Source organism: Barbus barbus, assembly GCF_936440315.1.
Source record: "Barbus barbus genome assembly, chromosome: 30".
Taxonomy (NCBI): Eukaryota; Metazoa; Chordata; class Actinopteri; order Cypriniformes; family Cyprinidae; genus Barbus; species Barbus barbus.
Genome location: NC_136758.1, coordinates 20,654,542 through 20,726,630, shown reverse-complemented (window position 1 = coordinate 20,726,630; position 72,089 = coordinate 20,654,542). Strand labels below are relative to the sequence as shown.

Sequence of the window (72,089 nt, the reverse complement as noted above, 5' to 3'; positions counted from 1 at the left end):
GACTACAAACTCACAAATCTGCCTCACTGCTAGAAGACACCAGCCAAATGAAGACAGCATGTCAACTAACATTTTTGATATACTCTGACTGGATGAAATCATACTCATACTTTGCTTAAAAATCAGAGTCTGTGCCCATCATTCAGAGTGAAACCGTATGATATCTGTCAACTCCAACCGCCCAAAATCTGCAGACTTGCTCTGACTTTCAGCAACTAACGTCATCTCACCTATAAATTGGAGTAAAAGTCTGTATTAAAAAAAGTAGTGCATTCTAGCATTTTGCAAGTTAAAATGTCATTTCCACCAAAGAATTTTACTAAACACAATATATCACTTGAAATGTAGTGTAAATATCAATAAAAAAGAAATAATAAAAACAGAGGGTCAGAATTCTACTGTGATGCTACAACATGTTTTTCTTTGTTTATTGCTGATTAAGCAAGTGCCATTGAAATTAAATGGACATTTGAGTATTTGGGCTGAACCACAAAACCATTTTATCAGTTTAGACGTATCAAACACACAAAAAGCATGTATACAACTCACTTACTACACTTGCTTTGACTTCAAAATATATATGCATTGAGCTACGTGGCAAACCTGAAAACTGTCAGCATTGTTTACTTGATCTATAAATACATTTTTAGGCCAAAGACCTAAAAATCCTACTCAAGCCCCAAAGATGTTCTGTTGTTATTCCTCCGGACCAGCTCTCCCTAAACTCTTAGGCTCATCTTTTTAATCCAGTGAATGATGTAGACTTGACAGCGGCCTTGGCCCAGTTGTCCATAGCTCAGATCCACTGAAAGACCAGACTGAGATCTGGGCTTCATCTGTGCCCCTCAGCCACACGGATTCAAGAGCTTGTGTGCCGAGCTGACCAGCCCACAGTGTAGAAACTTATTATAAGCCTCTCTGCATGGCTGCATGTGTCCAAAAGAGCAGTCGGGAAATAGATGCTGTGCACCATCAGAGAGAGAGCGCGCTTCACATTAAAGTCAGACCTATGAGTTACCCTCCACACTTCGTAACAGCACTTTTGGGGACTTTGGAACGAAAACCGCTTCATGATTGCCATCTCTATAATATCACTTATAGGTTTGGAGCCAGGGGAGGCGTATTTTTAAATGCATCGGAGAGTTCTCAACCTTAGCTGGGAGCAGTTTCAACCTACGCTAAGAGCACATTAAGAGCTCACGTTTTTATGTATCTCTTTAAAGGCTATGTAGAAGCACTAAAATTCTCCCTCTTGTGTGTCTTTTTTAATTTATGATTAATTGCAACACTGTTATTCCTTTGATAACGACGCATCCTGCGTTTTGATGTGTGCTTGGGCTGCAAGCCTTCAGTACAGATACGGTTCATGGCTCTGAGGCTTCTGTCCCAGATGTGACAGTCGCATTGCCCCTTACATGGCCTTGAGGCTCATTCTCCAGGGTCATTACTCATTTCACACTCACACACACTCACACACACACACACACAAATACAAAGAAACACCCACATTCGTGTACAGTGACACCATCAAGACAACCTCGGATCCATGCTAATTATATGTAAGAAACAGGAGTCCTGCATACTTAAGTCAGCTGGGGAGAAGTCTACCAAAGTTTGTTTGACACCTCATCATAAATCAGGGGAACTAGGTCAGATTATGTCCCTCGGCCTGCTTCTAAACCAAGTGAGGTTGCATTTTAGTAAAGAGAGACGTATTGTCTGGTAACGCGGGCGCTTTGAATATTAATCTCTCTTGGTTTGATCTGTATCCGATTGCAGACGTTTCCCGCCGTGAGTATGAGGGCCGATTTCTGTCCGGCTTTGAAAGAACTTCTTAAAAAGTTTCATTGGGACTATCTCTATGCCCGTCAAATTAATGTTTTTTTGTTGTTGTTTTTTTGTTGTCGGAGGTTACAGTATGCATCTTTCTGTTCTTAATCATATAATGCCTCCATGTGAGTCAAGCGCAAATGTAATTGAAAAGATGTCATATAGACAGTGTTTCTTAATGATGTGTCTAGTTTCTGACTCAGTGTGAATCGCTCTATTCCCCAGATCAGAATAATATAACATTCTGCCATATATAGAGAGAGCACAAGCTCATTTGGAGCAATAGGTGCTGGGTGTTTGGTGAGTAATTATGTCCTATGGGGAGCTGTGTTTCAATGAAAGAGAATTTGAAATGAAGACAGACAGAAACATCGGAGCCAGTAAGTCTTGTTATCAGACATCAAAATCTGAATAAATATGGAAGTATAGAATAATGCATGTTTTATTTATTAATTTTTTTAATTTTTTCACATCAATTGAAACCAAGCGTTTTTATTGATAGCATGCAATTTTATGCTACAGCAAGTGTACTGTACAAGACGGGAGTGTAGGCGTTTTCTGTGGACCATCTCATGTTTCATTAATTCAGAACTGTAGTGAGACAGATCACTCACATGGGAGCATTATTAGTAATAGATAATCTCAATATTTCGAAAACAAAAAGAGATAGCCATTCAAACAGCGTATCAATAATTCAAGGTACTTTCTATAAGGAAAGTCTTTTCCATGCTATAGAATGAGAAACTGTGCGTTCATGTGTGTGATTGTGTGTTTTAAGTTATCCTTGGCAATTAAAGTGAAAAACATTAGCCTGAGGTCAGCCTTTAAGCAATATATTGCCTCAGGCATTATGTGTAAATATTTCATACCCATAGTAAAGCAAATTAGCGAGCGTTTTCTCCTGCAGTAGGGTCATATGTTACTAGTTATATTTTGGGGTCTGGTTTACTTCTGCATTTCTATTTATTCTTTCGCTTGCTATTTTTATTTATGACCGATAACCTATATAATATCTGAGCATCTTCAAGCCAGACATGATGATTTTTACCATTTCTGTAGACAAAACTGACCAGGCCTGACCAGCTAAGACCTGACCAGATAAAGAAGTAGTAGAAGTAGGGATAGTTCACCCAAAAATGAAAATTCTGTCATTAATTACTTAGCATTATGTCATTCCAAACCCTTAAAACCTTAATTCATATTCAGAACACAAATTAAGATATTTTTTATGAAATCCGAGAGCTTTCTGTCCCTGCATAGACAGTAACGCAACTATCACATTCAAGGCCCAGAAAGGTAGTATAAGGACACTGATAAAATAGTCCATGTGACATCAGTGGTTCAACCTTAATTTTATGAAGCTACGAGAATACTTTTTGTGCGCAAAGAAACAACTGACTAATTAACACAAAAGAGAAGAATTGTTGAATGAAGTAATTATTTTTGTTTTATTTGTGCAAAAAGTAAAATTATGGTTGAAGCAAACCTCTTATGTCACATTTTCGCAATGTCCTTACCTTTCGGGGCCTTGAATGTGGTAGTTGGTAACTGTCTATGGAGAGCTCTCTGATTTCATCAACAATATCTTAATTTGTGTTCCGAAGATGAATTACGGGTTTGGAACGAAATGAGGGTGAATAATTAATGACAAAATTTACATTTTTGGGGGAACTATCCCTTTAAAACCAGCCTGCAAACCTACTATGACCAGGCTTAGCTCTTTTTTGTTTTCCAAGAAAATGTTAGCATGTTGGTATGAGGATGCTAGAATTTTCTAGGTGGTTGCCGGGCATTGAATATTTGATAGCATGTTGGTATTAGCTTGCTATGATGTTTTGTGAGATTGTTAGCATGTTTATATTTAGTTCTAAGATGTTGTAGGTTATTAGCTCATTGGTGTTCTGTGTATTAGCATGTTGGTATATGGTTGCTAAGGAGTCTGTGTAGTTGTTAGCACATCGATATGAGCTTGCTAAGGTGTTTCATGTGGTTGCCAGAGCATTGCTAAGATTCTGGGTGCTTTTGTGTACAGTGGTGATTTGAATGGTTTTTAACACATTGCTATGAGGTTAATAAAGTGTTTTGGATGGTTGTTAGCCTGTTGGTAGGGTGTTCTATGTGGTTGCCAAGGTGCTCTTAGTATTTGATAGTGCATTGGTGTGAGGTTGTAAGTTTTTCAGAGTTTTTTTTGCATGTTGATATGCAATTGCTAAGCTATTTTGTGTAGCTGCATTGTGTGTCATTGCAATGGTAATCTGACTGTGTTTTTGCTAGGTTGTTTGGGTGGTTGCTTGATTAGTTCATCAAGTGAAATGAGACGCAAAATCTGTATGCTGTTTTTTTTTTTTTTATCTTCTGCCAGACAAAAATCATATGCCTGTTTGCTTAAAAATAATAGATCAATAATGCACATGAAAGTAGTAGCTATTTACTTTGAAGTTTTATTGAAGTTCAAATACAACCTGAATTCTGGAAATGTTGGGACGTTTTTTAAATTTGAATAAAATGAAAACTAAAAGAATTTCAAATCAAATGAGCCAATATTTTATTCACAATAGAACATAACATAACAAATGTTTAAACTGAGAAATTTTACAATTTAATGTGCAAAATGAGCTCATTAAAAAAAAAAAAAAAAAAAATGTATTATGCAAGTAAAGAAGGTGACAATATTTACATGTGCCAAAATGCAGAAACAAAAGACAAATAAACATACTGTATTAATCATAATGATAATAATAATAATTTCATCAAAACTGGGAGAGGGTGGAGGACAATGAAGAGGGCAAGTAAAACTAATAATATGAATAATATTAGTAGTGAATTATAAATTGATGTTTAATAATTGGGGGGGGGGGGGGGGGCGCCGATCCCACCGTGGCTACGACATGTCAGAACTTAACGTCCCAGCCCATGTCACGGGCCAGGGAAAGATGCTGCTGGGCAACAGGGCCCAAAGACCCCCCAAACATCAGCCATCCCCGGCCACTACCTACATGCCACACTTATATATTTATATATCTAATTAATTATGTTTTTAATGTGTATATGTCTCAGCTAGTTTGTAATGCATTAAAAAAGTGAGACGTGTAGTGCAGCCCAGGTCAGGGACCCGGCCCACTTGTTCCTGTATGTAAATTAATTTATTAAAAAAATTTTGTCATGTAGATGTCTCAGCTACTTTGTGATGCATTAAAACAGTGAGACGTATGGTGCAGCCTAGGCCAGAAACCCAGATCACACACACGCCACACTTACCTTATATATATATATATACTGTACATATGTGTATTTATTTTATTCATATATATATATATATATTTTTTTTTTTTTTTCAAAGTCTTTTCAAAATTTCTTGCTTTTTCAGCCCTTGTTGCCCCCATGCCAACTTTTTTGAGACCTGTAGCAGGCATCACATTTTAAATGAGCTCATTTAGTGGATAAAAGTGTAAGATTTCTCAGTTTAAACATTTGTTATGTTCTCTATGTTCTATTGTGAATAAAATATTGGCTCATGTAATTTGAAAGTCTTTTAGTTTTAATTTTATTCAAATTTAAAAAACATCCCAACATTTCCGGAAATCGAGTTGTATGGTTTGAATCAAAAGGACTGCATACTTTTGATGCCTACGTTACTTTATTAGACTAACAAAGGTATTTATAAGGGTCAAATCAGGTAGAAACTGTATATATATATATTTTTTTTTTTTTACTGTAGCAGCAGCACTCAAAGTCCTCTGAAAACATTAGAAGAGAGTGTAGATTGCATGTTGTTTGACTGCCGGTGTGAATGACAAAGGAAATAATACAACAATGCTCATTATTTCTCCCCTACTTTCTGTCTCTTCTCATCCTGTCCTTTCTGGCTGCAGCTATTCAAACCTCGTCTTCCTGATTACCTGCTACCTGCTTGAACAACCCGTCTCCCCCCTCCAGTCTGTCGACAACAGTGAGACATCACTGCTCCAGGAATGGGTGCTGACACCATGCCAGAGAGAGACTGGAGCATTCCTGACAGTACACCGTCGACTCCCCAAACCTCGCTCGGCCGTCTCATCCATACAGCTGACAATGCATGGCCAGTTTAATGGTCATTTTCTCTTGAAATCAGATAATATGTTTCCGAGCTCTGCATATATCCCTGTGTTTCTGTGTGTATTTGTGTGTATATCTCCACGTTCCAGCCATGTCTTGTGGGTATGTGCTTGTCTAGTGTTTGTGCTAGAGGGTAAAATTGCAAGCCTATTGAACGCTGCTAACACCCACCTGCCTCAGTGTGCATATAACACAGACACAATCAGCCATTTGTCTGACTGGTTATCAACCACCACCAGCAGTCTGCCCCACGGCGTTATATTAGTCCCTGTGCGCACAGTCCGGGGATCCAGTGTGTGACAAGCTCTCCATTTGAATGCAGAGGCACAGCGCCTGATTCAAAGCCGCCATTCTCATCCAAGTGCCTGAGCCACCATGGACTGAACCACAGACAAGTGATAGCGAGATAATGTCACATGCTTCACAGACAACACAGGTGAGTGTCAGAGGCCAGGTCTGTTGTCCTGACATTTACTCTGAGCCTCCCAAAATAGCACTACATCGCCCATACAGGATGTTAAGCTTCTTATATTGTTCTAATATACAGGTATATATATATATATATATATATATATATATATATATATATATGTATGTATATATTCAATTCAGTTATACAATTACATTCAACAAAGTGTAACTGAATACACACACACACTCAGTGCTAACTAATATTTAATCCTGTACAGATGCATTGTTAACAAATAGTTTTAAAAAGTATTTTTTGAGAAATATGATTAAAATGATGTACACGGTATGATCACATTAATCTTCTAGAAAAAGCAGTTTTATTTTACCTGGAGCAGTCCATGTTGAGGTCGCGACTAGCCATTTGATTGATACTTATTACTACTACTAATAATTATATTGTTTGAAGAATTATATTGCTTATTTTGTTTACTGTGTTGAGACTGGCTGAAATCGCGTTTGGTCTCATACTGTACCGCATATCTTGTCAGTGTCTGCACTTGCTTGGCCATTTTTTGTGATAAACAGGAAAGTGGGTTCAGTTGAATTCAAATAGTTATTTGTTAGATAGGTATAAAAGAGGATTTTATACCGCGGCAGCCGTCGTGTAAAGTCCTCCTCGTGTGATGATCGAAGAGTGTAAAGACCATCGACTCCACCGGACAGGGACACCGGCAAAGGATACAAGTATCGATTTTGATTTTTCCTCTTTCCTACTACTTGCTTCACTTCTGTTTCAGTTTTTATAACCATTTCTTACTTCTTTTGTAAGTAAGTTGTTGTTGTTGTTTTAAAACATATGTGCTTGGCTCAGTGTTGATATCTGTATAGGTTGTTTATTCAGTTTTAGTTTTATTTAATTCGAGTTATTTTAGTACTTCATACTATATGGAAATTAAATAATATATATATTGAATTTATTTGTATATGTTTGTATATGTATATGTTTGGCTTAGTGTTATGTTAGAAGCATTATTATACTCATACCTTTTGTTGTTTTAATATTTTGAATTGTTTTTAGCTTATTTGTTTGTTTTCATTTAAATGTTTAATATTGAAATGTTGTTGTATGCATGTCAATTTTATTGAATTTCTTTATTTTCTTAAAAGTGTGTATATAGTATTTACAGAGTTTTGACTTTTAGTTTTAGTTACTTTTTCTTATTTGTAAGTCGCTTTGGATAAAAGCGTCTGCTAAATGACAAAAGTAAAGTACTAATAGAAACCAAAAAAATAATAATAATATATTTACTCTATAATATATAATTATGTAACTTCAATAACATTAAAAAATTTGGGTTTGAAAATATATTTTTAAAGAAATTAATATTGTTATTCAGAAAGTATGTAAATTATGCTGTTATTTGAACTTTCTATTCATCAAAGAATTCTGAAAAAAATTGTAAAATTTTTGCCAAAAATATCTCCTAAAAGATCATGTGACTTTGAAATCTGGAGCAATGGTTGGAATTTCAGATATATCACATAAATTACATTTGAAAATATATTAAAATTGAAAACAGTTATTTTAGCGATAAAACAAACTACAATGACCAACAGGATAAATGCCAGGACAAGCAAAAATAGCAAACACATTGCAAAAATCCTTCAGATTGACTCTTTCTGTCCATTTTGTCCATTAAAATGTCCATTAATGGACGTGTGTACTTTGAGATTAAACAGATGAAAAGAAAGAAACAAATAAATAAATGAACTCAGATAGGTGTCAATAGGAAGTCCAACACCATGTCGATAAAAAAGAGCCAGTCAGACATAAACTTTCTGAGTGTGCCTTTAACAGTAAATCTAGCCTTTAATTAGATTACTGATGAAATGGTTGGATGTAGCATAGTAACAAAAATAGTGAGTAACATGCGCTTTTATTTTATTTTTTAAGTTTAAGCCTATCCATGGGCTTGTTACAGATTTAAAAGGCTTTGATTTGTACAGTATAGTGATATTACCAGATGTTTATAGGATTTTCCAGTCTAATATGTGATTTTGAGCTTACTCATCCATTTTAAGATTGGGTTTTTTCCCAGGCTATTATGCTTTTAGCAGTACCTAACGAAGTGGAATGTTGAATCATTATGCAGAGGCGTGATTTGATCAGAGGCCTGAATAAGGGATAATTTTGAGGGGGAGTCTGTACTGTAGATCCTCACATCCTCTGGAAAATGGTATGAAAACAATAAATAACTTATTGATCTTTTTTCCGTAGTAAAGCAAAAGGATCTTAACCAGCAAGAGACCATGAACATAATTGGACCAGCAAGAAACATTTATCTTGATTACATTCAATTTGAACCAATAAGGATTGGGTAAGTACTGGTCATTCATCAAAGTCAGATTGGAGGAACTTAGTAAATGGGAACTAATCTTTTTCTACCTGTGTCATCAGAGAGGTGGGCAGCTGAAATATGTGGACTAGCAAGTACACAACGGCACAACCTGGCAAAACACTGATATTAAAGAGAAAGAAGGAAAGACAGAAGGAACAAAAGATAAGCATATGAAATATTAGACTAGCTGCTGAAGGTCAGTGTCATTGCGCAGGTTTATTGTCCTGACATACTCATAATTACATGCGCTATGCTTCTTATAATGTAAATATAAAATAAATTATATCCTGAACTGTGTTTGGATAGTATGTGAACCTTTAATGGTAATTCTACAATTGTGTTGTGTTATCTAATGTTTATTTGGTATATATTTTTTCCAACATAGTGTTGTCACTTTAGTGATCCTAATTGTATTGGTGTCAATAAATATCACTCTGTTTTGAAATAAAATCTCTGATTCTTTGATGTTCTGTTGGTTATGGCTCCAACGTCACCTTTTACAGTAGAGCAAAATTACTGCTTGAACACAACTGAAAACAGCTCACACCTTGATAAAAAAAAAACATAGAACCCAGTAGAATTAGTGATTGTAGCTGTGTCCCAATTCAGAGGCTGCATCCTTCGAAGGCTGCATTCGAAGACTGAATGTGTCACAGCAGCGTGACGAAGACTGTCCCATTTCAAAGGCTCCTTAAGGCACAGCCTCGAAATGTGTCTTTCGTTTCCGGGGTCTTGGATACAACAAATGGATCCTTCATGGCCAAGCCCCAGACTATGCCAAGATTCATTGCACACTGGTGAGGACATATTTTTTTAAAGAGGTCATGGGATACCCATTTTCCACAAGTCGATATGATTCTTTGGGGTCTTAATGAAAAGTCTATAACATACTTTGGTTAAAATTTCTCAATGGTAGTTGAGAAAAAAAACCTTTTTACCGTCAAAATCAGCTCTGTTTTCAGCAAGCTGGTTTTTAGTCCATGTCGCTTTAAATGCTAATGAGCTATCCTGACCCCGCCCCTCTCTTCTGTGGGGTGACGAGCAGACCGTAAACTTCAGCCATGAAACTGTGCATTTAGGCAGATCAGGGAAATCCTCATTAATCCTCTGGGTCTTCAGCGGCTCAGATATCGGGAGTAAATGACAATTCATTATTCCCCTAATGAATAATTCCCCTAATCTTCCCCTGCTCCGGAGTCGACACAATGGCAGACAGCTCTCAGCTCATTCGGGGCGGGTCTAAGGTAAGACGGCCTTGTCAATCAACTCTCGTGGGAGAGGTCTGTGCAAAACTACGTCATTCTGACAGGAACCTCAGAACAGCCTGATTTGAGAAAGGGGATTTTAAAAAACCACTGGGTGGATTTTTATCAGTATAGGATGGATGTGTACACACACTTGTAAAACTTGTAAAGTGAATTTTGCATCCGATGACCCCTTTAAAGAGAGAAAATGCTGATTTATACTTTTAAATGTCTACTTACTCAAATGTCTAACGATATAAATGTAAAAAAGGACAATTTAAAGCTATTTCAGTACTGAGTAATACCTTACTAAGATGGTTGATACTTCTTATTATGCACATAAATGGACCAAGGTGAACATATTTGGACCCCTTGAACCCTGTTTTGTTTTTAGATGGTTGAATATAACTTTTAAAAAAGTTCAGTACAAACATTACTGCTGCTCATCAACAGAAGCTGTCATAAGAAGCAAAAGCAACCCTCTGTAGACTAGGCCATCCCATTTAACAACACTCTGTGACCTTTGTAACCTTCGAAGACATGGCCTTTGAAGTCTGTGGCCTTCGAAGGTTGCAGTCCCTAAATTGAGAGCAGCTGAGATGGTATTTGGCGAAACTGAATATAAACATGCATCTAAATTTACTTCCATACTTTTGCACTGTTTTGGTCAAGTGCTCTACTGCTCAGTGAAAGCTTATATTTAGTGTTTTATCTGGCACACATCTGGTCTTCCTGATTGCTGCCTTTGACTTTATTTAACTTTTTTGTTGTTGTTGATTTGTGATCATTTCCATGCAATATTACTTAAAACATAAACATAAAATAATATTTAGAATACTTATAAAACGACAGAGTTACAATCATATCTTTATTTTTTCCTTCTTTTTAAAGCTTGGAGTACCCTGTGTCCATAAAAATGTTCAGTTGGCATTTTTTTATTCACAGGACCAAACAGACTTGTATTACAATAATAGCTCTATTGGAAACGTAAATCTAAAAAAAAAAAAATTCTCTTTTTTTTTTAGTTGGATATAGATACAAATACATTCTGCCATTCAGAAAATGGATTTGTGTCTTAGTCTTGTTTACTCTTGGCTAGAGAAGCATGCTCTGGGAAGACTCTGGGAAGGATTTGAAACTTATCGAATAGTGGCATGAATCCCAAATAAACAATTAATAACAATAGATCAGGAGCAGAGCCATGAAGTTCAGCAGAATCTGCCAACTTAACTCTGAGTTAACTCTACTCAGAAGGAGGCAGGAAGCAAAAAATGACATTGTTGTTTGAGCAGAGATTAATGAGCCTTCATTTAGCAAATGCTCATTAGAGAGAAAGCAGTTCTGCCCCAGAAACTCATGCAACCAAATTTGCAAGACTCATCAGAAGATATGAGACATTTGGCACGCTATGCTTTTGCATTCACTCAGTGTTCTGTGCTCGAATCCGCTTAAAGTCTGAACTATGACCAGTGTCAAGCATACTCTATTGTTTCTCACCAGCCAGTGTATTCGGTCTATCTAAATCCCAGACTAGCTGCTGAGAAGAGACAGGCGATGTGCCCTTTCTATGATGAATTCTCTGCTTCAGTAGCTTTACCCTGAGCATATGTTGTGTCAGGCTTCTTTTGAATTGATAAACAGCATTGTGTGCATGGACAACCGTCTTTTAACCTGCAATGACTTCGCCCCTACGGATCTGGAATAAAAGATCTCCATAAACAATAGTTTAACTGTCAGTAAGGCTATGGGCATCTCACATAACAGTTTGTCTCCATTATTGCCCCTTAATTACATACAAACAGCAAGCAAATGATTGCACTGATGAGAACGCTATTTGTCTCTTTTCAAGGCTGATGGCCCAGAAGGCATAATGCATTTATGTGCCTTTTTGTTTGTAAGTCATTTCACCAGCACTGAAGTACTCGCATCCAATGAGAGATAATCCAAAATCCCTTTTGTGAACAGCCACATGTTCTGTTCTGGCATCCTTAGATATCTCAAACCTTTAAACATACATTGTAGTACATAAGCAGTACCATACTTCCAAGACTGCCACATCTTAAAAACAGTGTAACCCCTGAACGAGGAAATGCATGCATGCAGGTCTGCTTCTTTTAAGCTTCTGAATCTATATCCACCCTCACACCCATATAAATCAACACAGGGAAAAGGCATGTGAAAAAACTTGTGGCGTGTGGTTTTCTATGGGGAAGGAAAATCTTTAAATTGGGCCAAGCTAAAGCTCTCATAACACCCACAATGTTCTTAAATTCTCTCTAATTCATTTTTTGACTTGTTTTTAAAAGCTTTCTGTGCTTCTGGCACAGATGCAATAAGCAAACATTTTATATGATGAGCCTGTCTGAATAATACTGTTAGCAGAGCTGTTGCTGGTCGGAATTTGGCATCTCGGATTGTTTCTTTTTTTAACCTCTTTTGTCTCTTATGAACAAATTCTAGCTCCTGACAACATAAGCAAGCCGGTGATGTTTCATTGGAGCATCCAGTTTGATCAGAGCCCTTTTGAAGTTACAAACGTCTTCTTGTTTACTCATAGTGTTGCATCATTTCTTGTTTACTCTGTGCATTTCAGTCGGCTGTAATTAAAGCTGAAACATCAGAAATATGTCCACCAGTTTCACAGCTTTTTCCTTGGTGAGGTCAGGGTAACCTTGCTTTAAATGGTGCGCTACCCTTTTATCAATGATCCCATGTCTAACAAACGATCACTGAAAATGAAAACAGTAATGAGGACATGTCTAAAAACATTGGTATGCATATATGCCTATCAAAGGATAGATGGAAGGAGGCTCTGAGTTTAATTAAATAATGAAATGTCTCTAGGCAAGACACTTTACCGAGTAATCGCCTTTTTTATTTTTTTATTTATTGATGATTAACCGCACTTCAAGCCATGCTTCTGGATAGACTGTCACATCTTGGTTAATAACTGCAGTTATTCAGTCAGAATGCCACGGTGCATTTTTATTTCTAAACTAAAAGATTTTGCCCCCTGCAGCTTACAGAAAACAATGAAATGTGGTGCCTTCTCCATAAACTGTGCAGAATCTTTGTATATTATCTAATATAAAATTTGATCTGCTGCTTTTAGATATATTCTGTCTGTAATTTATATAAATAAAGACATGGAAATTGCATTTTATTTTTTACAGGGGTGTAATGAGATAAACTGTGTTCTTTTTGGATGGTCATGTGATCTCAACATGGCGATGAGTATTTTATACATTTGATTTTAATATATATTTATGTATGTATATATAATCTATATTTTGAATTGTATTATTTGTATGTGGTGCTTTTAGATATATTTTGTGTATAATTGACATAATTGTTCTATATGGCTGGTCATGTGATCTCAACATGGCAATGACCATAATATTTAAATATTTTATCTATAGATTTTATCGTTTCATTTGATTTTAATACACATTTACATCAGTAATACACATTTAATAGCACATTTAATATATCTTTTATTAGACTACTGATATAATTGGATCTCAGGTGATGTAAACCAACTTAAGCACATTTTTCAAAAGTGAGTGCATCTTAAACTGAATCGGGCCCCTATTTCACATATAACATTTACATGGTTTACATTTGTCATGTTCTACTATTACCATGACCATCATGAATCTATCACTATAACTAAATGTAGGTAGGTATATCTTTACAAAACACCTATTTTGCTTTGCCCAGCATTCACCACTGTGTATGTCTCATTGTGTTTGCGCGACTGATGTCTCATGGGCATCTCCTTCACATGTCACTGCATTTCCGCGCTTACTCATTAGCTAGCCGGCTACTTGTTGGTGCTCTTGCCTCCTCTCCATGCTATGAAAGGCAGGCCACTAATTGAAAGTGTGTTGTGTGGGAAATGAGCACAGCGCGCTGTGCTGCAACTCTGTGACAGGGCTAAACAAGAGTGGCTCCCCCGTCCCACCCGGAGACAGCACCAATTAAAAGTGAATGAAAGTGGAATGTGAAGAAACCTTCTATCAGAGAGACGGAGCACTGCTGTGTCATGCTAATGTTCCTGAATACGGGGGTAGGAAGTACATAGTTGTTTGTTTGCTTGCAGGGTTGCCTGTAAATCTTTTTGCCCTTGGGCAGACTTCAGTATTACACAATGAACATCAGGTCACAGCAAATACAATAAAAAGTATGAATGAACCACTATAGCTCTGTGATGACCTTAGTGGGCACTGAAATAAACAGGTCGAGATACAATCACAGAATGACTCCACAGTGCCACCTAGTGTGACGAAAAACCCCAACATTCACAGTGCTCTAGCTTTACTGGAATTAGTTAACCCCAGTGATATATTTCACACCATGCTACTTTAATAAGATTCAAAGTTATAATCAAACAAGCAGGCCACTATATTTAGATGAAATTGCATTTATGTATACATTGTGATTAAGTGATAGCTATTTATTACCAAATATTTATTTATTTATGGAAATGGACCAGTAATGAAGTAAAAATCTAACAAAATCTGTAAATTTGTATGTTTAGTAATGAAGACATTTACACTCATACATGTTGTACAGACTACATAAAAACAGTAAATCTAATAAAATTAATAGACTATGTAATTTCTAAATTAAACAGTTTTATTACTAAAAGTAATAATACAAAATTCTTATACAGAATTATGTGTATACTTTATATAAATTAAGTCATTTTAAGTCATGATCTCGACATAGCGATGCTATAAATAATATTTAAAAATTAGATAATAATATTATTTAAAATAATATTTAAAAATTATAGAAAGTTGATGGATGGATGACTTATTTTTATTTTTCTAATAAAACTTTTATTTAAACAAATAAGTTGTGATCTTAACAACAACTATAAATAATAATTAAAACATCTATATAGCAGTTAATAAAAATTAAAAATAACTGGATCTCATGTGTTGTAAAAATTTTTACTACTAATAAAACCTATTTATTTAAATACTTTATTATTACATTTTTTTAGGCGTTTTTATACACTAATGCAATGTTCTGACAGGAAATTTGAAATAAATGTGTGAGCATTTTCTGATTTTGCACAAAAGCTGTTTTCCCTAAGCATTTAAATTCTCGTTTGATTGACAGTTTAAACTATACATTCCAGATCTATGTTTGAAAGCTGTGCTAAGCAAGAGCCACAGAGATTACACATCATCATCATCAGCCACAACGGTTCTTAATTAGTGTGAAACCCATTATCCTCCAATGACAGGATCTTTAATTAGATCTACTCTGTTTCGTAGAAACAACTGCCACCTGTATGGGACGGCACACCACACCAGTCGCAGAGGTTTGCTACAGCTACTCTGAAACAAATCAGCACTTCACAAACGCCACCAGATGTTTCAACTTCCTGAGGCATAAATATTCTGGAGGTTCAGTTCATTGTGCACTTAGCCTGTAGGTTGCCTAGCAACCCAACAACGCCATTTTCTTCCATTCCTGGTCCATAACCTGATCTGTCTTCTTATGCAGAACAGAGTCACATGTGCAACACATCAGTGATGTCAAATGAGAACAGCCAGTCCAACAATTGACTTCTGTGTAAACATGACATTTATTGCTTACTCAGATAACACCACTTATATGAAAACCAGAGAGCCAAACCCACTGCATAATTCTACTGGGTCCGAAAATACAAGGTACTGTGTATGTTTTATCCAGTGACGTGTTTGTTTATTTCAAGAATGAGCAAGCAGACAGATGTTGATGAGTAGGCCTATCCTAACCCTCAGTACTGGGGGTTCTTACAGTGCTTAATGTAAATTGTAATTACGAACAGTGCAACATGATACAAGTTGTGATCCCAGCTTAATACATAAGTGATATTGTTTCAATACAATTAGCAGTAATTAGTGACAATCTAGCACAGCATAAGAGTCTAATTAAAGCAGCAGATCTGATAAACTGTAGCTTGGGCCGCAGATGCATTTTCACTTACATTTTACTGCTGCCATCTCGTGGTCGAGAGCTGTAATCAGTTTTAGAGTTTTTTGGGTTTTTTTCATAAACAAAATTAGGATTAACAACAGGTCAATTAAAAGTACAGCGCATATGTTTAAATTAGCATTATGCTCTTCAAGATATCTTCAAAGTTGTTGTTGTTTTTTCCAGTAGCCCCTCACTGCAGAACAAAGATCTAGAGGGCGGGGTTGGATCCACATATAGGGGGTGGAGATAGTAGGTTTAGGGGTGGGGATGGGTGGGTTTAGGGATCAGTGGGTGCAGATGGGTAGGTTTAGGTGTTTATGTGTAAAGTGGGAGGAGTTGGATCCAGATCCAACCACGCCCCCTGGATTTTATGTTCTGCAGTGAGGACCATCTCGTTTTTTCTGCGTAATGACCTATGAACATAACTGAGGTCGCCTAATGTAACATCAGGTGATATTCACAACCTGTTTAATCAACGACTTTCTGAGGTTAACGCTGATTGGGCGATTACATGAGAGATTTCAGTAAGTTATACTGTATTTTTTAACATAAATGTTTATGATTATTAGACTATTTTCATGAAACAAGTAAAGAGGAAGAGATTGATGCGCAGCTACAGCCGTTGTAGTAATGAGTCAGGTAGGGCAGCGATCGAGGAACGTCTTGCTGCAGCCCACAAGATCCAGGGGGCGTGGTTGGATCCAGATCCAACTCCTCCCAACTTACATATACCTAAACCTACTCATCTCCACCCCCTGATCCCTAAACCCACCCCATCTCCACCCCCTAGATGTGGATCCAACCACGCCCCCTGGATCTTGTGGACTGCAGCAAGCCCTACTTGCAGCGATCTGTCATATCACATATAAAGCTAAAAAAAAGTAATTTATTGTTTGAATTTTGTATTACAATTGGCGTAATTTGAAAGCTGACACAAACCAGTCCTTTTTGTGCGCTTCCACATTATAATACAGCTGGGCATTGCGATTTACGACTTAAAATGATCATGTATATAGCTTAGATGGAATTTATACACACATTACGTGTGCTGTGTGTGTGTATATATATATACACACACACACACACACAGACAACACAATGTTAATATAGATAGATAGATAGATAGATAGATAGATAGATAGATAGATTTATTCAGAGGGAATGAAAATGCCAGTTAATAAGTGTTGGTTGGGTGCAAAGACCATGGATTACCTTTGGTTTACTGAGGGCCCCGCTGACAGAGTTTGCTTGAGGGTGTACCTAAACTCTGTGAAACAGACAGATTTGATTATGAATTCATTTGCATGTTTTACATTTACATTTATGCATTTAGCAGACGCTTTTATCCAAAGCGACTTATGCATTCAAGTTACAGTTTTTACATTTTATCAGCTCTTGCTTTCCCTGGGAATCGAACCCATGACCTTGGCGTTGCTAGCGCCATGCTCTACTATTTGAGCTACAGGAAAGCCTCTGGGCCAGCCCCTTCTTGCATTTCAGTGAAGAAAATATGAGGGACCACAAGGGAATCCAGCATTTCTCTGTTTCAGTGGACTGTGAAAACCACAGAGCTACTTGTTCCAAAACGGAGATCCCATCTAATGTTAGGCTGTGTGACTGGGCAGTGTCCCATTCGAAATGAAGCATATCGGCTGATGAATAAAGAAACAGGTCATGTTTATTTTGTACATCAAGTATAACTGCAAAAATAAATAAAACAGAAAATAGGCCCCTTTTTTTACATCTGTTTTACATACAATTGAGCCTCAAGACTACAAAGCGAGTAATTCGGTGAAGATTCTTGGCCAGCTGTTTTTGTTTCTTGCCACACAGCTCATGAAGTATCTGATTTCTAATACACTGTTCTTCACCCCCAGTCATTTGTATATGTGAGTTTTCATACTGAATATATATCATCAGCGCCGAAGCCCCTTCACCACACCTCCTCTCTCTGTTTATTTAAATACATTTTTATGAGAGCTCAGTCCTTCTGTGTCTCCCACAGACCGTGACCCTTTGACCTGCATCTGTGCATTGCAGTGCCATTTTTAATATCCTGACTGCTGATCAGAGCTGACGGCTGGCCTGCCCGTGTGACGTATGCTGGTTCATGTCATAATTTATTACATGCTATTTTTCTTACACAGCCAAGTTTACTGCAGCTGCCAGAGTGGTAACTGGCAAAGCTTAAGAGTACTATCTAGAGGATTGTTTTGCATATATTACAGGGTTAAGTGCAAACCAATCTGGTTTATACAAACACAGCAATCCAAACAACGAATACATTGAAGCTGATGAGTACCACACCACTCGGGCCGTCTCCCTCGCTCGCAGATCGTTTGAGGCTGATTAGTTGTATAAAACACAGCGCTGACTTTGATTACATTACATATCGTTATGTGTGGACGATTCGTGTGCAGAAGATAGACGGAAAGAGTCCCAGGGAAAGGCTTTGAGACACAAGGTCAGTTCAACAATATGCATTTTATTGCATTTATCCAGGAAAAAACAGCGGTGTACACTCAGTAACCTATATGCTTTTCTTTTTCGTTAGGTTCCTGTAATGAATATCCCCTATATGTGCAACTGAGTCGTTAGTGTCCGTCCTAACACCGGATAATACAAGTTCTTCCATGTCACATGTTTGGAATTTGTTATAGGTAAAGTAGTTCAGACGGGTTCAAAATACAATCTCAAAAGTCGGAATGAAATTGTCTTGGCATTTTAAATGGAACACCTCCGTATGTCACTGAAAATAATCTTCCATATGCTCCTATATCCTCCAGTGGACAATGAAAGGGGAAGTATTTGTGGTTAAAGGCCCGCTCGAAGTGAGAGCACCAGATAGCCTTTCGATGCAGAGCTCCACGGTCTGCGCTGATTTCCCACAAACCCGTCAGCTAAAGTTACAGATGCAAAAGACAGAATCCAGCTTATTTCATGTGTGTTTTCACTCACAGATTCCACATTCGGTCAAAGTATCCGTTAATCCCACAAGCAATACACTCTCTTATTACTGCTGCAGTGAAATATGTGTGCTCTCTGCTTCAACAGGGTACAACAGGGCTAAAAGCCCCCTGGGGTAAAAGGCACTTAGGTTTTATTTTCACACACAACACTAAATAACAACAAACACCAGCGCTGTGTTGTTGTTTGCTGTTATGTGGTATTATGGGAGAAAATAAAATCTTAACAGGTTGCCACCTACTGTGCACTGCAAAATTATGATGTATGAGGTTGCATCCATTTAGAAAATATATATATATATATATATATATATATATATATATATTATACTTTTTTTTTAAACATTTTAAAAATATTGCAGATTTCATAATTCCTGAAATTATCAAACTAAATTTCATGAGAAAACATAACTTTTTTACATTTTGGTGAATTGGTGGTTAATTCATACAATTTAAATTTGTACAAAAAATACAATTTTTAGACTAAAATAAAATAAAGTAAAATAAAATGAATGAATGAAAAGCATGCAGTAATAATCTGTGGGCCATAATAGGTTGCATGAACACATACAAATAATATGCAAATTCTAGATAAAATTGCAGATAAACTTGAGATCAACTAAGTGTACTCAACTGTGCTATTTTGGGACACCATGAATATGAACTAAAATGTGCTTTTAACATATCTCTGTAGGCTATTTATAAAATGTATTTAGTTACCACTTGTAGTACACTTGAGTGTACTAGTGTATGAAAAATGGGTTCAAGTGTACTACAATTAGTAGTGTTTATGATTTTCAGTTTTCTTAAATGTAATTCATGTTCCTTTATGTTATTTTGTTTAAAGGCCTAAAACACTCACACAAAACGGGGGTAAATGCAGAATACCTGTATAAATACTTCTCTCAAGTTTTCCATTAGAGGGAGTAAATTATTTGTTAAGGATGTGCAAAAATTATATTTAGTCCTTAAAGTGGAGATTAATTTGTGAAATGTGACCCTGGAGCACAAAACCAGTCTTAAGTCGCTGGGTTTATTTGTAGCAATAGCCAAAAATACACTGTATGGGTCAAAATTATACATTTTTCTTTTATGCCAAAAATCATTAGGATATTAAGTAAAGATCATGTTCCATGAAGATATTTTGTAAATTTCTTACCGTAAATATATCAAAACTTAATTTTTGATTAGTAATATGCATTGCTAAGAACTTCATTTGGACAACTTTAAAGGCGATTTTCTCAATATTTAGATTTTTTTGCACCCTCATATTCCAGATTTTCAAATAGTTGTATCTCGGCCAAATATTGCTCTATCCTAAACCATACATCAATGGAAAAATTGTTTATTCAGTTTTCAGATGATGTATAAATCTAAATTTTGAAAAATTGACCCTTATGACTGGTTTTGTGGTCCAGGATCACAAATATACTTACTAACTTTATAGCTCATAGTTACTTTACTAAGATCAGAATAATACAGGCATTCTTATAAAATATTTAGTGGTTTTAGAAGTTATAAGTTGATAGATTTGATTAAATAAACAAACATTTTCTTCCATTTGCTTAAATGCTTCTTAAAAATATATTATTTGCACAAAAATATATTACAATTATTTTGACAAATTCAAAGCCCCTTCAAACGGATTTTGGTCTATGCTGTATCTCTTACCATTTTAATATACACCAGTTATAGTGCTCTATCGATATTCAAAAAGAAATGCATGAGTTTGTCATTTGATTGTATTTTGGGAACAGAAAAAAAAGTCCCAGTGTGCCTTATGTAGGTGTCACACAACAACCCCCTATTCCAAGCTCCATGTGCTCCGCTCAGACAGAAATGAAGACAAACTATTAATTTCTGTCGCGAGAAAATACTGTGCACTGACATTGATTCCGTGCCAAGGGTCCACGCTCTGCACGAGAACAGAGAGTCTCTCACGGCCGACATCTGCGCGGGCCGCGCGGCTGGACGCTTTGTCATGTTGTTGGCGCGGCGCTGTCACTCTGAGAGAAACAGCGTGACCATGTTGATTAGGGTAACCTTTTGGGTGAAGAGTGGAAATATGCTGTCAGCTCATTACAAAAATACATAAGCTCTCACATTCAATTACTCACTTAGCAACGGAAGATTAGTTTGCGGGAGCTGCCAACACCGTTGCCTTCGCGGGGTCAAGAGAGTGAGACTGTAATCAGAGCAATTTGAGAACCGCTAGTGTATCCGCTTTCTCTTTCACTCCCTCTCTCTCTCGTATCCTCGGATTCCTCCTGCAGCCCGCTCTCCTGACCCTCCCGCTCGAGTCAACCCATAACGCTGATAAATATTTACTCTAGTGCCGTTCTTTTTCCCCCTTGGGTCTTAAGTGAATTTCATAGTTCATAAAACATCACACGGGTTCTTTAATGAGAGCTTCCCGCTTCTGCTACAAGGCCCTCGCGAGTCTCAGATTATGTGTGTTAAATTCAAGGCAGAAAAGTGTAAAGCCATCCGCACCGAATCCCACCCACCGACTCGCTTTGACTCGTAGCTAAAAACACAAAAAGCTGCAGTCAAATACGGCGAAATCCAGTCATTCCGATAGGAATCCGCGCGTTCAGGCGTTTAGCGTGAGGATGAAGAAGTCCACCACGGTCATGCTCAAGTTGGTCACTCGGTTTTATTTGGTTTTAAAGTGACTTAAGAGCATAGAGTTGTATGACGCAGCTCTGACAATTGATAGTAGTATAGTCATGGTAGCATATTTATTTTTTGACAGGAATGAAAACGAGGCTGTGTGGAGTAGAAGTGCAGTGCTTTCAACGGATTGTACTGTTATTTAACAACATACCGATTGCTAAACTGACCAAAGGTCTTTCTGAAAAAAGTGCACAAATACTCCATAAACAGTTGAAGACTTTGAAAGTCGCGAAAGACTCACTCACAGCCTCTTTTTATTAACACAAAATTCAATATGGTGTCTAACCTGACTAAGAGCTATGGACAATTTTTGCATGTAAATTTCATTAATGTGACGGCACTTTTATACTAAGTGGATTTCCTCCTACTGTAGTCTTTGCATTTGCTTGTATGCATATGTGTATTTACAACATGTTATGTTTATTGATGCTACAGAGAAAGAGAAAAAAAAAAGCAAGTTATCTAAATCAGTGGATGTGAGTGGAAACCCTCCCTGGGCCATGAATCACGCAGAGGCCCTGGCGTGAGACGCCCACCACCCACCACTCCTCTGCTGCTCCCAGGCCTCCTTTTTCGAATACGGATCAAATCTGTTAATGCCTGACATTGGCTGTAAACCAGCTGTCCATCAGCAGCCACGGGGCAGATTTGTTATGACTGAAGGGATTCTGGGTAATGCTGCCAAAAGAGGTCTGTCCTTCTCTTGTGGCGCTGGTGCTTTGATTGCATGTTTAACCCAAGATATGTTTTGTGGAAAGTATGGTGCATGGTGGATATCGTCTGTCAGGGAATTAATTGGAGAAAATAGCAGGACTTGGGGGAGGGAGCACGGACACTATCTCTGCCTCCTGGTTTTTTGTTTCATTGTAGTTGTTCACTGTAAAATCACTATTTGTAATTGGCATCAGATGACAATCATCACCGGGCTTTAATCATAGGTTAATTACGGTGCGCAGAATACCTGGGTAGTTTGTGTTTCAAAAACGAATGATTTTTTTATTAGATAAAGCTGCTGTTGTGCAGCTAACATATCACAGTTTAATTTGGAATAAAATAGAGCAGGGGCCTACATGGGAACCCCTGGGAGCCGCAAGGGGGCTGTGGAAAATTTAATGGAATTTTACAGAATGTTTTTTTTTTTTTTAGGGCTGTCATAGTTAGAATGCCAACTTTATGAAATGTAACATTTCATGCAATGATACTTTTTGACATATTTCATATTTTTAATGTTGATTTCACTTTCTAATGATCACGAGATTAATTATGATTAATTTTTGTATCCATTTACAGACCTATTTATTATTAATTAATAATTTGCAAATATTTTGTCATTGTTTCACCAATGTAGGCTTACATGTAAGTTTGCATCCTCTACATCCACTAGAGGGCAGCTCGGGACTCCTGAGCGTTCTGAATCTGAAAAGTCTTCTTTAAATGTGTTCATAATTATGCTAGGTCTTTGAGATGTGTTGATTGAATGTTTTGAATCTTACCCCACTGAACCTTAAATCAATGCTTTCTTTCATTGAAACGGTGATACATGATCTGCAATATTAGGTATTATTTTCACTGCACATTTTATTTGTTTTGCAGATCTTGTGGAACTAATCTTCTGGTTTTTAATAGCCTCTGCATGTTAGATAACAAATTGCTTTTGATAACATATTGCTTTTCTTGGTTTTATTATAGGACTGTCTCTGGGAAAAGCACACGGGGCTCGAAAAGTTAGCAAACGTTCATAGAGCAGTTCATTTGTCACGGTAATGTAAATCTGTCATTGTGATTTATTGATAATTCATTTGTTGTGAAAATGCTTTGCTTTAAATCTTTGTTTGCGCTTCATCTATCAGAGTGTCGTACATCATTGTGCCTTGGGTTTTCTGCTAAATTCATGTTTCCTCATGTTATTTCAAACAGTTCTTGATATACTTGTTTAAATTCCTTGCGGCTTGAAAACTAAAGATAGAAAATTATATATCCCTTGTATTCAAGGCACATATTCTTATGTTTTATTATATACAGGAATTGTCCTCTGAAACTGCCATTCTTTTCAGATGTAAAATGATATGCGCCATGTAATTTTCTGGCCGGAAAGAACGACTCTAGGAAATAATTTCTTCAATCATTTGTCCTCGACGTGTTCAATATGTTTACAGTGTACTGGGACAGACCTCTTTAATAATATAATATTCCCAACAGCATGTTTGGTTTTGCCTTATTTTACTTTGTCACGTCGCCAAAAACGACATTTTAAGCCCGAGCTTAGCTTTTCATTTTCAGTCATGATCTATCATGCAGAATCCGAGCTCCTCGTGTTTTTGATACAGCAAATAATTCTGATTTATCTCTTGTAAACGCCTGCGATTTCCCCTGTCGTGGACGAACAGGGCACTTGAATCATATTCCGCCATTAATCCCCACATTGTTTTATTTACTTTCAGCTCTCACCAACTGGAAGGCAAAGGGCGCATTATGAGGTCACAAAACAACGACTTCCCTGTTGGGTCTCAGCAACAGCCTGTCATTTGTGGCGTGCTTTTGAGGGAGTGAATTGCCCCGAAGGTTGGGGAACAACACGCATGCTAATCTGAGCGCCCTTGCGAGTGCATTAAAGGTCTTAAACTATCTGGAGTGTGTCATAGGCCGTGTGTTCCTTGTGTGCTGCGAACCTGCCCTACGCCTGTTCAGTGTGGACTTGCACTCCTGCCATTCCCCAGGGGCCATTTTGAACCAGGGCCAAAAGTTTCGCAGCGGGTCAAAAGTGTGCACTCCTCCTCCCACTAACCCACAGGCGGGTGCCCTGCTCACCCCACACCAGAAGCAGACCCTGCTGGAGGACTGAGGTTAGAGCACACCGCTAATCAGCACTGCAGCCAGGGCAGTGCTGTATGATGGGCCCTTCCTGATTTCCCAGCAAACGAGCGTGGTTCCCCAGAGCACAGCCGTACAAATGAATGTGTACACACACACACATATGCATACATTCTCCATAGATACAGCTCATTCATATTGCTTGTGTTTGTTTGCTTTGGCAGGACGCGTCAGGGAAAACATTATGCCTTCTCTAAAGAGCTGAACCTTAAGGGCTCCAAGAACATAAAGATGTGATCTGAGCCCTGTAAAACTGAAGAAAATTTGGCTTTAGTGTACAATTACCTGATTTAACTCGGAGAGATAAGTGTCTGCTGCTAGTTGGCGGTCCTGACCTGGGGTCCCCCTTGCTTTTCAGCGGCCCTGTGGTTTCGGTGAGGAGGGACGCTAACCGAATGCAGTTGGTAGCAAGCGTGCTGGAATGAATGTGGTGACAGGGCTAGTAATTACCCACAGAATGAAGGGCCGCAATTGCTAAAGCCTATTCAGGTGCTAAGCTCACTATATAAAAAGTATGTGGAGAAGTGTGCTTGTTTCTTTAACTTGTCATTTTAAAAGCATGATGTCGCATTGTAGGGCTCTGTTTCGCAGAGTACAAACCACATGCCATCCCACTGAAATATGGTAATGATACAGGAAAATGTTTGACAGTAAAAATGTATTATTTGTCTTTCTTTCTTCCTTCCTGTGTTAGGAGGCCATTTTATGTTTCTCGAAATGCACCACAGAGGATGGCCAACACCCGTTTCTATCTTTAGATGGGGGAATCCACCCAAAGCTGTCACTCATGTGGTCAAATCTCGAAGAAAAAAAGGTAAGTGAGAGCACACAGTCTAATTCAATTAATACCTATACAGAAATTGAAACCATCAGTCATTTTCTCAATGAAAGCGTCATAATTTTTTGATCAAAAAATGTACTGATTTTAATTATGTAAGAGGGAAAATGCAGGGGAAACGTAAAGCATATGTACAACTGCAAATATGCAGCATTTCTTAGAAAACAAGCACAAGACTAAAGATTTATCTGCTTCTGGACTTGATTCGCTGCTTAATTTTTCTTGGACTCCACCTATGTTTTTCCAAGTGCGGGGAACTATGCATAAAAAGGTCAAAGAAATAATGGTTTGAAAAAAAAACTGTGTATTAAATTTTTGTAATACTAAATTACAGCCTAAAAAAGGGGAAAATACGAAAAGCAGAGATTAATGGACTTAGTCCTGTGCTCTGTATATCTCACTGGCACTCAGTGAAGAAACACTTTATAAATCACACTAGACATGTGAAGGATTATTAGTGCAACATGCTTTGTTTCTTGGTTTGTGTTATTGCCAAATCTTTAAGTACCTGCACTACCCTACTTTAATCTGTTTTTAAAAAGCCACCGAAGACGTTTAATAGTATTATTTTTTCAGTGTGGTTTTAGAATGGTGTGCTGTTGTGTAAAAAAAAAAAAAAGGGGGAGGAAAAACTGGGGACTGAATGTACACAGAGAGGCAGACTGTGATTTAAAAGCACTCCACTAACTATTTACTGTGAAGGAATAACAAATTGTTAAGAAACTACCAATGTCTTCGATGGCTGGAGTGTTTAGTAAAGAACATCTCACTTAATCAGCTTCAGGTCTGGAAAAACACGCTGGCCTGAGTCAATATACTTACAGACTGGGTATGGATGTTTATTTTCAATGATAAATAGCCTAAATGCATAAGCACATAAACACAAATAAATATTCAGCTCACACTATTGCCCTTCAAGACTCGAGATCTGTGTTTCATCAAGAGAAAATTTTCAATATAACCAAATAAGAGTGCTCTTACAGGCAAGACACTGGCATGTTGCCAGCCTCACAAATCATATTTAAGTAGCTTATACCTTTAAAAGAGACTAAGCTGTAATTATTCATTTAAATATGTATGCATGTATACCTCTCCATTCCTCACACACAGGAACACGCGCACATCTGTATTTGTAGTTTTCATTTAATTCCTCTTGCACACCCTCATGTAGAAAGATGTTATGGCCCATTAGCAGGAGAGAGCATAGAAACTGAAATGCTTGTTCAGTTAATGAATTCTGACTTCTCTATTTCATGGAAATCATTAGCTTGTTTTCGGGGCAGAAAAATGCATTTTAATAGTGCCAATAATTATAAAAAGAAAAATGTATATTCGTATTATTATTATTGTCGTTATTATTCAAACATAAAAAGGCACTGGCAACATTTTTACATTTTTGGTTAAATGAAAGTGACTTTTGAAAAAAAAAAAAAGAATTTATCTCTATATTAAATTGTAAAAAGCAAGTGCTATTGGACAGAAGTGTGAGACATTTGGGTAAAATAATAGACCCTAATCCCGCCACTTGACTAAACTTGGCTAAAATTAAAAATCATCTATTTACAAATGGCAGACATAGGTTATCCTAAACATTTTATCAACTTGTTGAAGCTACAATTTACCGTTATCACACTGCCACAGTTGTAATTCCGGGTTACTTCAGTTGCCTTCGGTGTGATTAAATGGCTCAAAGAAAAAGAAAGGAAAAAAGTGTGTGTGTGTGTGTGTATACACAGGCGTACTGAGTGCTACACATAAGCTAGTAGAAGGGTGAGCATATTGACAACACCATACTGACTAAAGGCAATGTCGAAATATCGTGAAACAATGTAACTTTTAATCATTCGTATTTAGAATATAAAACAAACTATTATGCTGGCTTAATTGATTAATTTAATTCACCACATTTTATTATAGGCTAATAATTATCGTTGAACACCAGGGACAATAACAACAGCTAATGTGGCCAATGATGTTTTTTTTTTCTCAGAGATGTCGCGTTTGATACAGCCATTTCATTTTTCTGCATTTTTTTTCCCGGCACAGTTAGCCTATATAAATAGGGATATACATAGCTTACATGTGAATAATTTATATACATATAAATATCCAAGAGGGATATTTCTAAAAAAAAGTGGTTCCGTTTGATTTATTAAAAAGAACAGTTGGGTTTCGTGCTTTTTACACCGTTAAGTATTTCGTGTCAATCCTCTGATGATTATTAGATCAGCATGGCCTGATGAGACCTAACTGGTCAATTATGACATTTAATAGAAGAGATAAAAAAAGAAACATCCTCTGACATTTTCATGTGAAGCTAAATTTTCTAATAACATTGTTCCAATCAATGTGCCATCAATTAAATGGTAAATTATAGTCAGACAATATATTGTATTCTACAGAATAGGCCTAAAGAGACAATTAGTTCGAACTATCTCGAGTTCACAAATTATGACATATCTCTACATACTATGAAAATTGAATTACGGCATTCTACACAAGTAAATTATAACTTTCCTCGGTTCAACAAATGCTGACAACCATCAAATTCTAAGAGGACTCACCGAATTGAAATGCTCTTACAGAATAGTTGCAATATTTTAAATAAATACGAAAAACCGAACATTTTAGGTATTACTTTAATATTTGCTCATGTTCTTTTTTGTTCTCAGACGGCATAAAACGTTGATTTAATCAATGTCAAAATTGATCGTACATGTCTTCAGTTACAGCCCACTCCAGAACATCTTATTTAGGTATATCTTAATACGACAAGACTTACGTTTTCTGTATATCAGGTAATATTACTATGGCCAGAATCCAAGTTATTTTGTCTGTGTATATTTAAATTAATATAAATAACAATATCATTGTTAAAGGTAACATTTACTATACATCTGTGCAACAGCATGACAACACATTTTCACTCCTACTCACATGGTACTTTACAATATGTACATAAAGTCCGAATCATATTTGTGCAAGATTTTCTGGTCTCATATTGTATATATCAGCTGTCAGAATCCACGTCACTTTTGCCCTCCTCGATTTTCTCTGTGGTTGTTTTCGTGGTTTTGGTCCATTTCTGTGAGTTTTCGGATTCCTCCGACGACGACCTTTTCTGTCTTCTCCATTTTGCTCGTCTGTTTTTGAACCAAACCTAAGCGAGGAAAAATGGTCAAATGTTTCATTTCGGGGGACACGTCACGTGAAAGGTTGAGTTAATTTTTTTATGCAGTGTGCTAATTATTCATTGACTTATAGGTTGTGAGATATCTCTGTCAGTAATTTTCTGTTGAGCTTCGTCTCGCGCAGTCCAAACCGACACCGTGACCTTCTCGTCAGATATCTTAAATAGCTACGTTATAGACAACACAATTAATGATCTTGCAATAGCCTATGTACATCTAGAATAAAGTGATGACTGTGCCAACACTGATTTAATGGAAGGCGAACTGTTGTTTTTGTTAACTCTAAGGGAACACGACTTCTAAGCGCATTCTGACAAAGGTTAAATAACTTTTGTAGTTGCTAAACAGTTTTTTTGTGTGTAGCTTATAGGCTATGTATTTATTTATATGCAAGCAATTTATTTATAACTTGTGACATTTCTACTATTAGTCAAAATTATTTATTTTTTTAAGAAATGCATCACATAGAATTTCAGTGGATTTATTTTTTTAACATTGATGCATCTTCCTAAAATACCATTTGTATAAACTGAGTGGCCTTCGTTAAATAATTTGTTCACCAAAAAATGTAATGAAACATGCAAACGTCTTAGGCCACTCTAAATAATTAACATACTGGCAATAGCACGGTGAAATTTTAGGCAGCTTCAAAAAATAATTATAGGTTAAGTAGGCCTACACGTATTGCATTATTACTAGGAACGTCAGCCATCTTTTTGTAAATATAAAATAACATGAACTCTGTCATTTACAGTGTGACCGATAAATTGATTTCACTCACCTCTACTTTCTCTTCGCGGAGGTGCACCTTTCGTGCCAATTGCTCTCGTGTGCCAACATCAGGGTATTTGGTTTCTTGGAAAAGGTTCTCCAGTGCCTCCAGTTGCTCGTCGGTGAAAATGGTTCGGTGTCGTCTCTTGCGCCGACAGTGTAACTGGTTGAGTAGCTGTAGTTCAGTTCTGGATAAGGTGCCCATGTACGACATCATCTGATGTGGGACTGGAGAAATAAGTACTGAACCGGCGCTGTCGTAGCCTGAAAATCAAATCAAGGTATTTGAGTACACTGCATAAATATTTCAAATGCAACGGACTCGTATAAAACTGTATTTGTATTTTTTTCTGAGAAGCTAGTGGCACTTAGGTTTTTCAAAGAGTCTTCTTATCAAGAATAATTTTGGGGTGTGTTGTGTTTTTGTGATTCCAATAAGTTTTGGGGTTTTTTTGGAAAGTAAATGTTAGGTTCATCAGACTGTTGTGCTGGTTTGATGCCTTTCTAATAAACATACACACACACACACACACATATACATATATATATATATATATATATATACACACACACACATATACATATATATATATATACACACACACACATATATATATATATATATATATATATATATAAAACATTCTAAATGAGCCTTAAAATGACATCAGGCTGTAAAACCAAGTTTGGTTGTAGGCTTAATTGGAACATTTATTTTTAAGTTGTGCTCCAAAAAAGGAGTGGAAAAAAGTTAATTTACTAACAGACTACTGAAACATTCACCACAATAATTAGTATATGCAATTCTACATATATCAACCATACAAAAAAAATAAAATAAATAAAAGTAACATACCTGTAGGAATACACGGACACTGTTGCGAGCCGAGAGTTGGTATTGCGCCACAGCAAGCTGGTCCAGTCGGCCCCTGGACATGAAGTTGTCCATAGTAGTAGTTGTTGTAACCTAGCCTGGTTCCATTTACTGACTGTAAGTTAGGAGCTGGAGGTCCGGTGTGTGAATACAGTCCATTAAAATCGCCAGCTGCTGTGTACAAGGATTCCGTCAAGTTGGAGAACACAACCGGAGCATTCCGATGGAGCAGAACCGAGTCCTTGCAGCTGGGTCTCCCGGCCAAGATGCTGTCGATACTAAACATCCCAGCGGGCATCACAAGCGAAAAGATGTTTGAGACTTTGTGCCAACAGTACTTAAATATTCTTGTAGTCCTTTTAAAAATCACAGGTTTCCCTCATAGTCGCAAAAAAAAAGCGAATTCTCAGAGCGTTTTTCCCTTTGGAAAGAGTGGCTGAGCGCAACAGATTCAGTGACTCGTTTGTGGCTGAGCTGAACCTCCTGCTCAGTTTTATACCCCGCTGACGTCATTGAAGGATTTGTGAATGACTTCTCCAATAAGAGATTGGCTGGGTATAGGGTTAGCACACAATGGCGTGAAACCCGCCGATCTGTGTATTGAGAATTAATTTGATTATGTTATTTGCTGACTTTTGAAACAAATTATTTAGTTTTAGCCTGCATTTTTAAAGAGCTGTCCGCACGAGTCAATCAGATTCATTCTGTCAACACACTTATAATTTGGTTGTAAATTAATGTGTATTTTTATTTCCTCTTTTTTTAAAGGAAAATAGGGGGGTTTACGTATAATAAGCTGTAAAGTTTGCCTACTTTATGCGTAAAATTCGTCTGTGTGGATGAGTGGAACAACGACTTCATCGCTTCTCCAAACTCAGATTTTGAGTTCAAGCAGGTGAGCTTCGTTCTTATTTTGATTTTTTTTAAATGTAGCCCATTATAACAACTAGCTCTCAAATCACCAGGCACTTCTATCAAACAATTTGTTTTCCAATCTCTAAATCCGGGAGGTGTAGCCTATAACGCGGAGTCAGTTAAACCAATTTGTAACCGATTAGAAATGATCTGGGGGTGAAATAATGTGTCCACCACCCTCCTGAGGTGACAGAGAGTCGCAAGTCTCTGTGTGAAAATATAAATGATTTGAAGGAGGGAAAAAATGAGATGGAGTATAATTTGTCTAGTTCATAATCTATGTCCAATCTAGTTGTCTAATTTATAATTTGATTTGCGATCATTTTAAAAAGGTGTTAAATGACAGATAGCCTATCTTCTGAATAAGCACACTCTTAAAAATGTTGGGTTAGAAATAACCCAATTATAACCCAACCGCTGGATCAATATTGCACCAGACCAACAGTAGTTATTTTGACCCAGCAAGATGGGTTGGTCATATTTAACCCAACAGATGAGTTAAATATTCTAACCAAATGCTGGGTAAAACTAATTACAATTATGGGTTGATTTAACTACATATTAGTTATATAGTGTACCCAAATGCTGGGTCAAATTAATTACAATTATGGGTTGATTTAACTACATATTAGTTATATAGTGTACCCAAATGCTGGGTCAAATTAATTACAATTATGGGTTGATTTAACTACATATTATGCTGGGTAAAATGAACCCATATGCTAGATTAAGTCTAACACATTACAGTACAATTTAGAAAATAAATAGCAATTGACTACCCATTTAAAACTGTTAAACTACAAACCTAGAACAGAATACATGCGAGATTTAGGCATATATTATGCAATAAACACTTAAACAATACAAAAACAAAACAATGGAATCTTTGAAATTTTTTATTACATTATTATTATTATTTTATTACATTTTATTATTATTATTATTACTAAATCGACAATATACTGGAACTAGTGCAGTTCCTAACAATATACTTGAACTGGTGCAGTTCACTCAAGTTGGAACACATCCAGAGCAAAACACTCGACCATGTATAGTGACCACTTTCACACCGCGGCCACGGCCAACTTTGTATGTTGTAGGGGGGAGTAATCCTGGCAGCTTCCTCAGGGCGAGTTCCCAACGCCATCTGTAGGAAGACATTGGTGTCAATACGATGTGAAATAGCATACCTTTGATTTCACAATACCCACAATTTCATCGCATAAATATCCCACATATTCCATAGCATTCCCTGCATTTACAAGATCTGCTGACAATATATTACCTGGTGTTAAACCATGCAGGGGCAATGTTAGCTTCCCTCCTGTTTTGCCAGGTACAGGACCTTCTCTGCATAAATGGGTAGCCAAGTTTCAAAAAGCTTGGATGCAGCATCCCCATGTAGGACAAGAAAGTCCTGTGCAATCTATAAAATGAAAAACACATTTTTAAATTCCAATTCAATGTGGCACACTAATAAAACGATATAAACAATGTATCCTCATATGTAAGATCATTTTCCCCTATACCTACCATGCCTTTGGTCATTAGGCAAGGGAACTCTTCAAGGATTTGATCAATAGTCCAACTGTTGTCTCTGATCCACTTTGCCCTGTAGACTGCCGTGTTTTCCATATAGGTCTCTATCTGGCTGAGGGGCTGAGAATTGTTTCTCAACCATTCTTTTAACTGTGACGCACGTTCGTCTGATATAGTACATTCTGTAAAGAACAACAAAGTTGTCAGTCACTATGGATATATGGAAATATGGATGTTTTGCTTCATCAAATCATTTTTTTTATTTAATAATTACCTGGTATGAGAGGCCTTGCAAGAGCAGCATCATCTGGCGCTTGTGGTGATGTCATCTGTGCCATGCTCCGCGACCTGCTGGTTGATCTCAGTCGCTTCCTGATGTTCCGCAGCCTTTCCTCTAGGAATCCAGTGGCTGGCCGGTGGCTCCGTCCTGGGGTGTACCATATTTCCTGCCAAGAAATCGAAATCTTTAATGAATAGAGATGAGGCACGTTTTACTGACAGCATGTGCTACGGTTAGAACAGGGTTTGTCTGTACGTCTGTCTGTCCCCAGAGAAGTAGATCAATTATTGTTCCTGCTGCTTAGTGCATAACAGCGGGCATCAAACAGCACAGAAATGTTTCAAGGAGGAGTGAGCTGTATTTTGTCTGTTAACTGACTGTTTTAGCTTTTACGTTGAATGTATGCTTCTCCACGCTCCGTTGCCAAAAACAACAGTGCGTCGAGGTTGTAACTTCCAGCCAAATTTAGCCAAAATTAAAGCCTCAAATTCCCAATTATTTATTTACAACTTTTCAAAGGACCTGCGGGACAATAATTTTCACATGTACGAACCCTAGTGTCTATTCTTTGGTGATGATTCGCCAGAAACAGGAGATCTAAATTGGAGATCTAGCAAAAACAGAAGGGGGAATGTTGTAGAGCCCTCGGCTGACTCTTAACTAAGTTAAGTTCAATTTAAATGGATTGAAACTTAAAAAAAAAGAAAAGAAAAAAAAATCAAACTGAATCAGTTTGAGGATCATGACAACCCAAATAAATATCTCAATGACATTTTTCAAAAAACACTCACGCTGCCACTGCTTGATGAGTCTTTCAAACAGGCAAATGACTGAACCAAACCCAATGCCAGTGCCTTTTTGGTTTCTGATGTAGGACTGTAAAACAGAAAAAGCTTTTTTAATTTAAGTAAAATTAAAGTACACGTTGTACTTGTTATTTATGTTGAAACATGTTAATTCAATTTCAAAATAGGAATGTTGGCGTATTTAACAGGAACCCTATTCTATATATAAAAAAATAAATAAATTACTTCTCTCCAAACTTCTCAATGAGGTACGACACCAAGATACAGACGAGGAGACGTCTCTGACTAGTTGTGATGACATTATCTTCATCAAGGCTCTCAACAATTTCCTTGCCATCATGTAAGCCTGTAAGAATCTGCCGGACATCCTGAGAAAATTTACACAAGAGACAACATTGCAGATCTCTTACTTTATTAAGTGAAGGATGATGCGAATTCAAATCGATATCACCATTATTTCAAACCTTTGCCTTGATTTCAAATAATGAACAGTTATGACAAAGGTGTCCATTGATCTGAAACAAACAAAAAAAGAGCTTAAGCAAAAATACAATTTCTATTGCATTAACTATTCATATGTCACCATGCAAAAGCAATGCAGACTATAACAGCAGAATATAATCCAATTTGAATAACGTTACCAGCTAACTTAGGCCTATTTTATTTAGCATCACAAAATCCTTCTCTTTTTACAATTCATATGACAAATTGTATACATGTAAATTCTAAATTGTCTATGTTCTTACTGCACAATAATATGTGTGGCTGCTCACAGCATAGCTTTCAGAGCACATAAATATATTATATATTTCTTAATGTCACAGGCCCCGCGCAGAAGGCAAAATAGACAAGACTGACAGTTCTGCTAAATAAGTGCATCCGATATTTATATGTAATAGATCACTTAATAAACCAAACACAAATTTGAAGTAAACTCATAATGAACACTATAACCTTAACTGGAATCAATTTGAATTGAATTACCGTAAACGCATTTCACAATTAACGTTACCTCGTGTTACAGCGTTCACAAAATGGAGGACAGTCTGCATTATGTGCATATCAACATATTCACAAACGTCATTACCCGAATTATCTGCGGTATGAACATATACATTTGCATTACAGATCTCGTGTGCATATTATCAAGTTGTAACAATAATACCTGCAAAATAACAGGAAAAATTGATGCGGAAATATCCGTGTCACGTCGCACCAATCGCTCAGCAGATGTAATGGCGCTTAAGTGCATATACGTTCCTAATTTGAGAGTCTTCTTCTTTTTGAGTTTTTTGGCGGTAACTTGGCACACAATGATATGGTGCATTGCCACCAACTGGTATGAAGTGTGGAACTGAATGACTATTTCTTTATTACAAACGAAAAAAAAAATCTTAAATCCTCTCAATCATATTATTCTAAAATAATGAAAAACAATTACATAACATTTATCTTTAGAATTTTTCCTAAGAATTTATACTAAATCAACCCGTACTCTTTCCTTTTTCAAATTTTGGATAATTTCCCTCCTTTTTCCCTCATATTTTTTACAGTGTATCATGACGTGTTCTATTGTCTCTTAGTACAGTAGTACAGTACAGTATTCACAACTGCCGGTGAATTGAGAGTCCTCTTTCAGGTTTCAAAATAAAAGCGGTTTCTCACCACAACATACTATTCTTAATCTGGTCTACTTTCAAGTCCCACATCTCAATCACATGAATATAGCCTATATATATATATATTCCCTTAAAGTATAACTGTTAACACCTTTACACAAAATGTGCATATACTCTGGCCTGTCACTTCACTCAAGTGGCCCTTGTCGTTTGCCAGACTGCCATTTTAAATAAGAATTTGTTCTTATCTATTGTGGGTCACCACATAAAATAAATGCATTTAGTCAGACATATCAGATTATCTCAGTGTTTTTACATATTTTAATCAGTCAAACACCTAAAAGCTTCAGCAAAAACAAGCACATTCGTTTATAGCCAGTTAAAATAATATAGCTAAGCAACTAACTGACTGTAACGCAACACAGACAATGTGAATAAGAATTGTAGTGTACATACCTTATTTATTTGCCTCGCTGGATGTCAGGTTCTCTGATGTGACGAGCGCTCGGTGTGTGGACTCTGCTGATGATGTTCGAAGCACAAACAACCCACTTGCTGGGTCAAACGATATAATGTTGGGTTGATGGATTTTGACTCAACACATGAGTTGCACAAAATAACCCAACTTCCATATAAATAACCCATAATGGGTAAAACATTTCATAACCCAGCGGTTGGGTAGATAAAATAACCCAGCATTTTTTAGAGTGCAGGTTCTGATACCCGGGCTTTTTAGGCTATCTGTGTTCAAATATAAAAACATATGTATGAGCGGAGCGAGTAACACTTTGTAATATATTTATTGGACTCATAAATATAGCCTATACAAAATTGAGCAAAAAGGTACAGTGTATTGGGCTATATTTGACAACTGTGAGAATGACTATAACACACTGTTATTATTTAGTCAAATACTTTAATTCATTTATGTTTCCTATATGTTAATCTTTTGAATTTAATTGCTTAAATTGTCAATTTAAAGTGAAAGTGATTGCCTCAATTAAATGCACAAAATAATACATGTCTGTGTTTATTCTTTATATTTGTAGCCTACTCGAAATTAAATTACAGTTTATTGAAACGGTTTCTGAACTACATCAATTTGTAGCAGATGAATATAAAGATAGTATAGCCTATCAAAGTTTGAGACACGTAATTCAAAACCACTGAGTTGCAGACGATGAAACTAAATATTACTGCACTCCCTGACGCCTCGTCTATATATTTTCCTATTTATTTCTCTTTCAAATGAGGCACTAAATAACATGGTGCAAAACCCCTGAACTGATGTCCACAGATTCCGCTGCATTATCAAGGACTATATCTTAAATTGCTTAATAGTGCATATTATTTGCAGAACGGTCGGTCTGACACGACTGTCGCGCTCTGTCCGCGGGAGATAATGCTGAGCAGATTAGCGTGTTTACTCTATCACGAGCGCATTCCCGGTAGGGAGGAAATCGCGCGTGTTAACTTACAACACCTCCAATAAACACGCGCTCAATGAACATATGACCCTCGCTGTGATAAGATAACGACCATTAGCGGCCCTATTCTCCAGCTCTAATTGCAATTACATTCCTTGATCAAATGAGATTTGCATCGAGGAAGATGCTGCTTGGTGATATTGGCTATTCAATTTATAACCAATATCGCACATTTGTAATGTTTGAATGTTTATTGGAGAACCGGAGGATATTCAGGCAGTGCTGCCATGGCATGGCACGGCCGATTATTTCTAAACTATGAATAACGCAGTCATATTGTGAGTACTCACTGTACCCATCGTGTTTAAAAAGAATCGATTTAGAGTTATGGAATTGTTACCTCCAGTAATGATAAACTATAAGCATATTTGACCGGAACAAAAATGTATCAAAATTGGTTATACTCGCTCATGAACCTGCCACAGGCTTTTAGACCAGTGATTCTCAATCGGGGCCCTGGACCCACTATAGGGGGCCTCAGCAAACTTTTAGTAGCAAGTATATTTGATTGATTGATTTATTTTAGTATTAGAATAGGCCTATTAATAGTTATATCAGGCTAGTTAGATTATTTAAATTTGTTATGTTTAAAATATTTAATGTTACGTATTTTAAACACTATGACAAAACAAAATCACTGAACATCCAAACATTTCTTAGGAATTGTTCCATCAGCTTTCCATTTTTAATTTAATAACGTACCGTTTTTAAATCGGAATCTCGGGGTTTAACCCATCGACAGTTTTGTGTGATTAAAAAAAAAGTTTTAAAGCAAGCCGCTTTACAGAAGAAGGACGAGTAAAAACTGTCATCGCCTGCATGAAGTGGACTTTGGATATGGGAGTCAAAAAGGCTTATCACAGGAATAAATGCGTAAAGGACGGGCCATTAACGCGTGGAAGTTTGCCTTATTAAGAACGGCGATTACTTTTCAATAGGTGCCTTTTGTTTTAATAATTGCATGTTTATCGCATGATTAAAACGGGAACAAGGTGCTTAAAACTAAAACTACGCGGAGATGATTTTAACTCTGCATTGTTTGAAATTGACTTACAAAAGGTGCACAGTTATTATATTTAGTTCTACAGAAAAATACATGCGTGTGTACAAAACGTGTACAAATGTGCATTTGTTTTTTGTGAGCAGTTTTACTTTTCTTTAATACTAAAAATGCATTACACCATTTCCCTTCTAGCATATTTTTGACACTGATTGGCCCTTAGCCCTTAGATATGTAAACACTTTAGCCTATTATGACTGAATGAAAGGATACTTGCATTTTCGGCTCTGCTCTCTAGGCACTCTGTAATTCAAAAAAGGCACCTAGCATTATTATTTCCTCTTTTTGTACATGTATCTCAACTTTCAAGTGGCACTGAAAGGAGGTAGTAAAAAGGATTGAAAAAATGAGATGGCCATTTGAAATTAAAAGCCGCAAAAGATGTGTGAAGCCACCACTTACATTCTGAATAGCTGACATCAATCACAGGGAGTAAATGGTGGCTCTGTAGACAGGCCTAGACAGGCCTCTTCAATAGAGGGTCCGCACACGGGCATCTTCACGGCACAACATATATTTCAGGGCCTTGATCTCTAAAATCTATCGTAATGCAGCAAATCAAAAGGGACTTTGTAATATAACCACATTTTAACTAGCATAAACAAACCTCAGAGTGAGACATGCTGTCAGAACCTCCAGATTGCCTCAAGCACAATTCTCTATTTTCTTTTTTTTTACGTCATTATGTCCCAGAGAGAAAATATCTGTGGATGAATGAATGGCAAGATAGACAGATAGATAGATAGATGTGGACCTCCACAAAACACCTGTGTGTGTTGAATTTGGAGTGCTAGACAGAGGCAGAGCCACAAACAGTGCCAGACAGCAGTGTATATGTGTGTGTGTTTATTTCCTGTGTATTTCAGTAGAGACATAGAGGGAAAAGGGAACCTGGCACTGGATTAAAAGGGGTTCTTTGCATTTCATCTTTCATTCCATACTGGTGCCGGCAAGAAATCCATATTTATTGTTCATGTCATGGCTGTCATATGGCGGGTGCCTGTTTTACAGTATGTCTTTTGTAGGACCCCCTGAGCTGAGTTCCACAGTGCTGAAACACAGGCATCCACTGGCGCAACAGTTCAACAGCCGCCTTGAGCCTCTGACAGTTGACCAGAGCCATATACAGTGACTTAAAGCCTGTCACAAAGATCAGAAAACACTATTTATCATTAACTCTAAAACTTTTGGTACGTTTACTACTGCTTATGATATTTTTTAATTAAATGTGAATATTTTGGGAGTGAAACAAGTGTTTAGTGTCATGTCTGAGACAGTACCAGGTCACCATTTCTACTTATTTTCAATTAGTTTTTTTCCCCAGTATGTTCTGTTAACACTAAACAACATAGAAGTTCTTTCAAAAAGGTCTTATGTCTATATATATATATATATATATATATATATATATATATATTTATAAACAAAAAGTAGAGTGTAAACCTTTATGATATACCTTTTATCTAAAGAACCTTTCTATCATCAGAGAAATATTTGAATAATCAGTAACTTGTGGCAGAGTCAAAATATTAAACAAATTTATTCAGTTTTTGAAATATTACTGCCCATTTTGACTCTGTTCATTTCTTACATTTTACAATTTCCAAAAGAATTTATGCCGAGAACCTGTCATTGTGCATAAAAGAACCTCTCGCTATATGCGGCCTTATTAATTATTATTTCTAGTGTGAAACTATCAGCCAGTCTCAGTAATTACTGATTAAAAGCAGCTGGTGCTCTAGCTGTACCACTCTGAGACAGGAGCGTGTGCAGCGGCCTGTTATCTTACCGAGCGTTAAGATGAGAATCAGGGACACATTTACACATCTTAGAATCAAATGACCCTCTCTGTGCTCTCTCTCCTGTCAGAGAGCCATTGTGAAGAGCTACTTTACCCATGCAGGAATCACAAGAATTTCAAATGGGCGCTGAAGGACGTGACAGAATCATAATGGAACCTAGAATCAATCCATCAAAACATCAGACCAGCGAGTGACACAAATGAATTGCATGCAGCATATTAGTACGTTAACTCAGGCTTCTTAATGTCCCGTGACACTTTAATTTCTTTTAATTTTTCCTGACTCAGACACGTTAAAGCCTCTAAGTGGTATTTACTCCTGTGCTACACTGTAAAAAATGATTCTGAGTTTTAGTCAGGTGGACAAGTGAAATCGTGTCCTGTCAACTTGCAGTGCCTCACTACACAATAAGATGAGTTATAACAACCTCAACTTGAAGAGAAATGGAAAACTTAAAATAACAAGTTCATCTAACAACAAAACATAAGTTCTATCAATTTTCTGTGTGATGCGCATGTGCCAGAAACTCCACGTCATGATGACGTATTATTTTAACGAAGTAACTTGAGACGCGCCATCCGCCATTTTCTGCACGAGAAGTTGCTGAACATGCAAGAAAAGAAGGAGCCCGCGTTTGAACGATTACAGATGGACTTTATGCACTGCAGATAATGAAATGAGTAAGTATACCCTGATTTGTGCTTTTCTTAATGTTAATTTAGGCTTGTTTCGTTAGCGCTCACCGTCCGCGTTTTGATTTCAGGCAATCACATTTTGGGAACTAAGTTAACGTTACAACTTGATTAATAAGCAGCAGTAACACGCATTGCCAGGCAAATTCATGGTTATTCACTTTCAGACGTTCCTGGCAGTCCCTCATACTCGAAATAAACCAATATTTGGGAGTACATGTTATGCCATTAACTCAAAACGTTCACTGTATTGAGACACACTGTGTTGATTGAACTGATGAATGCGAACTGCTGATACTTCTTATTATTTAACTTCTGTTATGATTACAAATTACTTTGTGTTTGAGTGTATTTTCATACGCCAAGACGGTAAGTTAGACCTCATTGCGTGAGGAAGTAACTTAAAAGAACTGGTGAACCAATTTTTTTAACCGGTTCGGCGGAAAAGAACCGGACTTCCCATCACTAACTACATTGTGGCTCAAGTTAATGTTGATAAATGGATAAAACAGTGTGATGTTATAGATAAGTGACTTTTTAGCGTGTTGTTAATCGGATTGCATCATTAGTTTATCATAGAAACACTGAATGACCAGTAATATCTGAACCACCGCCGCCAGTCCATATTTGTGTTCAATATGAGAAATATGCGATTTTATTTATACATGGTTACAACAACTGGAGTTTGACAAATTTTGTTTTTTATTTGCAGGATCAGTACAGTGCTAGCAGAGTGGAAGCACAATTCCATATCGATGAGGTGGTGTTGCAAGATTTGTAGATTTTCCTCGCCCAACCAGCATACCCTAATCACACACTACAAGCTGAAACACTGCCATCAGGCAAGTCACTGTCCACTCCCATGCATCTATAAAGACTGTGTATGCACATTAAGGAGTGAACTGTCTCTGAAGAAGCATTTAACTCATGACCATAGTCAGTGTGTTCAAGCCTCCTCAAAATTGCTTAAAGCAACATCAAATGTGAACTGTGACCTGTGTAATTTTTCTGAGGCTTGCAGCGTTTCACAGTATTTTGCACATCTTATAACACGCATTAAAAAGAAAGAGCCAGTGAGGTGCCCCTTTCAAGACTGTAGTTTCCAGACCAGTGTGTACAGCACTTTCCGAGCTCATAAAAGTAAGAATCATCGCCACAGCACAAAAGATTTTCGAACAGACTTGTATCAAACTTGCATTCCTGTTGATTCAAACCCTGAAAGTTCAGACTCTGAAACCCATTCAATCAGCCCAGATTGCTCAACAGTAGATAGTGACATAGATGTTCAAGACCTACAGGATTTGATTAAACACAAAGTAGCATCACTGTTACTTCACATGCAAACAATTCTGCATGTCTCAAAGGCTACCACACAGGACATTGTAAATGAGTTCACTCCAAGAATAATTGAAATCGTATTGGTTAATCACAATTGTGTATTAACCAATGAAGTGACTGCTGGAAAGGAAAAGGTTTTAACATCCTGCATGATGTTTTAATTTAGTACTGTTGAAGACTGTCACTTAGGCATCTTTGTTAAATTTGTAAATGTATTTGTTTTTATAGATCATCAAAGAATTCACCAGGCTTGTCAAAGGACCTGAACAAGTCCTTTTTTGAAGGCCTGCATGGTCATCTCTCAAAGCTGATACAGTTATTCAGGTCAAATCGTTATGAGGACATTCCAGAAATGACTTCAGTACTGGAGAGCCTTGATAAGGATGTGAGTAAATTTATTTTAAAGCAGTCTTTCTCTCCCCAAAATGACAATTCTGTGATCAGTTACTCACTGTTTGTCCAGACCCCTATGACCTTTTCCTTCTATGGATCATAAATCTATAATGATAGTGACATTTTTTCATACAATGACTTTAAAGTATGTGTTTAAATAGTGACCTGTACCATTTGTTTGTCATATTCCAAGACTTCTAAAATCATACAATCTTTTTGTAGAATGAAAACAAACATTTAAGTCTTTGTTTACAATAATGTTTGATTGTATTAGCTCCTACATAAATATTAAACCTCACTGGTTCTTGCAAGTCTTTTGATCAAATGTCATGACACAAGAACTAAAAAGGTTTGATGTTGCATTGTCATAGTAACATGCAATATTACACACCCCTGATTTAAGTGGCATGAGTGTGTTCCATCCACTACTAAATCATATTTTGGTGCTGAACAAAAAAGTAACAAACAACTGTTGGTGCACCACATCACTGGGGATTTATTTACAACAACATTATACGAGTGTAAATGTGCAAATTTGAAACAAATGTTTTTGTTTTGTATTTTTCATAAAATATTTATGAATATTTTTCATAAAAAGAATCAAAGGGAGAATGGATAAACGAATGAAAAACAAAGGGTTGAAGGAATAAAGCTGGTACTTTAACCATCCTATATTTTACAGACAACAAACCAAAGGATGAGGACAGCAGCATTGCTGGGCCTGCCGTGGTACATGCGAGAGACTCCTTCAAAATTCATGAAGATATGCGAGGTAAGCTGAAACATGTAATGCAACACAAGGGGAAATTGAACTTTACATCTCTTAATTTGTAGGGGTCTGGGGACTATATTTGTGTAATTGCTTTTAAGTAATAGTACCTTGTATTGTTTACATTCCATAAAGCCAAGTGACTGTGAAGAGGATGTGATCAAGGGTGTGGTGATTGGAATCCTAGTGGTTGTGGAAAATGTGATGGACCCTCTCCCAGCATTCTACAATGACGTTGCCCTGATGATTGAGGAAGAAGTGGTAATGCATCACCTGAGTGATATACCTAATGCTTTTCTGAACCTGATGGGCCTGGTGTACGCATTAAACCTTGACTACCCAAAGGAATTAAAATTCACTTTTGAAGTGATACAGCACCTGTTTATTGGAGTTGGATCAGATTCTTGCAGCGCAAGAGTTCACTCTTTGAAGAGCAAGTTGCTGCGATAAGACAGAAAACAAATAATCTTTTTTTTCTCCCTTCTTGCTACTGTTTAATTGTTGAACTGGTTTAAAGTTTAAGAGCATTGTTGTTTTATATCTCATTGTTTTAAGTGGAACATTGGTATTCTTAATTGTATTATTTTTTTGTTTGTTTTAAATAACTGTTTTGTTGTTACCTTGCACTGCTTCCTATTTGTTTTTCATGTTTCTACGATTGGGAAATTAAGACAGTTTTTGAACAGTTTAATGTGAAGTGTTTTAACACAGCTTATTGTGAATTCTTCATGTACACTTGTTCCTGCAATGACAATATCTAAAAATGACAAGGAGAGTTATCTGTACTATTTTGGGACTAAGATGGGTGTGTGCATACTAGTGAATTTTGCACGTTTGTGTGTAAATTGTGAATTCTTTGAATTAATTCTTTGCGTCTGTTTTTGGATGCAATGTATCTGTTTAAAAAATAAATGCAGAGAGTTTCAATTTTGCAGTTGTTGATTTCATAAAAAATCTGGTTCCAGAGATATATCCAGAACTTCTCATCAAAGCAATTAAGTCCAGTAAACTCAAATAGTTAAGTTATGATGTTGAGGAAAAATTAATATTTTATGTCGATTAGACTTGGTTCATGGTTGTGAAAACATGAAAAATTATGTTCAACCAATATGTTTTTTAGTTGACTTAACTAAAAAACATAAATGCTCATTAATTGAAACGGTACGCTGGCTCAATTTAATGCAAGTTATTTCAACAACTACATATAAGTTGAGTGAACTTAACACATAGTGTTTGCTAAACTTAACTGAGTCAAAGCAACAAAATGACTTGACTAAGTCAAGTTGTGTCAACAAATCATTTTTTACAGTGTATAGGTTGGTACTTGTGGTTTGAGTTGAGACTTGCTTTTGCATGTTTTGCTGTTTATATAAAATATGACTTTTCTGAGGTGTTGGTGACATTGACGTGACTCTAAAAGGCTGGACAATACCATGGACAGCAACAAAGAGGCGCCTCTGAAATGCTTACCATTAGAGGGCACAGGTGTGCAAAGAACATTGCAATCACAGATGCCACAGATATTTTCTTCTGTGAATGCATTTGCATTTTCATGTAAAACATAGGCTAAGTGAGCCGTGTTTTCATTCTATATGAACACAATGAGGATAGATGATTGACAGGCAAAATATTGAAGAAAGCATTTGCAATACTGCTAAATTACAAATACACAGTATATGCAAATGAAGGCTTCCTTGATAAAAAAAAATCATTTATCATGACGTTTTTACTTCCGGATGATAAGGGAAAAGAAGAGAGGCAGTAAAACAGAACCATATTGTCTGGATCTGGGAGGTATTATGGGAGAGCACCTGGACCGACGACGGCAAGTTAGAGTAGAAACTCAATCTCAGAGCTTTACCTCAGCCTGCTACTGGTGGTGGTCTCCATTAATCCATTACAGGTGCCAAAGACCCTGCGCCCCTGGCTGATACTACCAGAGGAGATTTGTTTGTCATTCCTCCCTTTTGTCCCCCTTTAATTTTCATTCTTTTCTGTAAATGACTTTAAATTCTTTGCATAGGTTTACATATACAAATTACTTCTCCAAATCCTCTTTGATTTGTGTATTCTCACAAAAACACTGTCTGCATGTAGTGTGCTTAATAAAAACGTCTTTTCTTTCAGAAATGTCTGAATTGAATCATCTAAATATACCTCAACAGCCTTGTAAAATGTTAAGATAACGACAGTCATTTGTGAGGCTATAGTGAATTATGATACCTTGCACAAGAGTGGCTCTGTTTCATTTGGCTTTGGAAGTGCAGGGTGAATTACACAGTGCTGCCATTGTGATTTACAAATAAGTGAACGTGCCAGCTAATAATCTTTAATATCCACCGATGACAGAATGGAATTAGCCGCATATTTTCTCCCAAACATTCAATTTTCTTCCTCGTTGTTGTGTAAGCTTGGCCCTAATCCCGTCTTTATGCGGTGGGGTATTAACCCTATTGAGGCATCAGTGTATTGGCCTCTGGACCCTGTGCCAGCGCGCGGGTTTTTCAGGAGCCTGAGAATCAAATACAGTATTACAGTTAAGCTATGTAATAATTACTCTCATTAACCGTAACTGGAGCACGCAGCGGACAGATTTACTAATAAAGCTTCACTAATGCTATGTAGGCTCAGGAAATAGATCATAAACATAATTCAATAATCATTGGAAATACATATTAATGCGGCCCTCCGACCCTCAAACTGTCAGCGTTTTGCCCCGGAGGAGAGCTGTTGAATTTATTTCCCCCTTCCTCGCTGCGGTCATTTCCCACATTTCCATTCAATGAACTGAATGTTCATCCTCTGCGCAGCTTCAGGGTAAGTTTCAATGCCTCAGTAGCTACAAATAAAAAGTTTTGTTGCTCTGTCCGTTTGTTTAAAAGGTCGTTGGATTCGCCCAGTCACTGACACAACCATTATTCAATTGCACAGTGCAGGTTAAAAATACAGGCTAATGTCGGGAACCTTTAGACAACCCCGATACAACATATTGCATTAGGGTTGCTTCAGAATGTTGTTATTGGCTCTGCAGTGATTTTGATTTTATCGTGAGCTGATTCAATCAGAACAATGTGTATTTGAGTTGTGGTGCAGCAATGCTTAAAGCGCTGCGGTCAGGGCATCTTACAGCTTGCCTTTTCAATCCACAGAGCAGCAAACAAGACCAAATTTGATTGAAAGTTGAATCTGACATTTTCATAATAATTGTGTTGTTTAGTGGTTATCTAAAATGTTTAAACTACAAAAATATGGGATGAAAAAGAATCTGTCATCAACTATTAAGCACATTTTTTAAAGTTTTTTTTTATTGTAAGAGAATACGTTTTTTCGGAAAGTAAAGTTGGATTACATTTAGGGATGTTTACTTGGCCAATCCTACGTTAGCAACTGTTACCGCCCACGATGTTCCCACACAAGACACAAGACCTTACCCTATAGGCCTACACTGTTTTGGACAGTTAATCTAAATGGGAATTATCCAAAATATGATAAAGCAAAGTTAATAGCAACATAAGGTACACAAATATGATATAAGCATTCTGTTTGTTCCTATATCAAAACTTGAGAAGAGCACACGCTGGATACATCATCAGCCCTCGTTCACAAAAACATTTGGTCCAAGGTAAATTAACGATACTAACCTTAATTAATCATATCTTAATATTGTAATTTTATTAGGCTACATAATTTAACATCTTTAAAGTTCCTATAACTAAAGAAGCAAGTGCTTTACAATGTAACATTTCCACTTTATGAGCATTATTTTACCATGCTGTTCAGGTCTCTTCAAAGCTTGTCACAGTTAACAACAGTAATTAAAGTGGTGGAGCATAAAGGGTCAACTGACTTTTGTTTTCAGCTATTTGTAGCAGTATACTTGTAACACAGCGTTACAGTTTTGCACCTGCACAGTATGCAGGGTTCAGAGCCCTCACCCAGTGCAGTGAAATGGGGATCAGGAAGGAATTTGTGTAGCGAATTGAGACGTACCTTGCCAAAGGGAGAATGGACACTGGCAGCCTTGAGCACAATGGTGGAGTTGAGATTTGAACTCCATTTGGTTTAATTTCCTCTCAAGTGAAAGGCAAGGAAGATTAATGAAATATCCCCAAATCCATCCTGTTTTATTTCTATTAAATCAATGGTGAAATGCAACCACTAGGCCTGTTTGTGGATGGAGAATTTGGATAGTGTTTCTCCATCTAAAGAGACCTCGTATACTTTTGCGGCAATGAATGATGCTAGTTGAATAAATTCAGTTGTTCCTGAAGTCAGCATCTCGGATTGCACGCCATCCTTCAGAGACGAAATGGCCTGCAGTTATTGAATTTAGTATGAGTTACTGTCATGATACGTAATAATCAGTTATTTCACTTTTCCATGGATAACCTCAGGCTTTACCTGCTATTAATTTTCCCAATTATATCAGATGTTATTTTTTTTCCCACAGTCTTATCAGTTCTGTTTCGTTCTTCAATTAATTCTCACATGTCAAGTGTATGGCACTTAAACAAAAACACTCCAGAAGTACATTCAGAAATCTCTTGCAGTGGGTGGGCGAGTCGTCAGATTCAGCTTGGTTGGAGAGAACAATACTTTTATGGTGATCTCCAGACTCACTGTCCTTCGGTTTGCACAATAGGCTGCGGTTCTGAATGAAACCCATCTGACCCCACTAATCTGCAGCTTTTCTAGTTGTCTTTTACAATGGAGTGATCCGGAAGATAACTGTGTTTAACTGTTAAGCTAATTCAGTCTCTTTAGTTTTCTTTCCCTCTCTATTCTGCAGCGTTACAAAGGGTCAGCTGTTAGCGTGCAGTCATACTCACTTCACCGTACCGTCTGTCAGCATCGGTTTAAGTGCTTGCAGAGGCGAGTCACTGGCAAACCCTCACCTGTAGTCACGCTTTCATATGCAGACCGTGTCCTGCACGAGCACGGCCTGTTCTACAAAAGTGTTTTCAATCCATAAACAAAGACCATTGCTTTTTAAAGCGTGTCTTTTAAGACACCATAAATCTTTCCGTCTCGCCGGCCGTTCCAAAAGCCTTTCTCTAGAGTGACAGTCAGCATACTCGAGTTTGACGATGATTGTTTTCAGTGCCCCCCCTCCTCCCTCCAGCTCTGCACTCTATCATTTGGAACAATAATAAACAACCACCGACGCGGGCAAAAAAGCCTCCTGAAATCTATTACGGAGAATAGTGTGGTTATGCGGAGAGCGGAGGGGAATGTTTTTCCCCCCGTGCAAACATCACTGTAATTTCCAATGCCAAACTGATTCGGGCCAGGCTTACCATGCTCTTATCTGATCCTTACGGGTGGTCCCCCTCGACCCCTCCTTTTATTCCGGTTGCACAGATCTGGAAATCTTCTTCACACAACACTTGGGTTGTGGATCTCCCCTGCCAAAGAGCGACTGGAATCATTTCAAGGGAAAAAAGGGAATACAAGTGGTTAGATTGGGGGATTAAGATCACTTACAATATGGACCGGTTTTTAACGTGCCCTCTGTAGTAATGTTCTCCCTTTCATTTGGCTGCTGAGACGCTCGCTGAGGCGAATTTCTTGGTTTTAGAACAGCAATCAGGCAAATCCTGGACCACCGAAGGCCCACCATGTAAATGCTGTCCTCAATTACAAAGGGTTGAACTTGTTTTAAGAGTTCAAGACAATGATGTTCCCCTTGTATTTAAATTGATTTACAAGAATTTATACACACACACAAGTTATACAATTATAAAAAAAATCATCTATGAATTACATAAAATATAAATACAAAAAATGTATATACAGTATAATATACAGTGTGCATATATATATATATATACATACATATACATATATACACACACACACACACACACACAGTATATTATAAAGTAAATTATAAATGATTACATTTTAAAGAAGCATGGATGGATAGACAGACATTCAGTTCTTTTAATTCATGGAATTCCATATAATTTACTTTTTTATTATTGTTTATAAAATACTGTATATAATTTATTTATTATAATATATATTTTACATATAATATTTTAAATATTTATTTAGTGTACTGAAGTCTAAATAAAACAATTTCTTAATTACCAAAAAAAAACAATATGTAGTGTGTAATATAAAATTGATACAAGCTGTCCCAGTCTGAAATAATACATAACTCTTTTTATAAATAGGTGTTAATTAAAACCTTATTAATGAAGATGCAAAAATTATCCATCAACAGTGGCAGTCCATGCATTTGATGCTGAAACTGATTTGAACGGCTGCAGCAATGCCACATATGTAATGGCACCGTAAATACATTTTTACTCAGACACAAAAATGTCTGACAAGGAAATAGTCCTACAATATCACAACATTTTATCACGTCCATATGTCAAGACTGGCAATAGAAAAGTTTTAAACACTACCCGATGTTTGCAGAACTATTTTTTCCCTCTTCGAAAATAAAAGCTAGGCTGAACGTCAGACAAACATCATTTTTTAGAGTTTTCTGCAGTATAGACTCACAAATACATTTGAGCTCCGAGCTCCTGGCTGCATCACAGTACAAACACACACACACAGACACACACACAGACACACAACCTCCTTTTTCCACTTTCTTTTGGCTGAGTCACATTACAAACATAAGAATTTAATAGCTACTCTCCACTGATGAAGAAACCTTCTCATAATGTTTCTTTTTTTTTAGTATTCACTGTACCTCTTGAACACAGTTGTCTGTCCAAATATGCAATTGCTTGTCTTTGCGAATATTGTTCTTGGCTGGGCGCAGCCTAGATTAGATTATATTGATACGGAAGATGTATTTAGAGATAGAAATTAAATGGAGGTACTCATGCCATAACCCTTAATTTGTTTTGGTTTTCATTACATATGTTCCTGATTACTTTATTTGCCAATTTGCTATGTCTGTTTTTTGTCATTACCACAAATTCGAGTACATCTGAAACCAAACCTGCCCAAGTTTTCGATTGCAATTAATTTAGCCAAGCCTTTCTCATTAAAACAGTGCATATTAGGTGATCAGCTGTAAAAATGTAAACCGCAAAGACTTTTTTTTTGGTCAGGAAATATTTTGAATTAAATACCTTGGGAAATTCGAGTAGCCAAAAAAATGTTCATGCATAAAACATGTGAAAGTAAAGCAGGGTGTATCAAATATTACTTTGTCTGGACATGTACATTTCAAAAACACAAAGATTGGTTACAAAATAAAATTGCGGCAGCTCGGTAATTTCCTAGAAAACACATACACATTTGTTTCATCAGAAGGTAACAAGAGGCCCCTTGACAGAATTCGATAAAGCCATACAGTAATATAATGATTTCATATGAGTTACTGTCTTCACGCTCTCTGAAAGACCATGTCAGACATTACAGTAAACCAAGCCTGAAATTTGGAGCTGATTGCACGGCCCTGCGCCCACACTGCAATTCACCACAGTGCAAGTTGATGGTACAATGAGAAATGCCCCCCTCCCCGCTTTAGACGCTAAAGACATCACCCGTGCTCTCCATGGATTCTCCCTGCATTTAAATTCAAGAGTAGGCTGAATAAGAAGCACCAGATGTACGTTAGTTCTCGATCCTCCACCTCTGCCCCTTGGAAATGTCTTAGACCTCTTCGACAGAAACATCACAGGAAATTTCTTTCAGGGCAGACAGCTTTAGAATAAAGTTTCCATCCCACCTACCATGTGGTGCCCCGTCTCTACGCAAGTCCCTCTACGTCTGCATTTATCCTATTACCCAAATCTACCAGGATCCAATTCATCTCGGCAAACAGTTGGAAAATATGTGATTTGATGAGACCTACAAAAGCTCCGCTTGTGGTGGCCATCATGTCCCTGAATCTAATTCTCCATGATTTGAGCTGCCAAACATCCCACCCGGGCTTAATACCTTATATCAAATCCCTCTAAAAGCGTATAATTTCCAGTGATTGCTCACACTTGCGGCCTACTTACAAACACATCGGCAACCAGGCGGTGGAAAGCCACCAGAGTACACATTCTCTGCCTTGTTGTGTTTTCGGCTGCTGCCAACCTATTTATTTTTCACTTTCTAAGTGGTGGCTGAGAAGAGAGTCGAGGAACAAAGAGTCATTCTGCAAGCTTGTGTAACGTTAATACAGTTTCATTTTCCCTATTTCTGAGTGGAGAAAAGTCGCCTTTTCTCCTTTTCAACACACTCGTATTCCATTTACCTTTAAGATTTAATATTTAAAATAGATTTAGATTCTGCATTCTTATCATCAAACTTTGGTGCTACCGCTCCGCCATGTTATATACTCAATATAATAGCTATGTTGTAAAAAACAGAGCTATTACAGAAAACAGGCTTTTCATATCCAAAGAAACATGCAATATCTTAAATATAATGTTCATAATTGCGGGATTTTCAGCAGAGTACGTATAGTGTACAGAACTGAAACGGCTGCAAAAAAATCATCGCGGGGCAAATCATTCACTGGAAATAGATAATTGTGACTGAGCTAAAACCATAACCATAGCTTTCACCAAGGTATTACAGGCATAAGAAACCAAATAGTCAACCAAAGTTGTTTCATGTCTGAATTTCCAGAACAATATCCAATGACCTTCTTTAGTGGAATGTCATAACTGAGAGCGATAGCCAAGCACAATCCGGCCCATGAATCTGTCACCCTAATACAGTTTGGACTATCATTAAATTATTGTTAGTGCTGCAGTTAGTGTGCGGTTCTTACGTTTTATTTTGCATCCTTTGTTGTTACATCATAAATTGGATCAACAGTGTTCATAAGTAGCAAATAATTGCAGATCATGGCTTTAAATGTTATTTCGCAGTCCACACTGGTTTGTCTAAAATGTCTAATAGTTTACCCAAGTACCGCTAAAGAAAAGGAATGTGTTTTTTTCCCTTCGTTTCCCCCCCCAGTGAACCACAAAAAGGCCAACACATGGTCACCTCAGGATTTTATATTTAGATATCATGTGGAATATTTTAAAACACATCAGAGAACTGATTCCCGTCCCGAAGCCTAGCTGCGTTTCAAAAAGGCCTTCTGTGAGTTACTGCTTTTACCAACTGGAAAATGCCTTGTCAAACCAAGCAAAGCGGCTCTCCATTTGGATGTCACATAATAAGTGCAAACCCAAGGAAAAACGGGTCATCAGAATTCCATAACCACACATAAGTCCCGCCTCTCAGGCGAGCCACCGTGGAAAGCAAAGCTCTGCCGAAAGTCATTCCTGCTTTGGGGCTTGAGAATAATGATAGCTATGATATAATATTTTGAGGAGAAACTCTTAAATAAAAAATATTTCAAATGTGAGCAATAAAAGTAATATTGTGAAATAGTGTTCAAAATTAAAATGCCATTTCTATTTTAAGTAAGGAATAATTGACGACGGGCCGTTGAATTATTAGAAAAATAATGCACACCCGAGGTGGTGATGCGGCCACGACGCGAAGCGGAGTGGCCGTTACACCTCGGGTGTGCATTATTTTTCTAATAATTCAACGGTCCGGAGTCAATTATTCCGCTTATACTACGGTTGCCACACCTCAAGACATCGATCAGATTATATATTTCAAGGGATTCGTTATTACCTCGCTAGTGAGAAATGGCATGTGTAGCCTTTAAGTTGCTACACTAGGCTAACTGATAAAATCGTCAGGGCAGCGCTGACAACGATGCGAAGTGATATGGAACTGTAATGCGGTCAAGAAAGCTGCCTGGAACTACGTTCGCCGTGCGTTTCCCTGAAAATAATTGCACACCTCAGAACGTTCGTCAGCCAATCAGATTCAAGCATTCAACGGCCCCGTAGTATAATATATTTTAAAACATGGCAAGTCATCACTGTCACATGATCCATTAGAAATCAATCTAATATGATGTTTTAGTGCTTCAGAAATATTTTATTATTATCGATGATGAAAACATTCGGACTCCTTAATATTTGAAGGTTTAAAAGAATACTATTTATTTGAAATAGAAATTTGATGCATTTTATTAAGGATGCAATTTAATGCATCCTTGATGAATACAAATATTAGTCACTTTATAAAATATTTGTAACATTTGATTATTATAAAATAAATAAAATCAGTAATTATTTTTTGTGAATTATTAAAAAAAAAATACTAATAAAAATGGTATATAAACATATTTATAAGATACAGATTTGTTTTGTTTTTTAACAAAAAGTGTTCATAAAGTTCAGGGCCTTGATGTTAAGAGGTAGTTGTGGTGAGACTCTGCTTCGCTCTGTAATTACATCATTGCTTTGCATTACTGGTTGAGGTCAATGATGTCATTAAGTCTGAGCAGCTTCCAAAATTTCTGCAATGGGTTTATTGTATGAGTAAATCTACTGTTTGTTTCACTAACTCCTAATATCATTAGCTGGCTGTTTTACATGCCCCTGAAATTCAATCAAGCCAATGCGCTCTCTCTCTCTCTCTCTCTCTCTCTCTCTCTTTTGCTCTGAGCCACAGTTTAACATACGCCACTTTATTTGCCTGTTGAGTGCTTTTTAGAGCTGCAATTAGGGCACCGTTTTATTCTCTGTTTGCTCTGCGGGCCTTAATCAACAATGCAGAGCCATTTATTACATTACTGATTGTAAAATTTAAGTACCTCCCCGTATACTGAATGCAGGATTTCGCTAGAAGAGCCTGGAGGAGAATTTGACACTTTGCCGAAGCCAACGCAAAGCTTCTTGAGAAACTCTTTGTTTCTTTTTTATTTCATCGACTCTAGAGATACATTGCGATGTCAGAAATAGAGACGTTTGATTTAAATTATTAGTACTTTTTTTAAGTAAACAGATGAATTTGGATACTCCCGACTGCCTGGGGAGCTGTCCGTTAACAGACGAATTGGGTTTAAATACCACGACTCTCTCGGCGACTTCGGATGCGCGACTGATATAAGACGCAGCGACTATAAGTGTTTATGGGATACACAGCAATAACACAGGGGCCGGAAAAGCCCCTGATCCCTCCTCATAATAGCATTTTCCTAACTGCCTCTTTATCATAGGCAATTTCGAAAAGTCTTGAGGGAATCCGTTTTTTCAGCCGTGGAATCACCATCTCGCAATAAATTCCACCTTTAAAAAAGTGTGGAGCATGTGTTTTATGAAGTCCAAGTTCAGTCAGAGTGCAGGCTGAACCAGGGCCCCGTAGTCTCTGGATTTCATCTGATTTGCGGTGGCAATAAAGGTGTGGGGGGGGGGGGGATCCCTCCACATGCTGCCCGTTTCAGATGTGTTTTGGATTGAAAATAGGATTAATGTGCTAAAGTGTGATTAGAATGGTTAAACACGATTAATTGGAACAGACTCGTATCGCCAGGGGAGCGAGGCGGGTGGAGGGGGGTGTTCCTGGCCGGCCTCCAGTTCACCAAGTGAACAAAGCACACCAACTGTCCAGGATTTTCCATGTCTCCACTGGTGCGCCTTTTCCTTTGCATTTTCTCATAGCCAGCTTGTCTGAAGGCAGATTAAATGCAGCTGAGAATGTTGGTGTAGGCCTGCAGCGTGGGACCCTCTGGGAATAGGCAGGAACCACGAGCTTGGACTTGGCCTGTGCGGAGCTTCTTGAAAACAGCCATGCACCCAGGGCAGAGGTCCAGGTGGATCGGCAAGGGAGAGGGGAGTAATTTGGGGTTATTTAAAATGATCTATTAAACCCCTGAACTTTAATCAGGGTTGCTACTATACTGACAGGCATGATTTACTTACAAATCAAGATGATGGGGATGGGAGGGGATGGATAAGGTCGGAATTTGCGTACTTGATTTTCGGGGGAGTGACGGCGGACGATCGGCCGAGCGAGCGGACTCATTAGCACCTCGGAGGCATCGCGGAGATGGATCAGAGTGGCTGGCTCTTGGGGGTGGGGCGGAGGGGGTGAGATCACGCAAGGAGCAGACACACTTGTTTGAGTTCTGTCTAAACACAGCAGGGCTCTGACAGACACCTAAAGTCAAACTGTTTTACCCCAGACTCACTAACTCACAGAGCAGAGCCTGCATTTCAAATGTGATTAGCCCTCATCATCGGAGGGTTGAAGAAGTTAACAGTCGCGTAAACACTGGGCCGGTGACGGCGGGAGAGGCACAGCCACAGGGCAAAAGTCGCAGAGGACATGAAGAGTGACATCTGAAGATCAAGGGCTCTCGTTCTAAAACAAAAACAGTTTAAGCGCAGGGTTAGCAAACATGTGATCCAACACTGTCACATTTTCAGAAAAAAATTAATTTACATTTTGTAATTCAACTTTAAGACACAAAACCTTATTCATGTCTGTCTTTGTATGTTTATGAAAACTTTTATTTAAAAAAAGTGCATTTAAAAAAAAAAAATAACTTGAAAATATTTAGAAAATGTTAAGCTTGCTCTTTTGACAACAAAATTTATGCAGTATTCCTGTTTTGCCATTTGGTGCATCTGTATTTATTTAGAAAAAAGTAATTTATTAAAGTCAACTACAAATAAATAATATGTATTATTATTATGTTTGTTATATTATATAAATTGTATTATAATAAGTTATTAAAAAATATTTAATTAAATACAAAATAATTATTATTATTATTATTTATATTATTCATTTATTCAGTTTTGTGAATGTCCAGACCACCTTATCATAACTAAATTTGTGTAGCATTCCTGTTATGTTGTATCCATATTTAAAAATTATGATTTATTAAAAATTTAATTTATTAAAATGAAATAAATAAAAATATATACACACATATACATCTATATATATATATATATATATATATATATATATTTGTGTGTGTGTGTGTGTGTGTGTATAAATATAATAATAGTAATAATAATAATAGTTAATATTATTGGTATTATTATTATTATTATATTTAAATGTGTTGTATTCATATTAATTTTATAATAAATTATATTAAAGTATAATTAAATAATTAATAAAATTATTAATATTGTTATTATTACCACTCCGACAAGCAACAAATCTGAAGTGTAAAATATTAAGCCTGCTAATTCCAATTAATTATATAAAATGCGAATTAGTTAAACAACAAATTGCTATTATTCACATTTCAAATATATAATAGATTTCTGATATCTATAAGATCATTCATATTAATATATTATTAAAACATCATAATAATTAAATAATCAGACAATTAAAACAACAACAAAAAAACAGATGTGTCATGCAAGATGGCAGTAATAAATAAATAACCTTCTAATTATTATATATGTTCTCATTGAACCATAGTGATTGACAGTGTGTTGACAGGTAAGCCCCGCCTCCTCTGTGTTTCACCACACTCACTACTCCTCTGCTCTGACCGCTATGCATTGGAAGATTCTGACAAGTCATAAAAATATACGGGTTCTGGCAGCTGCTGCCCATAAACAGCTGCTGAACCCTATAAAACCATTATGAGGTCCTGCTCGGGTTCAGCAGGAAACAGACATATCAATGTGTAAAATGAGAGGATAGATAAAGCAACTATGATTTAACTGATGTGCAGCAGTATTTTGTGTCTTAAACCAATTATTTTCATTTTTTTTATTCTTGTATTCAGTCTTGTGAATGTCCGGAGTACCTTATCATGTACAGTAACAAGTACGGACTAACAAACTTCAGATGTCTCATATTTTAATAGGAAAATGAAATACGTGATTATGGGAAAAAAAGAACGGGGCAAAAGTATAATATGCCACGCGGCAGATCTGCTGTGCATGAACATGCCGTATTCATTTGTTTTTCAAATAGACAAGCCAATAAAAACTTGCAGTCATAGCTGGTTTGGGTTCCAAATTCATCACCTTTCTTGCTTAAGCCTGAGGAATATACACAGGTTTTGGTATGTGACCACATCACAGAACGTAGTGTTGCTCCAAATATGATCGAATGTCAAGACTTAGCTAGTTATAGGCTTTTGTGTAAACCCTCTGGTTGCGTCGTCCTGGCAGAACGTTAATATGCATTGTCAGAGGATTTGAGTTAGATCTGACTTAGAGGGAGGCTTTCTGATGCCTGTGTGTAATTGCCAGGGTCAAGGCCGTAGCTTTGGCGCAGGCGACTATAGCAGGCATTATATATTATTATATGATGAGGGACTTCAGACCCTCGTAAAGTAAAGTATCAAGGGCATTTCCCTTTACTTTCAGCTTTGGGGCCTGGATTCTGTAAGAATCAGGCCCTGGCTCCTCAGTTATGTGTTTTGTTTGGCAGATTAGTTTCCAACAATCTTATTTTAAATTAAATGAAAACATCATAAAACAGAAACACAGAAAACAGGCACAGAAAACAATGAAACTCCAGATCTGATCTAAAGTTAAAAGTACATTTCCTCTCCAAATGCTAATGAGGTACAGTCTGAGGTAAGACTTATGTTCTCTGCATCATATAGTTTTCTGTAATGCTAGCACTGTTAAATTAATGATATGACATTGGCTATATGTTCAGCATAGCATACTAACATCTTACTGTTGTTGCCACATATATGGATGTTGTGCACAGTATGATCATTTTCTATATGCATAAAAATTTGGACTACAATATTTGTAAAAAAAAAAAAAAAACTTATGGAATAACAAGCCACAATGCGATGCTCTTGGCCTTCCATTTCCAGCCTGGTCGAGTGATTTTATTATCATTCATAAAAACAAGTTATTGTAAGATCAGGTTTACAATAAGATATAAAGACAAAGTTGCAATTAAGTGATAAAGTCTCAATTCTGAAAGAACAAAATTGAAATTATGACATTTAGTAATGATTTCTAAAAATAAAAATATTAAGAGATTTAAGAGAAAGGGTCAAAATTGTGAGAAACAAAGTTGCAATTTATAGACATACTTGTAAAATTAAGAGAAACTGATGAAAGTCAAAATTATGATATACCATCTCATTTCTGAGAAAAAGCAGGAATTATGAGATATAGTTATGATTTATAGAAATAAAAGTAAAAATATTTGAGAGATTGTCTCGATTCTGCGAAACAAAGTTGGAATTATGAGACCAAAAGTCATTATTTCTAGAAATAAAGGGAAAAAAATATACATATTATTTGATCAGCTGACATCTAGCCATTACATTTTAATTTGAATCAGCAACACTGGATTAAAGATGCAAAATAAACATTTAATTTAATAAACCTTAGAAATAATCATATGCAATACAATGAAATCTTGAGATTGTGATTAACTACTGTTTGAAACATTTCTCATGGAATATTTCGGTTTCATTTTTTTTTAAACTCGCATACTCCGAAAACTGCATTAAGGCAAACATCTCTCTTATTAGGTGGTGACTTATTATTTACTGATGTTATTGATAGTGATGACAGACAAAATTTCCCGCAGTTCCTTCTATATAACGTAGTAAAAGTCAGACTTGTGCTGATTTAAGGCTGGCAGAGAATCATCAAGCCAGCGGCTCTTTCTGATGGTGAGCGCTCCCGCTGAGATGAATAGTAATGCACATGGGGGAAGTATTTCATTCACATATGCCAAACATCAGCAGGAGCCGCGGGATGCACAGTGGACATGTCCTTTCTAAGTGTCACCTTTATTACAGGCCCGGCTGGCTAAGAAAAACCGCCCGCACTCAGCCCACTGCAAGTCATTTCTCTTCCATTTTCCACTATACACACTGACATCTGATGGCCTGATGCTGGAGAGGTCTGAAAAACCAATTTACCTCCATCTTTTTGTTTTTTATGGACTATTTTTCTTTCTCATCCCTCGCTTAGATGAAAAAGCAAAAAAGAGCTGCGTTTCATATCCTACTGTGATTTAGAAAATATACTGGTGAATGTTAACATCCATAGGTCATGGCATGTACTATAAATGTCATGTTCTATAATGAAGATGCCTCTAAAAATCATTGATAGCAGATGGGTATCAGTCCCAGGGCAAATAAATATCCCTCTCTCCTTTTCTTGTGGTGGAGAGAAACATATCCAGCGAGATGTTCTCAACGTTCTTGCCAGTACGCTGAAATGATGTATTAGAGAGCAAAGAGACAACATAGCTAATCTTGAAATAACTTTCTCATGTTGTTTTGTGCAATTTCACTGTTTCTATATATCAGATAACACGTGTCGTGAGGCCTCGGAGTGCACTAGATCATCTGTGATTCAGATCGTCTGTGAATACTCTCTGAGCACACCGACTGTTTCGTGTAAACGGCTATTTGTCTGCTGCACTTTGATGCACTACGCTTTTCTCTCAAAGTCCCTGGAGCTCGTTTTCGAGTGAATTTGGGATGTTTGTTCAAAATAGATCTTTGAAAACAAATCAGAGAAGTGTTTACCGAATAGTAATGCACTTTGTTCATGTTCATTTTTCATTGAATTAGCTATACACACAGAAAATATTTTGACTGTTCCTACCAGACCATAAGTGCACTAAATTCATAATCATTGCTGACAGACAAAACACGTTTGTGCTGCAAAAGTGCAGCCGGGGAATAAAAATGACAATTTATCAGACAACAGAAGTGTGTTCTCAAATCACTGAGAGTATCAGATGCATTATTTGAGCAAGAGGCTTCTATACAATATACCTTGCCTAATATATAAGGGATTATATACGTGTTTATCTATGTATGGGGATCATCAAAGAATTTAACAATTTCAATTCTTCAACTGCTCCATTGCTGATTTTTAGGAATAAATATATTTTAAGGAATAAATATTCAGAACAAAAAAAAAAAATTGTTGCCAAAAGAAGAAAACAAATCACTAATATGACTTTTGTAAATGGTATTTACATATTTTTGAATGACTGTCTTTTTAAAGGCAGCATAAAATGCAGTTTGAATTAAAACAATATTTAAAAGAAAAATACTAAACATATTTCAGTGATATTTTAGAAAGTGATACATCACTGAAAAAAACGCTTTTGTATGCATTTTTAACTAGCTTTAACAAGTTGTCATGTGAACAGCTAGACAATAATTACAATGGTTCAAGATGTAGATATAAGTTGTGTGTGTTTGATTCGCTAAAAATAACCAGCTCATAAGAGTCGTTCGTTCAGGAATCAGACTACACTGGTTGGGCTTTGATTCATTAAAAAGAACCATCTCAAAAGAGTCATTTGCTCAGGAGCTGTACTACACTGGTTGCACTGAATGTTTTGATTCACTCATTAAAGTCATTTGTTCGGGAAACAAACACAGGTCAGTAGTAGTATTTTAGTGTGTTTATTAGTAAAAACAAATTAGGCAAAAACCGTTAACGAATGTCATTTTATTTATTTTTGGAAATGTTCTGGAAAAAAAACCTCACTAAAAAGATATATGTAGATATTACAGTAATTTTAAAGGCAGCATAAAATGCTCTAATTGCCTTAAACTATATATATATAAAAAAAACAATTTTAAACAAATACCATATTTCATTCATTTTTTAAATAAAATATATATTTAAAAAAAAATCATTCAAATCTGTGTGTGCTGTATAACCCATATATGTTTGATTCACTAAAAAAAAACAAAAAAAAACAGGCTCATAAGAGTCAATAGTCTTGGAATGGAAATACACTGGTGATGTATGTTTTTAATTCACTAAGAACTAGACATTAAAATTTGTTCAGGAAAAAAAATAACACCCATATATAGAACCAAATATTATGTTATATACATATACATATAGGGAAAAAATATATATTTGGTTCAAACTGAACTCTAACATATATCTGTGTTTGCTCAGAGGTTGCTCTCGAAGACAGCCGATTGAACAGCCCTGCAGCTCTTCAAGTAGACTGCCCTTGACTTGACTCTCAATCCAATAATTAGACAGAGGGATCACTGGAAGGGACGGCTCCAGGCTCCAGGCCCCACACCCCCCTGCGGTTCTGCTAGAAGACATTCCATAACCCAAGATTGAGAGATTAATTTAGATTATCAGCACCATGAGCCAAACCCAATCTGATTACTCCACCTTTAGGCTTAATAAGTAAAACAAACAGCGATATCTCTGTATCTTATCCATGGACAACTGTAGCTGATGAGAACGGCTGATAAGGAAGGTACCACTCAGAGGAAATGGTACACCCAAGTCTTTTCCGTGGACCCGGCGGGAGGCTCCTGGGTAAAGCCTGAATAACAAATGAGTTTGCTGCGGATTTGGCTAATCATCCCAGGCCTCGAAGCCCCCTGGACAATTCTCAACTTATCGCAAGAGTCAGAGCACTTGAACTGGAGACCCCTACCCCTAATTAACAACCTACCACAAATGAAAACCAGCTGCTAATAATTACATAATTAAAGTGCCTATGGGGGAAAAAAAAGCATAATTTCTAAAGCCATCGCCATAAATCTTGTGCTGTCCGAGCCCATACTTTCAACGTGAACTTTTTCCCGAGCAGGTTAATGCATTACTCATACAAAAAACAGTATCCCTTTGTATTTTTATTGGACCTGCTTTATAACAAAGAGAAGTCTGAGTGGTCTACGTGAATGTCTATGGTTTGCCGAGGGCACGGGCTTTGATGCTTCGGCATGTCACCATCTGCGAAGGCTTTTTTGCTTTCGAATCCGATCCTCCTTCTCAAGAACACAGAGGAGGTCATTACGGAGATAAACAAGCTGCCACTTTACACCTAAACACACCCACGCAAATTGAAAGAAACACATTTCTAATATTATTGCAGAATTAGGGAAGGATGGCGGAACAAATAAAAACAGTGATGGATTTTGCTAACACACTCCAGAAACAGCATTTGTTTTTCCTTTTGAGAATTCAAAGCTTCACTCCCTGAGCTGGAACCAGCAGCAATGTGGCAATTAGGCAATTAAAACTATTTCACAGAATAAGCCATAAACACCTCTAAGTGCACTGTAGCCGGGGTCACATGCTCAGATGGCCATAATGCGTGATCTTTCACCAACTTCTTTCCATGATGATTAATAGTTTAATTTCTACGAATTATTCAGACACACAAAATATTTGATAGACCGACAGCTATTACCAAATCTAGTAATTGACATGTTGTCAGGATGAAAGGTGTAATTTGTTTTCAGAGCACTTAACAGGGTTAGAAAAGCCACCGGTCTCAGCATCATCAATCATCCGTCATTGAGTGCCGGGGCAATAGCATGCACGCGGGTGAAATGAGCTGAATGAATACTGTCAGAAAACTCACTTCCTCTCTTTGAATGTGTACACACTGTTTTTACTGTAAAGATAATTACAAGAAGTCCTCTGGTACATTATTTGTTCTGTTGAACGAGATGAGTGATCCCTCTGGCAGAAGAGTCTTTTTTTCTCCTGTCAAAGTAATTGAGTCGCAAACATTTTCCAAAAGAAAAATTTGATAATGAGCAGTGATGTGGGTAAATCACAGCTGTCCTCAAAAATATTAATGGAAGAGTTATATTGGTTTATTGTGTTGAATATGACAGATTTAATGAGAATATATATATATATATATATATATATATGAATGAATGAGACCAGCATGCCAAAGTAACATGGGTTTGACATCAATGGAAGGTAAGCAGAGAGCTTGAGAAACCTGTTTGAAGACAGTAGTTATTTCTGAATGACTTTAAGCATAAATTACACTCTTTACCTCAATATTCCTGTTTTCATCTCAGATAATAGATGCTTTAATAACAATGATACACATACATCAATACATTCAATATTAGGTGCCATGTTATTCTGTGTGTTTTTTATTTAAATGAAATAATAAACTTCTTCATCTTTATTCTTTTGGCAAAGCTAAGCTCACTCCCACGGTTATATCAGTTTATTTCAAAACAATAATTTTTTTTTTTCTCCTGTTAAGGTAACGGAGTCAAACATTTTCCAAAAGAAAATCTGATATTGAGCAGTACTGTGTGTAAATTACTGTTTGCAGTCCTCAAAGAATATTAATGGGAGTTATTTTGGTTCATCAGGTTTACTAAAATAATTTGATTAAAAAAAATCTAATTGTATTTATTTATTAAAACATGGCTCTTGTTTGAGCATCGTAACACAGATTCATCCAATGGTGTATATTTGAGGTGGTGTCATGTTCATTGAGTTTGGGAAAACGGTTTGAAAACAGTAATTATTTTGCCATGGCTTTTTGCATAAGTGACACACTTCACCTTAATATTCCCATATTTTCATTTAGGTAATTGGTGTTTTAATCAAAATGACGTGCTAATATTTCAGATATTAAAATATTCTGTCTCATGTACTGCTCTGTGTGTTCATCATTTTGAATTTTCTTCTTTATCTTCATCCTTTTGGCAAAGCTAAGCTCACTCCCGCTGATGTTCTTATGAGTTTACTTCAAAAGAGCGCGGCAGCAAGTACAGAACGTACGGCTTGTGGCGATGAGACGTTAAAGCCAATCACACCGGGAATGGGAAAATCTGAAGCAGATTTTTTGTATTTACATTATTCTGTTCTTGAGACTTTAAACAGCGTCAGCCAATTACGAGCTCAATTCGCACAAACCCGGTCATGACTATCTGAGACCTTTGTTTTCCTTCATGTGTACTGTAAGGGAGTTTTCTGTGCTCAAGGGAAGCTGTTTTTCTAAGCAAGCATGTTGACACATCATTGTACCGCTACACAAGGCCATGATTGGGGCCGTGGGTTTTCCAGCACATTTCAAATTCTGACAGACTGAAGGTTAAGATGTTCTGAATTAGATTTGAATTACAACCACTAAATGCCCCTGTCAGAGTTAATTATGCCTGACACTGGCCATATACATCCAGCTGACTGGCTCTTATAGGAAAGCTCATAGCTTAAAGAAAGACAGACTCTAAAGGCATATCTCCTCAAATTGTCAAAAGATAATGAGCTAACAGAGGCACATTTCTGGTAAAAGAATGCTAATCCATCTTTTAGCCACGACTATTGCTCCACAAAAATGCCAGCAGGATATTCTCTCCCAGCTGTGAAGAGGGGAAAAAAAATGGACGAATCATGAGCCAAGGGCTGATTTTAAGGTTTTGATTATAAGGATCACACAAAACGCATAAACACACAGTGATTGTCTAATGCATTTCACATCCAAGTGTACAGCCTGTTTTGAGTTCGCTAATATTTGCAGTTGAGTTTTTAGCACGTTTGAGGGATTGGGATTCAAAAGTGTCTTGTTTGATATTATCATAATGTCTAGCAGTGATGAAAATACATCAGGATTTTATTTCAGGGATTATAACCATTTTTGGGGCTTCGGGGAGGCGGACTCACACAAGCTGCAGTGAGAAGCACAGCATAAAATCAAAATGTAAAACTCCCTTTCACTCCGCTGTAGTTGTTTAAGTCTTTTGACACAGTAATTGCCCAGGGCTGTGCACAGGGGAACGAGGTATCCTTAAACAACGGTCAAAGCCTCTGCAAAGAAAAAAAAAATGAAAGAATGAAGAAATAAATTACAATTCCTGTGTTAGATGCTGAAAATAAACAGTGTGCTGAGGCTGGCATCAACAATTTGCAGGACGGCCTCTGCTCTTTCTCAGGCCGAGAGCCTCCCAACATGACTGCAGCTCAGATCACACTTCCCGCCCGACCAGGTGTGAAAGGCCCACCTCATGCAAAAACTTTAATCGTAAGTGATTTACGGTCCAAAGACAGTGACCTGGGAATTTAATCTAGTATTAATTTGTGCACTTTTCTTGATTTTCGAGATTTGATTTAAACCTGTTGTGACCTCAGAATACAATAATAGACATGTAATTGTGAAATCAAATATAAAAAAAATTAATGGACAGTAAGATTAAAAAAGAGAGTACATGCGAAATAGAGTCACATTTCTGAAAAACTGCAATTTTGAGATATAGGCCTGGTTTCACAGACAAGTTTTAGACTAAGCCAGGATTAGGCCATATTTCAATTAGTACATTTAAGTAAATTTTATAAACGCGCCTTAGGAAAAAAACATTGCTGGTGTGTATCTTGAAACAAAACAAAGGCACTGATATGTTTTAAGATCAATCAGTGCAAGTTTCTTTCAGCTGAAACAGCTCAGATTTACATTTTAGTCTGGGACTAGGTTTAAGCCTTGTCTGTGAAACCGGGGGTTAAAGTCACAATTTGGAGATATAAAGTTGCAAGGGTTAGATATTAAGTTGCAATTAGTATATAAAGTTGCAGTTGTTACAGATTTTCGGAGAAATAGTTGTCAATTTGATAGTCATAATTGCAAGATATGTTGCAGCTGAGATAAATTCGCACTTACGAGAAATAGTCACAAGTCACAACTTTGAGAAATAGTTGCAATATTGAGAAATTGTCACAACTGCAAGATCGCATTTGCGAGAAATAGTTGCAACTATGAGATTTAAAGTCTCAATTGTGAAAAATCATTGAAATTGAGATATAAGGTCACAATTGCGAGATATAAAGTAACAATTACAAATAGTTGTAATTTTTAAATACAAAGTCACAATTCTGAGAAAGTTGAATTTTAACATATAATTTCAAGATATAAAGTTGAAATTATGAGTCATAATTGTGAGATGTAAAAATCACATTGTATCAAAGTATCAATTACGAAAAGTTGCAAATGTAACACATAAAATCGTATTTGAGTTAAGTCACAGCCATGAGATTCCAAAAAATAAAGCCAACTTACCTTTATTCATTTCTTTATTCAGTTGTCAGTTTGCACTATTGCAGTGACATACCTAACATCGGTGTAATTTAAACTGAGAGCCTGGCCCAGAAACACCTCATTAAAAACTCACAAGTACCCTCTCAGGTGTGCATAAATGGATGCCCACTTCATGAAGCTCATGAAAAAAAAAAACAAAAAAAAAAACATTACTCGCCGAGCTATACACATCACTAGGGAACCTCAGAGTTGACCCAGAGAATCAGCTCCCCTGCTATTTATAGGTATACATTACACACCAAGTGAAAATTAAGTTACCCAGTAGTGTACACAGAGCAGTGGTCCACGGGTCCTAGCCGACCCTATGAAGCGTGTTTAACAAAACAGTCACTGAGCTTAATATACTCCGCTTATTATCAAGGGTAGGATTAGGGTAGGATTTGGCAAGCCATAAATATATCATAGCCTCATTAAATCTGGACACTGCGGTAACGTACACCAGAAAATAAATGATTCAACCTCCCGAAACTCAGCAAACCCTAAATGCTCTTGTGCAGTGCTACGGGGGAAAAAGCCCTGGTCTGAAAGGGCCTTACATATGAAACCACTTAATTAGGGCTCCCAAAACTATGCCCCGCTGTTCCAAGCAGGCATTAAGCAGTTGACATGGTGAGTTTGTTGTGGTGGGGTCTAACAGGGTTGTGTTTGTGTATCATCATCAGCTGTTGCGGTCTTAACTCAAATGTTATCTGAGAGGCAAGGGCCATTTAAATCAGCTTTGATGGCTTTTAGGATAATTGTATAAACAACCAATTGCTAGTTTAGAGGGATTACTTTGTCTGAATCAGTCCTCTGGTTAATTTTGAAAAGCACCGGTTAGTGAAATTCTCCTGATGGCCAAGTAGGTCTTAAAGGAATAGTCCCGTTTCAATACCAACTTAAGCTCAATTACTGTCTGCATATGTGGCATAATGTTGATTAGTACAAACAATATTTTTGACTTGACACTTGTTTCCTCATGTAAAAGGATATTACAGTGAGTCACATTCAATAAAAGTGAATGGGGACCATTTTTGCAGGATTAAAAAAAGAAAAACAATTTTACTCAGGCATTTATTTGAATGATTCTGTTATTTGAGCTGTGAAGTTGTATGGCCATTTTAGTGTTTACATCTTGTGGCTATATTATCTTGAGTATTTTTACATGAATCGATGGGCCCCTTTTACTTCCAGTGTAAATGCCTCACTGTACAGGTTTGTGCTTTTTTTAAGAAAATGAGGGACAAGTGGATGTAATAATGTAATCAACATTATGCCGTAAGTGCTGTCCGGTCAGCTTAATTTGTACTGAACCCGGAATATTCCTAAAACCATTTTGACATTCATGCATAGTGGCATACGTTACATTTAGCAAAACACGTTTAAATATAAAAATCGGTTGAACTGCAGCATGTGCAAGCCAAAATGTTTTTTTTTTTTTTTTTGTCTAGCCCATATTTCTGACATGCATGTCACAGTCCTTCTGATTCCATCTTCCACAAAACACATCGATTATACTCGCCCCATGACAGATCTGGCTAATTGTCAGCCTGTTGGTTTATTTAAGCTACATACCAGCCTTACATTCTCATGCGTTGCGAGCATACAAAATCAATTCAAGCCCTGTCCTCTGACATGCCTGCATGGAGCACTTTACGTACAGTAAGAGAATATGCGCTCTAATAATACTGTAATTTTATATATTGGCTTATTTTTCTTTTCCTAAATAATACATGTGTTGTGTCAAGTTCAGCCGGCAGGAATTTCACTGCGTATGTTTGCCTAGACAGAAAATAGACAGTCCAAATCTATCCCAGGTTGCCTCTTGGTGAAAATCTGGCCTTCTTAAAAGGAAAAAATATATAGATGAAGGGTTTGGATATCAGATTATCATCAAGTAGCACAAGTTCCCCCTGTATTTTATAGCAGATTTTAGTATCAAGTCTCGACTTCAAAGTAGCTCATTACACTAAGTCCTGATTTCATGGTCACAGCTGCATTGTATTAGCAATCACAGCATCTATCCATAGTGAGCTGTGGTTTCTTTTTAGGGAATGGGTGGAATATTGTGGCTTATCTTACAGATATCGATGTCACTTCAGGCGTGTGTGATTGAGACGCTCCTTTTGAGGCTGCATTAATGAACATTTGGCATGTGCAAAATCAAGTTCGGCAGTTAAATCAAGCCTAAATCGGTTTCTGTCCATAAAAAATTTGATTTCCACAAAAAAAAAAAAAAAAACAGGCTGATGGTTCTAAAAAGAAAATACAGGAGTTTTTACCTTCTCTGTTGGAGTGCAGATATTATAGCTACTCATGAGTTTCCAATGGAAGTAATTTTCCCTGCATTTCCTGCCTGGCACACCAGTCATCGGCCTCCTCACGCTCTTGTCAGTCTTGTGGCGAGTCACAATTTGTGGCGTAAACATGATATGCCAAACAAAATATGTGACCTTATCAATTCCTAATTCAAATAGACACATAAATTGCAGTGGTTTAATTTTTGAAGCAGACAATTATTTGAATTCATCCCATTTAATAATATATGCCTGATGGCTGTGTGTTCACAGGCCTCTCGGCACAATCAAGCTCAAGGATTTGTATCGAGTTACTCATGACTACGAGTAAAAAGAGGACTAAATAACCAGTGTTTGAAGATCGGACTGTCTAATCACAATATGTGGGCTCACATGAAAGCCTGGGAGGGATTATGATTCAAACATCAGTTCTTAACTTATTTCTAACATTGTTTTTTCTCTTATATCAGACAATTTCTCAACATCTTTGAAGAATATAGAAATGCACATAGAATATATACACATACATACATATATGGGCCTATATGAAACTGTATATAAGAACTGTACATATCATAACATTTCACCTTTTTTGTAGATGAACGTCATTCTCCACTCCTTCATTATGGCAAATGTATACATATCCCTTACTTTAGTGTTTTGTTTTTTAGTAATATTTTGCAACATTTTCAAACTTTCTCTGTACCTGATTTCAACCACACCCAGGTTTGTTTGATGACATTGATGCATTGTGATACTGATAGTTGATTGGCTTGAACGGTTAACACTCTGGCACTGATTGGTTATATACACTATATTGCTAAAAGTATTGGGTCACCCCCTTCTAATGAACATGTTTGACTACTTTAGTAATTTCTATGAGTACAAATCTTAATGTTAAAGCATATAATGATATTCTAGGGAATTGAGTGCATCTAATTTTATAGCAGCAGTTTGGACAGGACCCTTTTCTATTCTAACATGACAGTGCCTCTGTGTATAAGACACGGTTCAAAAAGACATGATTGATTGAGTCAGTGTGGAAGAACTTGACTGGTCTGCAGAAAGCCAAGTCCTGATCCCAGCTGAACACCTCTGGTGTGAATGTAGCAGTGAAAGGTAGGTCAGGTCCGCTCCAAGGACAGTGCAATTATAAAGTATACAAATATTAAGAAAAAGAATACAAATATTAAGAAAAAGAAAAGTAGAAAAAAATAAAATAAAGATAAAAAATATATAAATATAAATGTGCAGGTCAGTATGTTGTTGACTTCGATAATAATAAGAGGAATGTGCAAAAAGTTGTACAGGGTATGTAAATAGTAGCAGTACGAGGTAGAAAAAATTCTGAAGCTTATTGATATTTACATGGAGTCATGTGATGTTATGACACGGAGTTAGAGTTTAGGAGCCTGATGGCCTGGGGGAAGAAGCTCCTTCTAAGTCTCTCAGTTTTTGCCATCAGGCTAAGGAAGCGCTTACCAGATGGAAGAAAAGTGAATAGACGGTTACCAGGGTGATTAGAGTCCTTGATTTTATACACAGAGGCACTTTCATGTTAGAATAGAAAAGGGTCCTGTCCAAACTGTTGCTATAAAATTAGAAGCAGACAATTCCCTAGAATATCATTAAATGCTTTAACATTAAGATTTGTACTCATAGAAATTACTAAAGTAGTCAAACATGTTCATTAGAAGGGGGTGACCCAATAATTTTGGCAATATAGTGCATATGCGAAAAGGGGAATTTCATGAAGCCTCTCTGGTTTGGTTCAATTTATCTACTTCATTTTTGACAGAAGTAAAGGACATTGAATATAAACTTGGATTGGTCGGTTTAGTAATGAGCAAAGCCTTAAAGAAACAGTTCACCCAAAAAAAAAAAAAAAAAAAAAAACAATTCTTAAAATGTTCTCACCCTCAGGCCATCCAAGATGTAGATTGGTATGTTCTTCATTGGAACAGACTTGGAGAAATTTTGTATTACATCACTTGTTCACCAGTGGATCCTCTGTAGTGAATGGGTGCCACCAGAATAAGAACCCAAACAGCAGATAAAAGAAAAAAAAAAAAAAAAAACCTTACAATAATCCCCAGGACTCCAGTCCATTAACCAACATCTTGTAAAGTCAAAAGCTGTTTTAATAAACAAATCCATAAAGATTTTTGTTAACTGTAAAAACATCAAGATGTCAAACTTGTGCATTTTATTTTGTATTTTTAAAGCTTGACAGTTTGAGATAGAAACACTATTATTATTAAAAGACAATCTTACAATCTTTCAATAGCAAACAAGTTTGAATGACACAAGGGTGAGTAAATAATACTACTGCAAATAACAACAAGGCCTTAAAGAGTGAAAAAACACTGTATATAATATATATTTCTGTATAGAGAAACCTAATTTTTAAGACCCAGCCTATCCGTGACACGAGTTGCTCTCTCAGACAGGAAGGATCAAACAGTCTTATGTTCAACCAAAACAAATCTTCCACTCTTGTCTTCTCACCTCTCAGCATCTGGAATAAATAACCAGCTCTCCCTGGAACCATAACTACACTGAACTTGTTATTGGTGATTTTTACAACAATCTAAAATGCATGAGGGCCACTACTCTCCGTTATCTTATCCACAAATATTATTAAAAAGGCTGTGTTATTTAATTGGAAACAAGGGCACTCACTCATTTTGCAGTGAGACAATCTGCAACCATTTATCCAGAAATGACGTGGGTGGGAGAAAGTCCGAAGAGTGAGTCCTGGGAGAAAATCGAAAGGTGCCGTTCAGCTGGGTGGACTTGTCCATCCGTGCAGGCCCTCTCGTGAAGACAAGGCTGGGACACACGACTGCTTTGTATCACATCTCTACAAACACTGCGTTTCTGCTCTGGAGGTTCAGCATATAAGGGTAATTACCTTCAGATGAAAGGGAACATGGCTGACCACAAACCTGATGTTAGGCATTAGAGGCTGAACCACTTCACTGAACACAACTGCGTGGGCTGCGAAAAATAAAATACCATAATCTGTGTCCATAACAACGGTTATGAAGAGAGTAAAAACGCAGATGGTTGAGATGAGGATAACAGGTGTCGATCGAAAAGACCAGGCAGAGATATTCTTTGAAAAAGTGTTTGAACCATAAAATTACATTAAAACAATGACGCTTACTGTCATGCAAATGAATAACAATTCGTCTTTTTAAACATAAAACTTAACCAGGCTGTCAATGTGTCAGGAAAGTATGTTTTGCACTTCCTGTATTCCTTCAATCATTGCTTTTTGGACTGGCACATGCCATTCTGACGGACCCCTGATTGCATCTCAGACGGATGACATTTCTCATTCGAGTTAAACGAGGGGAACATGACCGTTAGACTAAACTCTCATTACTCTCCTCTGCAAACAGTGGGGGCAATTTACAGACACCACTCAAGACTAAAACACTGTTATTGCAAATGGAAATAGGCCCTGGGACCCAAATGATTCTGTTAATTATTTCTGCATCTCGCCAGCCCGAGATGTCATGCTGTTCGAAAGCCCCCTGCTCAGACTTCATTTCAATATTCCCAAGATTGCTTTTGTGGTTCATGAGAGGAGAAAATGGGTGCGTGGCCAGGAGTGAGAGAAGGGAGGCAGACTTGTCTGAGCTGACGACAGGTGATGATGACAAATCAAACATACCCAGTGGCTGATCAGAGGAGCTGTGCATAGTAATTACCATCTGATCATGGCTTTCATCCTGCTCTCATTACTGCTAACTGTGGACATTATAACCTTGGCTCTTTGGGGATTTGCTTTCAGAAATATTCATATTCCATTTCTGTTCAACATTTAAGAATCGGAAAATGAGAGATTACAAATATGCCCACCTGCATTGTTGTTCTAATGTGTTTGCAAAATACGTCCATGGTGCAGATTAATGGGGAATTGCATGATGGTTAAATTCTGTTCAAGCTGATGAAGAAATACAGCTGTATCCAAGTATTTTCTCAATATTGGAGATATGTACACATACACGGTGGGGTGCAAAAGTGTGAGACCATATTGAAAATGTAGTATTCAAAATCAAATATACACCTGTACATAAAGAAAAAATGAAGTAGTATTATGATTGTTGAACAATTTGCAACATTTGATCAAATAAGCAATTTGGCTTCATTGATCATTGTACAAATTATGAGATGTTCTTACCTCCATCTCAAATCATGCTGGAGAAATTAAATCGAGTCAGAATTATTCATTATTACTACATTATACATGTATAAATATAACAAATACTTCACTTTTACTTTTTACTGATGCTTCATTAAAATAAAACCTTCAAAAATATAA

General features: G+C 36.9%; 2 protein-coding genes across 2 annotated transcripts; one reads left to right on the top strand and one right to left on the bottom strand.

Moving 5' to 3' along the window:
* Positions 1–27,935: 27,935 nt before the first annotated feature.
* On the bottom strand, positions 27,936–30,609 carry LOC306850783 (homeobox protein goosecoid-like). Its single transcript, XM_079386643.1, has 3 exons — positions 30,125–30,609; positions 29,279–29,532; positions 27,936–28,466 (listed from the first exon to the last, which is right to left on the bottom strand). The coding sequence occupies exons 1-3, from the start codon at positions 30,438–30,440 to the stop codon at positions 28,317–28,319; spliced, it is 720 nt and encodes a 239-aa protein (XP_079242769.1). The 5' UTR covers positions 30,441–30,609; the 3' UTR covers positions 27,936–28,316.
* A 9,566-nt stretch (positions 30,610–40,175) lies between these two features.
* On the top strand, positions 40,176–44,155 carry LOC306850031 (uncharacterized protein). Its single transcript, XM_079385445.1, has 5 exons — positions 40,176–40,330; positions 41,055–41,184; positions 41,909–42,065; positions 42,756–42,845; positions 42,978–44,155. The coding sequence occupies exons 3-5, from the start codon at positions 42,033–42,035 to the stop codon at positions 43,290–43,292; spliced, it is 438 nt and encodes a 145-aa protein (XP_079241571.1). The 5' UTR covers positions 40,176–40,330; positions 41,055–41,184; positions 41,909–42,032; the 3' UTR covers positions 43,293–44,155.
* The last annotated feature ends 27,934 nt before the right edge of the window (positions 44,156–72,089 follow it).

Coding starts and splice junctions, on each gene's coding strand:
- LOC306850783 (XM_079386643.1), bottom strand. CDS start 30,440: ATGCCCGCTGGGATGTTTAGTATCGACAGCATCTTGGCCGGGAGACCC. Junction 29,533..30,124: donor GTGTCCGTGTATTCCTACAG/GTATGTTACTTT, acceptor TTTGATTTTCAG/GCTACGACAGCGCCGGTTCA. Junction 28,467..29,278: donor TCCGCGAAGAGAAAGTAGAG/GTGAGTGAAATC, acceptor TTCCTCGCTTAG/GTTTGGTTCAAAAACAGACG.
- LOC306850031 (XM_079385445.1), top strand. CDS start 42,033: ATGACTTCAGTACTGGAGAGCCTTGATAAGGAT. Junction 42,066..42,755: donor TGGAGAGCCTTGATAAGGAT/GTGAGTAAATTT, acceptor TATATTTTACAG/ACAACAAACCAAAGGATGAG. Junction 42,846..42,977: donor AATTCATGAAGATATGCGAG/GTAAGCTGAAAC, acceptor CATTCCATAAAG/CCAAGTGACTGTGAAGAGGA.